We start from the raw sequence: 72089 nt of genomic DNA on the forward strand, positions 1-72089 counted from the left end.
TTTGGAATTACTCGATGTAGTCTCACCAAAGGGTCTCACTGAATGAATGGTACCAGAATTGGCTATACATGACAGATGCTGTTTATCATGTACCTATGGTAATATTATGTTTCTGTGGATTCTTTTTCAGACATATAAAAATTCTCATTACAGACAGCTGAGAAATGGAGCTAGATGAAGAAATAATGACAATGTAATCACTTTTTATCTATGCTTGTTTTTTAATTTCACTGAGAGATAGTCACCACCCTAAATCTGAAGGACTGAACAAATGCTGGCTGTATTCACACTAATTCATTCATAGTTTCTTATCTTCAGTACCAATAAGAACCTTTTATTTTCTGTATTTAATATAAAATAGCATATTGCTATACACATACGATTTGATCAAATCCACAAACATAATGCAGAGCTTGCTAATTAGAGTTTGCGTATGAGTTTGAGAAACCCATTGCATGAATCGTGTTAGATTATAATATAGAAAGCCAATGTGACACTGCGGGTGGTGAGATATGGTGAAGAAGTTTCTCTTAAGTAAACTTTTCCTCGTTTTGGGGGGACTGCCCGGGCAAGACTTGCACAGAAGCAGAGACCAATGCAGCTAATATACCAATATTTTTATACTGGATATAGTATACAAATATGCAAAGACTGTTGTGATGTAATTACAAGCAGAGAGGGTCCAGAGGAGCTTACTTGTATGTAGCAGGCAGAGCATTTTCACCAGGTTGCTGTGCTTCCTTGTTTACTTATTTATATACAGACAAAGGAAGTGGTAAGGCTGACTAGCTGACAACTTTTCTGAGAAGAGACCATTTTGTATTAGAGGAAGCAGTATCTCTCTTGGATGTGCTAGCAACGTGATTCTGAAATAAAAAGACTGCTAAAAGAAGGAGCTGGGCATTTACTAGGCAAAGGGATACTGGACTCGCTGGAGGTGATCACACACACRGGATATATGGCTGTTTCATCGACACTACTGGCATGAATGGTCTCTAACTGCCTGCAAGAGAAAACTCACAATGGATTTGAGAAACATTCCCTATCGTTCAGACGTGGTTACGTGGAACCCAGATGACTTAGCAGAATATTTTAAGAYGGTGAGTTTAACTGTGTTTTGTCTTTGTATGACAGAGGAGCAAACTACTGCAAAATGTTTATGCTAAATATAGATATTTTTATAACAGAAAAAGTTTGTTGCAAAAATAAAACCCCAAATCACTACCAATTAAGAAACTGAGCTAAACTTGGTAGTGAAACCTATAAATGAATCTTGAAAGTGTATTTTAAATTAACTGTAAGAGAAACTGACGTTTTTTCAGAGAAAATGCACACATTACTATAACAACTGTTGATATACCATATATTAAGAGCTGTAAAATACATTAAGGTGTAAAGATTACAAGCTTTCTAGGTCTTCTTCAATGATTTTCAGAAATGAGATGTTTCAAATTGCTCAGTGTTCACAAATGAGATTCTGAGTGTCTTTGCTAATCAAGGCATCCCTATGAACTCAGCCAGGAACTTCACAGATGGGGATACGTGAACTCCTGTTCACTCCCGAAAAAAAGGGTCAGTTTGAAACCTTTTGCCTTGTGGTTCTACTTTTCTGCTTGAAAACTTCCTGGACAAAACTCATGGCTCAGTTCCTCCCTTCTCCCCTGCTTAAGAGAGAGCTTTCAACAAGGTTCCTAGCCACCCTTTTTCTCCCCTCACTGTCACTTTTTCTGATATTACCTTGGGTGGCCAGCTAGGGACTTTACTTCTTTCACTGGTGACCATTTCTAAATTTCATTTTACAAGGTGGAGGATTTTCCACACTTAAGAAATACTTTCAAGGGTAATATGGCAATTCAGTGTCAATCCTCTACGCAGCAATGCTGACACCATTRTAATTACTCAGGAATGTGCAACTGACCCAGTTTTACTGAAATTTCATTTCTATATGTTYTCTACAAATTCCTCATTTTTCCGTTCACCTCAGAGATGGTGCCTTGCCTATCTCCCTCACAACAGAATATGTTCCTCCCCAAATCCCAAACTGTCAGCTTGGAATTTAACATTCAGATCAATCAAAAGATTTGGGAACATTTTCAAGCAATGCCAGCATACCTGTTTCATTTTCAAGTGAGCTATCAGACTAGTCTTGAAAAAAACAGGAACACTTTAGGGTTTGCTATTGAAATCATGCAAAATTCATGGTTTCAACAGTTTTCATAGAGTTTTCTTTGGGGAGTTGGGGTAAGTTTGAAACTAGAATGCAAAACTAGGCAACAAAGACAAACAGATAAAACACAAAGTCAGTGTTTGCAAAATCTCCAGAGACGTGAAACTGCCAGCTATCTGCAAACCTTTACTTCCAAGCACAGTGGTTAGCGGCACGCACAGTAAAGTGAAACAAAGAAATGGAGATAGAGCAGATGAGCTCATTATCAGCAACCAACTTCAGATGAATAAGAAAAACATGACGGCACTGGGGCATGGTGGTTTGGATCACTATTTCCAAGAGACAGACAAATGAAATGGCTTCCTGAAAGAGTTGCCAGTGATTTGCCCAACAGCGATACAGGAATTAACTATAAGTTCTGTCGTAATTAAACGGACCCTGGAACACGAGCTTTTGAGTATCTCCCCTCTATTGATCCACAGAGACTCCCCAGGATACAGAGGGGTGAATCAGGGCCAAGAAAAGCTGCTCAAAGTCTCACAGGAAATCTGTCAGACAATGATGTCAACCTAAGTTAGACAAGTCTGGGCTAGGTGACCAGATCCTTCTCCCCAAATTAACCCATACAATTTCCCTCACACATAGAATTAAAGGGTTTAGTATTATACCTTAGCAATGTTTTATTTTCATCTGACTGCTATCTTTTGCCTGGGAAGTATCCTGCAGCCACATGTTTAGGATTCAGTTCCAAGAGGGATGAGCAATTCTTTTCCTGCTAAACTGAGATAATTGAGGGATGATTTTCAAAGGTGTCAATCACATTCACTTCCACCGTCACCTAACGAAGTGACTGGTCATGACATAGGGCAGTGGGAGTTAAGATCTTTGTCAAGTCTAGTTAGCAGTTGCTCGCTGCTACAGTCAGGATTGTGCTGGCAATATCGTAATAGTATTCATTATATGAAAGAGTCATTATTTAGAGGTTTAAATCTTCAGTCGGCACAAAAGTTTTAATCTGCATTTGAAAATGTTTAACAGAGTTAGGTCTGTTTCTGTATATGAGTAACTGAAGGCAGCTCCCATAAACTCTCAGCTGTTCAAACGCTTTGGGGATCTGGTCTCAAACAACAACTAGTTACAAGATTTAATTGTACTCCTTAAAATGGACTAGAATAAAAAGAATGAAGAAAGGACATCATATTCCCTTTAAGACTTTCTCTACTGTAGAGGAGATCTCCCAGCAGCCCAGGATCTTTTGGCTGTATAACTTTGACTAGCTGAAGTCCCAGGCAAGACTGCAGCCATTCTTTCATTTTGAGAATAAAAAGTTCTCCAAAAAGTCACTTTGCCTGCTCTTGGGGTTTCTTCTGCCATGGACTTACCTACTTGAAACAAAAGAAATGCCTTGTAGCCTTTATAATTAATTTATTTAATCCTTTAGAGATCTAAAAGATAAGCTATTTTCTCACAGGATGTTACTTCAGTTCAAATCTAAAACTTAAGGCACCCACTGGAAATATTTAAAAGTCATGTCCTTCCAAATGTGGCTATTATATTTTATTTTATTTCTGCGAGTCCCTCAATTTACATTTAAATTTTATCCTGGTAGAACCAGGAACTTTAATGTTCCTAAATGTGTGAAAATACACTGAAGGATCTTTGTCTTAAAAATCCATGTTTACAGACCAAAATGAACCATTTTGACAGTCCAGGATACAGAAAAACATGAAGTTATAGCATCTAAGTGGGGTCATGAACTGCAGATCTGTCTGTTTTTATGAGTTTATTCCAATGAAGATTAAAAAATATATTGTTCACTAATGTGATCCCTAGGACAGACAAGACACAGTAGGCTGTCTCATACACGAGGCTAATTTGAAGCATCTACTCAAAGCTAGCCATGTGGATAAGTGCCTTAGCCCATTCCTATAATTAAGTGTGCAATAATCATCTTCCTTTCTTTGGCAGTTAAAGTACAAAGATTGTGAGAAAGTCGTGAGAAAGCACAGTATAAATGGACAAAGGTTTTTGGTAAGTAGAGTTGTAAAATTCTTTAAATGGGGTCATTGTTCTGACCTTTCCTTCCTTTGGATCAGCATTTAGCTTCTAGATGGTTAATCAGGTCTAAATATCTGGATACGGATAGAATATGGAATGCTGGGAACCCAAGAATGTTGTTTAATATGTATGTATTTTAGTATCTTTTAAACGGACAGGGAAGCTATGAAGCCATAATGTTGCCCTGAATTCATCTCTTTCTTTATAGGAAATGCTTGTTTTCAAATATTAACTAGAAAAACCTCACATTTATCAGTTCTGCTCTCCTACCAAAGAAGAAGTGGACAAGGCCACAACAAGTGGCCTTCTGCTGAAGTCACTATTTCATGCCTCTAGAGTTAGAATAAGATTTCTTCTGCAGCAACACACAAGCRATGAACTGTAATAGCATCAAAAATAGTTAGCAAAGTCCCACTGGATTTAAATCAATATTGCTATAGGGAAGGTAGTATGCATGGTCCAGGCTGTACCAGTGACTTGGCTTAACTTTAGAAAAGCTGACAATTCCCATTTATATAGCCGCTGTTTTCAGGTCTTAAGTATACATCCATAAAGATGTGTAAAGGTTTTAATTATTATTTCATTTTTTTAATTTCTATTTTATTTCCAAGTTTATTATTTATTCTATTTGATTTTCCCAAAAGTCCACATTTTGATTAGCTGCCTTATTAGTCACAGTGGATAAATCTGTGCACATTTCTTTTAAAGCCCTCTTATTTTTTATTTACTTGTCCTAATGTATCAAGTTTTTTGACATTTCATAGAAATGAAGCACAAAATTTTTTCAACATCTCTAGTAGGAACAGATAATCCTGGGGGATTACCTCCCCCTCCTACTGGATGGTGTCAGAATTATTCAGTATGTCATAGGATTTATTACACTAACCACTAAGAGATTTTCCTTAACTCAAGCACTGAGAATCTGTGGCTGGAGGRGGAGTTCTGGCTGTGGAAACATTATGAAACCCTGGAAGTGTGTGAGGTACAAATAACAATAGCAATAGCAGTGAAATTCCTAAGTGATTTTTTTGAATTTCTGTATTGTTTCCCGAGTGTTTCTATAAATACATAGCTTAGAGTGCAGCATTTCTTCAAAAACATCCTAGCAGATTCAGAGGATGCTTTTCTATTAAGTAGGCAGCTGCTCAAGTCTGCTGAGACAGATGTTTTTAAGCTTTTGACCTACTTGACAATTTTATAATGCAAAAAAGGTTCGCCCATGAAATAGAACAATAGGAGAATTTAAGTGCATTATTCCAGAGTGCAAAGCAATCTTGAAAAAAATAATTGCTTCTCTATACGAATGATGTTTCTGGGAAATATCTTTTGCCATCTTTAAGTGACTGGAAACTGCCAAATTACCTTTGGACACAATGAACAGTTAAGATTCAGTGTTTGCAGGTTTTATATCACTGTTAGATCTCTATGGTGAACCTGCCTGCAAAAATAGTACTGTTCTATTCAACAGAATAGCTTCCTAGTTTCAAAGTCACATTTCTGTTTCTGCTGCCTACCACAATGAAAGTCCAGTTGAAATGTAGTAGGAATAAAACCAGAGGGATTCCACATAACTTAATCTAATAAAATTCTCTAAGATTTAATAGAGTGACGTGGCCTTTTTAGGAGAGTTTAAACCCATAACATTTGTCAGGTTTATCACCAGAACAGAATTCTAGAGAGAAGTTTAAAGAGTCTTTAGAAAAAACTAAGATTCTTCAGTAAATACTGCAGGGCATTTCCATAMAGGCAGTACATTTTTACAGTGTTTTCCTCCTGTGAGTACTCCCAGGGGCAAAATAGCGCTCGAAAACACAGCTTGGATTTGTTCTGTCCTGGAAATCATTGATACCATTGTGAACCACTGTGTAATTAGAAACTTCTTATTGCTGGCAGTGAGAAAGACAGAAAGAACCAGACTGTCCTCCATGTTCCAAAGAGGCTTTGCAAAGCTGGTGATTAACTAAACAAAACACTTCCTCAAAATTTCCACAGGGCACTGATCTGATCTAAGCTTGGAGTCWCCCAACAGCACACAACAGAGGAGAGGCCCACTGTTTTTGCCGGAGCAGCCATAAAGCTCTCAACACTTAGCACGCCTCGGCTCACGTCCTCAGGACCAATCTGCAATGCAATTGCTATTTTATGGCAGAAAGGAGAAGAAAACCCCCATTTCTAGAAAGATTTTTTTAAAAGTAAAAAGCACATGAGCTTTTGCCTTGACCATTTGTCCGTGTTTAAGCTTTGCTAGGCTGCCAAGGCTACTCTCTGAAGTCCAGGGAGTCCTCCAGCAGCACCACAGCTGTGGCACCCTTGGGGTTGTGCGAAGGGTGTTGTCACAGCAGCTAACGGTTCAGCTTGTGCAAAACCTCCACTAGGACACGTCACATGACATGCGCTGCGATGCGATGATACAGAGACGGTTCTTATCACAGAGCTCTCCTCTGCTCTAGCAAATCATGCCACTATTTAAAAGCTGATAGTTTTACACAGAAACTTCATGACCAAGCACAATTTTGCATGATTTCATCACAAAGACATGAAGAAATTCAAGTATATTTAGCCTGAAGTTTCTGAAGTCACTTAAATACCAGATTTTTAGCAATACTAAAAAGCGTGAAACAAAATAGCCTAAAATCAGAGTCTGCTGTAAAAGTTTGCCTTCCCTACCAGGAACAGTGCTTTACAAACAACAGTTCCCTCACACGTTGCTTTTAAAATTACAAAGGTTTAAAAAAAAGCATTTGAAATATTCTTTTAGCATTTACTGAGAGAAGTATAATTCCAAAATTTCCAGGAAGAGTTCTGTAGTCATTAATCATGATTACAAGCAGACCATGTATGTTCTGTTGAGCTCACTTCCATAATAGTTAGGACAGGACCTCATCGGGGGGTAGCTCTCCATAAATGGTGTGACATTGTCTACTGAGATGAGTTACAATATCTCAAGACATCTTTAATAATAAATCCATAAAAGATACATTATCCTACATGCTAGATAAATACAGCTGATGGCAATGCACAGTGAAAACCAATATCCAGAAAGCATGAGAAAGAAAAGAGGGGAAAAAAATAGAAGACTCTTCAATTAAAAATATTCTGGGGATTTTTTGTTATACTGTTTTCCCACTTTAGCTTAAGTATCTCTGACAACCTGTGGGGGGGGGGAGGGCATTGCAGGGGAGCTCTTTTGAGAGGCAGACTCAGAGCAGGGATGGATTTTAACCTTGCCTGTAGGTTGGTGTGACAATATAACACCAATAAAGAATTGGATTAGAACCCAATTCAGGAAAGCAAAAGGCTTGACTTTAACTTTGCACAGAGTCCCATTAATTTCAAACTAATCCTAGAAGAACAATTCATATGCCTGTAAATACATCAATTTACCCAGCTCTCCTGTGGTAAGAGCAGGTCTAAGATATCACTTCTCCTTACAGATCATTCTTACCATATATCCTTAAATCATCCTAGCTACAGAATACTTCTTTCAAGTTAGACACGATTAACTACTTTGTTGAAGCAATTTGTGTAAACAAATACACATAATGTTTATTAACGTCCTAGCTAGCTGAATATAACTGACAGCAACATAAAGTGAAAGCCAACTTTCWGCAAAACTGAGAGAAAAATTTATAGAGGACTTTTTAATAAAATGGGTTCACATCTGTTAAGTTTTATTTACCAGTAGTCCATGGGACAGGCAGACTGTTTTCTTGTATTACTTTTCTACATACTTTACATTCCTATCAGTTGAAAAATCATGACATGTTTTTGAATATGCTTTTGAATATGCAAACTGCTGTAAGTCACAGGTTGCTCTGTGGACAATTTTTAATATATACCATCTGTTTCCTTTTCAGAACATGTCTGAAAATGATATTCAGAAATTTCCCAAACTCAGAGTGCCGTAAGTAAATCCAAACAGATTTTACATTAAAAATTATCTTAATTGGTCTGCAGTGAAAACTGATAGTAAACATCAGACAAATTATTTGAACTGATTGTCTGAGGCTCCTGTTGAGACTCCTTCTTGTCCGAGCTGGTAACAGTTCCCCCCATTCCCCCTCCCTTTGAGACTCCTTCTTGTCTGGGGCCTTTTGGTAACAATTAGTTACAGACCTACTTATTATACCTTGCTGGGAGAAAAAGAAGGATGTTCTTAAATAAAAACAAAGGAGTGTTGTCATGGCTGCTCAAGCACAATGATACAATACAAAAGAACTGTCTGGGGATGTTCAAAAGAAGTGGTCTTACCTCATTCCTATTCAAATTCTTCTTTGACTGACAGCAGCTAAACCAAGGCTAACCTATTTTGGGAGTATTATATCAGAGTAAAATTTAACTGTTCAATGCTTAACTGTTGACTTTCACTCAAAGGAAAAAAATGTCAGCTATGTATACAAGAGTTAAAGAGTTCCAGCATTTTTCATCACATGCTTTTCTCTTTAGGTAGGCATTAAAAAGAAATCAGACTCGAACTTCTGATTCCATGTTAAATAGCTTCCATGGTACCTGTGGGTTAGGCCTCGAAAAAGTTTTGAACTAATCTGAATAGTTTTCATAATTTCATAGCAAGTTATTCATGAAGAACAACATTCCCATTAAGTTAACAGAGTAACAGAGAAATTAGCTTTTTCTAATGTTTCATGGTGAAAGATGGATTTTATTTTGCTGTGAATCTTGTAGCATGTATTTAAGCTGCAAGTTAGAAGGTTTCTAACCATGAGATACATGGAGGTCTTCATGGCCTTCTAAACAATGGGACAGGAACTCAAGCTGTTTCAGCATTGCTGTTTCCTTGTTGCTCATTTCCCAGTTCCAGGCTCCTTCCCTCTCTGCATATCTTGATCTCGATAGGGAGACACAGTCTGCTTGTCTTTCTCTGAAGTATCAGAACTTGTGTAAGATGTGTTGGTGAAGCTAAAAATACTGAAAAATTCTGAAATACCTGTGTGGTCTATCATGGTCGTGTGCTCAAAGTTAAGCTGGTGGCTAGCTTAGAGGGAAGAAAATACCTCTCTTTGGATCATATCTGCAGAGACTTGAACTTGAAAGCCTTGGACATGATGTGTTTCTTAAGATCATATCAGTATTTTCATGGAATAAAATTCCTGAAAATGGGGATTTGTGGTGTGTTGTGACAGTAGATGGCCCAAATGTTATTGTTGACATTTCTGAACTTACTATCAGTTAACAGCCACATTTAATTGTGGTTATTGAGACTGTGAGGGACCAGAGTTAAACTAGGTTGTCTGTGACAAACTGACATTACCATATTGTTAAATACATTGTCTGTAATTCTCTGATTATTTTTCCCTCTTTCACAGTCTTTTGGCAAAATTGACTTGTGTTCTTCTTGTTTTAACTTTTAATTTTGAGAACCTTTAGTGATTTTCTTTAAAGTTCATAAATCAGAAGTGGTCAGTGGAACATCTTAAAAACATGCACAGACAAGACATTAATATCATAGGTGAACAGTTAAAAATCAAATTAAACAATGTGGAGTTGCTCTTAGCTCCTGTTCTAATCCATTGGTATCTCAAAAATTTTTTTGAAAATTACATTTTCATGGTCCACTTGCCTCATAACACTCTAGTAGAAAGTGAACAGCCATGCCTAGTACAATCTTTTGGGCTTCTCAGCAAGGTCCTAAATCAAGAACTTGAAAAGAACCGTGAAGCTCAGTGCACCACTTGGAGAACTCAATAAATGAGTAAAATTAATAAATCTGAACAAAAGTTGTAGAACTAAAAGGTTTTATACTCATCACATAGCCTTTGTTCTTATTTCATTTTTTTGTCCATAGAAATTAAGCTCCTTCAGCTGATCCTTCTTACCTATTTATAACTCACCTAGTAGACTAGAACAAATAATGAAATAATTAGAAAAGAACATCAATTAGAAATACAGTTTTGTGTGCATAGCTCAAATAGCCATTTATTTAAGGATAGTGAAAGGCTACATGGAAGTATTTTGAATATTCCACAATTTTAATATCACAGTTTCACATCAGCATGATCAACAAAAGAAGCAGTAGTAGTCAAACTACAGGAGGGATAGGACCAAGTTCTTCCTTGAGTTATGTATCTATACTACTTATATCAGCCAAAAGTACCTCTAGTGCACTTGTTCTCAGCTTTCTCCACACTTACCGACAAGGAAATAATGCCCTAGTATGCTGCGAATATGTATGAGAAAAGGTCAGTGTGATGTGGGATCCTCCATATATGCCACTGGTTAACGGAAGAATTTAGAGCTTTAATAGGGAACAGATCTGGTTGCCATTTAAAAAACAGAATAAGGGACTATTGCTCTTTTTAACATTGATTTCAGTACTTTGGAACCTCCTTGCTCTCAGCAAAATGAAAAGTGCTTGCTGTTGGTTTCTATTAGAACACAATCATTCCTTAAACTTTTACAATGCAAACAATAATGCAAACCTCTCCTAGTAGGAGGAGTTTTTCTACAAGCAGAAATACATATCAATATATTGTAATTATAGTGCCTGGTCTACTTAATCACAGTGCTGAAATCTGAGCATATTCTGTAAAAAGGCCTCCGTTAATAATAAGTTTCACAGTGACAGCATTGTTCAATGGAATGAATAAAAAGCACATATACAAGCCATATTGTTACCCAGCAACTCTAGCAAGGTTACGATGACCTACATGGGCTGAGAACAGAACCCAGCGCTTGCAACTGTACAAGGTTTGCTAACCACAGCCTATATCCATACAAGCCGCCTGAGAGGAGTATGTGGCTTTACAAAATATATATATTTGAGGAAATCTACTGATCAAGTTTTGAATATAACCGTGCCACTGCTTGGCGATGGTTCTGCGACTTTCACAGGAATTCTGCAGGGTCTAAGTGGATCACAGTTGTCATTACAAAGTATGAGGGCTCACTTACTGAAACTAATAAGAAACACAATTTTATTTTAACAGAATTATGATTTTGAAGCTTAACCTCCAGCAGTCATGTTACAGTTGCACACCTGCATGAATCTTCTTGTAGCTAATTTTTAAAAAACAGAAAAGCATTAAAATACTATTTTGAAAATTAAAATACTTTATAAAATCTTCAGAACTCTCTATTAAAAAGGTGGAACTCTTTACTGAAAACTTTGCCAAAAATTTACATTGTTTATATAAGAAGTAATACTGCACCATGATGGTTAATATGTGTTACTATACTACACATTGATACATTATAAATTGCTCATCTGTCATTTCCAATATCACATTCAAAGAATTTAAAAAATTCTCCATTAGCAGAAGTGATGCTACAGCAGAGCTGGGGCCTGCCCCATACATAAATGACTGAGGCATCAGGACAATCCTGCAAATTTTAGTCTGGCTAATGTTGTACAGAGAAAAGGGTTAATGGAAAGTAAGTCTGCACAGGATTCCCTGCACCTGCACAGGCCACACACAGATTTATTGAGGGATCATAAAGTAAGCTCTACAGTTTACCATTTACCTCTGTAATGATTCCCATCCTTGTGGGTGGTCACCACTTGATTTTCTTGTAGACCTGCCAGACTCTGCCAGTGATGCTAAGGACTCATACACAAGGTGATCTTTACTGGCATGGGTAAAGAAATCTATGCCGCATGTCCACTGAGGCATTGTATCTTGATGAGGCTGGAAAATGAAGACTGAATGAAGACTGATTTCATCAGCGTAGTTGAAATGATCAAAGTTGCCTTCACCTCTGAGCTATATCAAAAGTTGTGCCAAACAGAGCATTAGGTGACTGGAAACCCACATGCCCTCCTTCCCTTACAGCATCTAGGCCTTAAAAAAAAAAAACAACCTCAAATTTGACACTATTATACCRTCTGTGGCTTCTTCTGATAAATACAAAGTTTATACACTCATTCAGAATATCTACTGTGATGATGATGTCACTCTTTGAAGCCCTAAGACCCCTTGCACATGTTGCTATTAAAGTAATCTTAGGGAGAAGTTTAGAAAATTACCTTTGCTTAATGCCATATTTTGATTTAACATGCAACCTTTTCCTTCATTCCCACTTATGTATACAGTAGGTCCAGCTCAGGCCCCAGGCGGGCAAGGCAGAGTTCAGCTCCACTCACTACCTAACTTTTTCCTATTCCTTTAGAGGAGAGAGGAGGTGGAAAAAGCCACTTGGTCTTTGCCAGCCGAACTGCTCTGGGTGGCAGGGGGACAGTGGGAACGAAGAGAGATYCTTTGACTATCTTAAGGCTTCAGTTCAGAAGGCAGCACTTAAACACGTGCTGAACTTCAGGCATCTGCTTCAAGTGATTTGATGAACTGGAGCCACAGTGAAGATCTCATATATTCAGTTTGATATTGTAATTGCATAAACATATGAACAGTCTCATGTAAATAAATACAGAATCAACAGTGACAGTGGATACGATAATATTGGTAACACAGGTGCACAACCATAAGAGTGATGAAAGTTTGAGGGTGGGAGGTGTTATTTTTATTTTTTATTTTTTTATTAAATTAACCATCATAGCAACCTGAAGTTCAGAGTTAAGGTTTCATATAAACAAATCAGAAACCACACATTCAGGTAAGAAGTAGCCAATTACAGCATCTAAGCAACCTTGACTACACCTGAAATGGTTTCATCCAAAATCACACTGGATAGCATCACAATATGTTTAAAAGTGTTTAGGTATCTGAGATAAACAAATCAGTGTGAACTGATTTTAAGAAAAGCTCATGGTTTTCTATGTGTCCCTTCCAAAGCAGGTGATACAAGGCAGTTGTACGGTACCTTTTCTATAGGTAACTATTTATTTATAGCAATAACTCATTTTTCAGACTCAGTAATATATATTTTTTTAGGACAATCACTATCTAATTATGATTTTGTAGATCTTTGTATGAAACTATATCATCATCCTGAAGTCCATCATAAGAAACATTCTGTATGCAAGTTCCTAATCCTAACTAAACAGTCTAACTAAATCCTAACTAAATCAGAAGAAAATGCTATCACATAATATTTCTATGATTTGAACATACAGAATACCAGCTTTAAATCACTTGGTAAAAATTAACTTTTAAGAATACTAAGAATATCTTAAGAATTTAAGAACAGTTGCCATTCTATGAAAAGAAATATGCATATCTATTCTGCTGGATGTAGATCTAATATGGCACTGATGAAATATGTTTGAAGACCTGATATTACATGATTACATGTGGTAGAACCTAGTCCCCAGGTTCCAGACCATGAAGGATTATCCCTACCTCAGTCCTCCACAAATTTAGTGGTGATCCAGGAGATGTTCTAGCCAAGGAGATGTTCATCTATTACCCCCAGAGTTACCACACTGCTGCAAACCTTTAAGGAGCAGCCACATTTGGGCTAAGTAATCTATTGGTAAAAATACCTATCACATATTTTTTCTCCTTTTTTCTATTGTGAAATTAAAATAAATATTTGTTGCATGAACATTAGCTTTAGAGGTTGGGTCACCATAAATGTGGCTGTCATCCTAAATAAGAGATAGCATAGAAGTTGACCTAGCAATTATTCCAGGTATTAATAGCTTTGCTCAGGTGCACCTGTTTTCTTCAAACATACACTATGCTTAACACTTGGCATTTTTGTAACATGAAAAGATGTTAAAAACCACAGTGTTATATCTTTTGCTGAGCTCATTCATATTACTCTTATACCTGCTACATTTTATAAAAGATCCATTTAAGTTAATTTTAATAGCCCTTGGTTAATGAACACCTGAAACTTCACAAACAACACGCAACATCTTTAAAGAATAAATGGTATATTGGCAGAATGGAGGGGGGATATGGTGTATATTTTACACAGAGCAGACATTGAATATCTGTCTTAAGTGCAAAATGGAACTCATATCTAATCATGAGAACGTAATCAACATTTTGTTAATAAATCTAGTGAAACAAAAGGCCAATATACAGCTTAAGGGACACACACGGTTGTTTTCTTCTTGCTCATTATCACTTCTGGTAGTCATAGAGCATTATAAAAGTTCATACTTGAAGATACCAAATATGAATTCTGCAAGATATTTTAGAGCGCTTTCAACAAAACATGCCCGGGGCATTGGTGAATTTGTATGCACACATGCTCTCTAGGGTGGGATGCTAGAGAAGAATGTTAGATTTAGAACTTAACTGAAATTCAGTCAGTGTTGCATCTACCCAACAGACTTTTCTCAAAGGCCAAAACAAAGGAGGCTTAATCCCAAACTATGCTCTTGACAGTGTTCAAGATATGTGATCTCCTGGTCCTAGAGGACTTTGCCTTGCATTTCTCTCACCTATCTTAACTCCTTTGTCCCCATACATGTAGAACCATGTTTGCCTTTAAGCAAACAAAAGCCAGTTTTGGAGTACTGTTTTGGGCTGTTGCTTTTTTTTTTTTCTTTTCAACTTCCTGACAGTTTTAAGCTAAGTGTCTGGTGGAGGAGGCAGAAAGAGAAAGAGAAGTCTGTAACATTTTCTGCAAGTGCTGTTGCACAGCCTTATCCTGTCCTATCATCCACTCCCACAACTCAGAAAGCAGTGTGGTTTTGGTACTTCCTTCCTCACTGAGATCAGACTCAGCTGCTCAGTGCRCAAATCTTCTGTATTGACATTGCCTGTAAAGAGCCACCATATTAAACTTTGCTTTCTTTTTTTCTAATATATTCTCTGGTTTGAATCATTTTAAATAACCTTCAAGTGAAGATTAGACACTGTATTTTAAGCAGCAGATGATTAATTTTTTGGCAGCAGGATAAGATGAGCAAACTTTGTCCTTTCAGTTTTTCCCAAAATGATTCAAACCAGAGATTCAAACCTATCTTAATCTCACAGTTGGTGTAAATCCTCATTGCAGCCAGTCCCGGTTTAGTCCAGAAAGCTTCCAAACACTCAAGTCTCTTTCGTATTAATGGAGTTCTGAACAAAAAGAATTAGTAGCCTGACTTTTATTTTGCTTCTTTAGCTGAAAATAAACACAACATTATGAAAGATGCTTCCTCTCCCTCTCGTACAATAGAGAACTAGCCACACACAAGTTCCTTAATCTACTTCTCACTCAAAGCACAGGTCTACACCTCTGAATATTTCCTGGTATTTCAGCATAAAATTTGTGTTATTCAGGGAACCACAGGAGAAAAATGGACACAGCAACTTCCTTATCAGCTACAGCAGAAGGAAATTCTTGTGCAGATGAGTGTGGAAGAGTTGTATGGGAGACAAGAGCAAGACCAGCCCTATACCTATAACCTGGCATATTTCTTGCTTTATAGAATTTGCTTGGGTAGGGATGTCAGATTTAAACAACCGTAATCCTTCTTAAATTATTAACATTTGTTCACATTCTTATTCCAAAAGGGGAAAGTATGACAACATTTGCTCAAAATCAGAAGACTCCAAAGTGCTGTTTTAAAAAGAAAAACTAAAAATATTAAGTTCTTCCTCTGTCTTTCTATTTTCATACCTGGATCCTTGAGTACATGTCCTTAACTTCAAATTATCCACCTTAATAATTTTCAGACAGCATCATCACACTGATTTGAAATTGCTTGTTATCTCACATTTGTTGGTAGCATGATCTGCCTCCAWAGCACTTTCTATAATCAAATGGAGCAACTGTCTGCCTTAAATTTGTCTTTAATCTGAATTACACTAAATTAAGTATTAGGAAAGTAACAAGGGCAAGGGAAGGCATATTCAAAATAAGAGCAAGATGTTTACAGTGGTACAGGATAAAAAATAGTATGTTTTTGTTGGCTTTTTTTTTTTTTTTTTTTTTTNTAATATTGTAGTCCTTCAAAGCTTGCTTTACTCATGTCCCAGCCCAGGGAGTGAGCCCAGTTAGACATGAAAGAGATTCACAAATGAGGTCATTTGAAAAAAGTTAGGGAATCATTGTTGCCAAGTAGCAGAAAAAGATATGAAACAAGAAGAAAAACAAAATGAATTGCCAACTACCTGGCAATTGCCTGGCTATAATGAAAGATTTTAAAATACTGCTATAAAGTTGGTTGGCTGGATCTAAGATCTATGGAATAAATTCTGCACAAACAAACAATAAAGTTAAGATTTTACAGAATTTAGAATCTGCCTTAAACAGACATCTTCAATTCCTGATTGTTTTTTATAACATTTTTATTTTCACAGTTACAATGTCTGGTAGACTGAAATAATATAAGCTAGAAATAAAATGGGGTATTTTTAACAAGATGTGCGCAACTAACCTGCTTTGGATGTCATGGGACTTTCTCAGTGGGACTTTCCTCACAAAGAAATAATCAGTATTAAGAATCAGATCATGGCTTATCATATGGTTTCTCTGAAACAAAAACTTTCTTTGAAACGAAATAATTGTAGATGTCAACTTAATTACTAGCAGAGCAGAGTCCTGTTGCTCTCAGCAGCCTTAATTCTGCTTACCTCAATGACGACTGTGTCTTGTATGCTCAGAGTTTTCTCAGAAGTCAGTGAATATAAAATCCCTCACTCTCAGGCTCTGTGGATGCCAGCATTAATAGCAGCATAAGCAAAGTACAGTACTTGAGTGCATGCTCCTGACTGAAATTTCCCTCAAGACTGTATTTCACTGATTGCCGTTCACCCCACTGCTGTACACAAACTATACATGAGTGATGACAAACACATCAACCTGGAAAAATCTTTCTAGTCAAAGCTGTAGTCTTCATATGTTCCCTGAATATTTCTGCCTTTCTCTGCAAACGTGATATAATGTGAAACTAAACCTTTTCATCCTCTGTACTGGAGGCACTCCAGGTTAAGAATATCTTGGTTACAGAGGGAAGGAGATTAAATAGAATAGGGAGTAGACAGAGGGTGCGTTTAATCCCTGCTTCTGCAACTACAGGCTTGGAAAAAGCTGCTTCCTGAAACATTACTTTTTCCATGCAAAATAGCACAAATGTAATCAACATTATTTAAAGCAGAGTTCTAGTGCATGATGTCTCCCACACCCAAAACTTGTAAGGTTTGCTACTTTTAGTGTTGATTTTTAAACTTGATCCAACTACGTGTGTTTTTATTTATGTTTAAAAGGTTTAGTTTTCAATTAAATACACTATACTGCAACTTTACAATAAGTAGAGAAATCAAGTATCCTTGCCACATCGTAAATAATAATTCTGAATCACTAGATTTCATTTAGCAAAAATTGAGAGAAAATGGGAGGAAAGGAGGTGAGAAAGTGACTGACAAGTTTCAAGGAGGTTGGGTTTTTCATTTTTTTAAAACTATTTTTGTGTTTCTTTTAAACAGAATTATAAGTAAATTAAGCCAGGAAATTAACAGAAATGAAGGAAGGATATCATTCTTTCCAAAACGGTAGGTGAAAAAAATCAGCTTTCTTTTTCAATGTTTTCAGATGTATGGGTTTTTTTGACTCTTTTCCCTTTGATCAACAATACCTGTGTCATATGGACCACTTGGAAAGTTTATAAAACAAAATTCTGCCTTGTTACTGTTATCTGTTAAGAATAGCAAAGCCTGAGTCCATGAACACCCTGTATACTTCTTCCATGTCTAGAAACAAGTAACACAAATTTAAAACAACTTTCATCTTGAGWAAATTAATCTTTAGGAATGTTATAAAGCTTGACACAAATTACTACATTAATGAATCATCGTTAGTGCATTTTACAGACCTATATATTATGATGCTACTCTTTGTAATGCTTAACTTATACATATCTTTGAATGCAACATTCTTGCAATAGAAAAATATTGAAAAGTGCAATAACATTGATTCTTTTGGGTGGGTTCTTGAGAAAAAGAACAATTTGTATTCATATAGGATGATGATCTAACCTATAACATGATTTTACAYCCTCTGATAACATAGTTTTACACTTTTGCATTAACAAGAGTTCAAAACTAGAATTGAAAACCATTAAAATATTCGTCAATTCCACAAGTATTTATGGACTTGACTTTTCACCAGCTCCAAAGGAAATAGTAAAGAAAGTGTTTATCTTCAGGACTGGACCACTGGTAAGCTTATTTACCGAGTCCCCCTTTTTCCAAACACTCTACCTCACTGACTTGAAACTTTTTCAAGACAGTTTAGGCTGCATTAGTAACCTGTATCTGAAATACCAGGTAGCGTGTTTTTAGCATTTTGGGCAGAGTTAAGTTCATCTACATAAATTTCATTTTACTGTTAAAGCTATCCATGCAACAGATTTTAGTACACATAAACATTTTAATTATTAAAGCTGGAATGAATGAATTTGTTTGTATCTTTGTTGCAGGGCCCAAGCACAAAAGTTTCCTGAAAACCCAGGTAAGTGCATCCTGGCAAGTTGTTTATAACTACTAATACTGTTTAAAAATATTAAGATACTAAGTTAATCCTTGCAATGTTTACATTCAGTGTCATTGATATGACTTATATCAGCAATTCTTATAAGCTTAGGTTTTCTCGCTTATCTTCAATTAAGGTCTAGAACAGCGTATCAACAATAACTCCGCTTGAGTAATAAGCCTTTTCCGAACTTCCAAGATTAACTGCAGATAAATGAGCTAAATTAGAATTTACACCAGACAGAGGATCCAGCTTTCAGATCCAGACATTTCCAACCTCTGCGGCCTATCACAAAGCTTTAGAAGACTGGGAAACAACACACTAGCCCACTCTGGTTACAGTGAATATAGAGAGAGATCTCTGTGTGCCAGGTTTTCTTTATTATCAAATCAAACAAAAACACTGGTCACATCTTGAATTCAATAAAAGTTTTTGTCTTAAAACTTTAAGTGCAACAGTTTTATCAGTAATTATCTGAGAGAGAGAAGTCCTCCGATATTTAGTCTGGCTGGAGGTTAACCCAAACCACCCCTCATCTACTATGACTAACTGAATTCAGGCACACATTTCATATGGATCACTCCCATCATAAGAATGACTGTATTAGGTGTGAGAAAAGGTAAGAAGTAGTAAAGAACAGTATGCAAGGCAGAAAAAGGGAAAGGAAGAATCAGGAAGAAAGAGAGAAGTCTAGAAGAACAGAAGCAGGGCAGAGTAAATGGGGGGGGGGAAGCTGGTAGTGAAGAGAACACAAAAAAGTGGCAAAAAGAATAAAAGATAGTTAAAGGAGGAGAAGCAAGAAAACTTTTCTCTTTAAAGAGAAAAGATGGTAACGCAAGGCAAGAGCAGAGACATTTACATGCACATTCCCTTACTGCCTTTGTTTAACCTGATACTTAGTATCAGTGCTTATGTATTTCCATTCTCCCTACTCCTAGCAGCCTCCAACATTAGAGGCAAGTTTCCAGATGCCTGCCTCATACTTAATTTTCATTTAAATTATTTTCTTAATGGGCCAAGAGCACTTAAACTTCTGCAAGTTACCACTCTCCCCAGGCCTACTGAAATTTAAAAAGAAATCCACCTTCTGATTTAAAAGCTATAATAGTATTAAACGAAGAGGTAAGAAGTCTGACCTCATTCTCAAAGCATTCTACTTCAAATGGTATTTAAAACTGGAACACTAGGACAAACAAAGTGAAAGCACATATATCACATTATAAAAAATTGCTATACTCTTATTTTTGAAACACAATGTTTTTCCTAATATCTAATATCTTTCAAGAGCTACACATGAACGCTTGCCTTTGTTTGAAAGGCATACCTTGTTGCTGTGACAGAGCGTAGTGGTTCGGCAGTGGTTTGGGATGTGTTCTTCCTTTCTGTCTTGTTACTTTTTGATATATTAAAGTTGTACATGCTAAGAAGCCTGTGGCTGTTTCCTTATGCAGGATACAGTCAAGAAGAAGAAGATGACTGGTCTTCATTTGTAAGTATCAGGATGAAAAAAAGCCTACTGGCTAAACAGATCACCTCTTCCTTAAGCTCTGTCGTGTCTTGCATTATCAACTTTGGTCAGAGGGGAAAGAGTGGAGAATTACATGGGTGTTAGGCTCAGGAAAAGGAGATGGAGGAGCACGACTGATCGGGGCCATTGCATGCCAGTTTCTTCACTGAGAAAAGGGCCTCACCACCAGTAATACAAGACAGAGCTTCGCAACAGCAGTCCTGTACCACTGCCTCAAGCGCAGCCTCACAGCCTATGACCAGCCCTCCCTAGAACCATAGCTGTACTTCATATTCCTATTTCAAGCTCTTAGAAGTGGTTAGTAAAGGAAAGGTTGCAATGTTATTCAGTGGCAAATCTTGCCATTTTGTTTGCAATTTTACATTTTAAAGAATCCAATTCCTTGAAGCTGACTAGACAGACAAAATACTTTTTGCCTTTCTGCATAGAAAATGCATCAGTAAACGTCATTAGATCAAGCATGCGCAACTCAGCTAGCTGAATGAGTAAGCTGACTGTTATACAGTCCTGGTTTGTGAAGATCTCTCTCACCAACCAGTGCCAATGTTTTTTTTGCAAGAATATATGGAGAGGGATTTTTAGAAAGCACTTACTACTAAGTTTGCAGGAGTTTTACTGCTATTTCAGGAATGCTAGCGTCACAAGCAATGACCTGTAAAACACCTGAGCTAGGCCGATACTGAGCTATTCTGGAAATCTCAGCCAAGATACCAGTGACAAATTTATTATTMTTTTAAGTCATGGCACATTGCACAGAAGATGTGGGCAACAACCACTACCACATTTTCACTGTGATTTTACTAAATCTTCCAAGTTGTATGAAGTTGTTTTGATTCTGGTTAGTGGAGGGCACCGAGACCCGTCAAAGACCTAGTTGTTTCTGAAGTGCTTTCAAGAAGTTGAGCTCTGTGCTAAAGAGTACGTATTATTAAGTAGGAGTGTGTATCCACAGCTATGAATTACTGCTCCAGTATTTTTCTAGGAAGCACTGAATTCTTTGCTGGTGCCTTAACTCATATGGTATAGCACTGTGCATTCCCTGGTGGATACCTCAAAATGASTGAGATGAGAATGATGTGAATCTAACAGAAATGAAACATTTCAAAAAGCTATCACTTGGACTTGAACTTTCACTGCGGTTACTGTTATAAAATGATACTCATTTCCTCTCTTAAGCTGTTGAGTACTATATGCATTAATAAAATGCTGCCTCATTTACCCACTGCATTTCAACAGATAATTTTTTCTATTCAAAATGGTTTTAAAAACTTGATATCCTCCAGAGCGAAAAATACCACAATAAAAAGCCACAAGGAAATTGCACTGAAGTGTTTAGCATCCTGTTACAGTATCCATTTTTATGTGCACTGGCCAGGATGAAGATGATGACTACGAAAGCCCTGATGATGACCAGGAAAAGGAAGATGAGGCTGACTATGAATCACCAACAGAAGAACCTGAGGAAGCAGAACATGACAGTGATGGCTATGAGCCGCCTCCATCCAATAATGACGAAGCACACCACAATGTCATATTTCCTGCAAAGTCACTTGCAAACAACACAGATTATATAGGTAATTACCAAAAAGTAATTGTTATTAATAAACTACAAATGATGAATAAAAACTTGCTGTGGAAACAGACTGGACATTTAAAGTGGCTGATAACAAAACACAGTCAACAGTCCAGTTCATGAACAAGATTTAGTGACACAGATTTACTGCATGTTGGTGGCCTTGTGACTTCTGAAGTTCAATTTACTACTTCAGACAAGCTCTKTTGGTTTCAAAGTTTGTTATTCTGTGACGTGTGCATTATATGGCCTTTCATTTGGAACCTGCACCAAGTAAAACACAAGTGCATACTGTATTAGCTTTCGTAGTTGTCCCTTGGACAGAGTGAACTGTCACAACAATAGCAAAAAATCTCTAGTGAAAATCAGCTTTCTCTGCTTGTCATTTTTTATGTCTGATTCTTCAGTAGCCTGCAGCTGTGGAGTCAAACATACCTCACCACCAAAGAGACATACACGCCCTTAYCTCCCAAGAGAACACCGATCATAAAGCAATTATCTATTATGAACTAAAACAATGTCCTAATGATGTATTAACTTAAGTATGCAGCTTACTACAAGGCCTCTCCTTCAAAAAGATCTAATGACAATAAAGTAACCAAATTGTTTGAATACTTGTTTAGTTTGTGATTTTTGTTTTCTTTAGACAGACCTTCAACAGCTAGATCATCAAATCAGCCTCCAGTACCACCCCAGCGACCTGGCCCGTCCCCTGTGCCAGCCCCACCTGGGGGAAGAGGTGCTCCTGTATGTTTTGTTCTTAATATTTCATCTATTTTCTTTACTAGTAGCTCCTAGGAGGTACAAGTGTAATATTATTTTTATTCAGATTGTGTATGTAGAGGAAGGAGAAGCTGTTTCAGCTGTCAAAATAGATGACTTCTGTTACAGGGTGGTCTTTTTTCAAAGAAGTATATTAAATTTCATGGGACAAATATGTTAAATTATTTCCATATTACTTTGCTCTTTTTTACACTAAAAATTTGTACCAACTTAAGAATGCCTCTTTCATTTAAATTATAGATTTTTAATAGATCCCTCTGTGTTTCTTTAGCGATATAGTTGGGGGGGAAAAAAAAGCTCAATCTTTCAAAGCCCTAAATGACATGCACATTTTTTACTTTTTTATACTGTTAAAACTTTAAAACTGAAAGTTATTGTGCTGTTTACTGGCAATACAGAATCACTGTATGCCAGCACAGATGGACATGATACCTACCCATGTACACAAGTAAAGATAATTTTTAGGTGCAATAGCAGGACCTTCAGTCTGATTCAGTATAATTGGTTCTTACATTTAAAACATCCAGGTTTCTTAAAAGCGTCATGAGTTCTCAAGACAGCTTTCCTGTATTGCTGCTTTGTTACTTGGAACAAGAAAGAACATAGGAAGGCATTTCTCTGAAGAAATCTAGGCTTAGATGAAAACATCTTCACCATTTTTGCAGCAGCTAACCACACTTTCTTCTGTTTGACCSCAGATTTCCCAGTAAGAAAGAATAGCCCTTTCTCCATCAGTCAGCAGCCTTCATTAATACAGAATTAGTGCATATTTCTCAAGTTCAAATTTACATCCACTAATTTCAACATCAGATTTCAAAACTAATATCTGCTGCACTGAAGGGACAAAGATACAACAGCATTGAAGAAGCTCCTCTTTCTTTCCTTTCACATACCCATGCCCTTCCCAGGGTGAACATCCCACTAGAGTATTCCCTGCGAGACTAAAGGACAGAGCTAATTCTGCATCTGACCAGAAAAGTGTGTATGTGTAGGTCTTCCTGCTTTGTACAGAGACCTATTCTTTGTGCTTTATCAGACACAAAGATTGACAGCTGTGGTGTGGCACAATACTAAAATTAAAACAAAAAAATTAAGGCACACTTTAACCACATGTGAAATATTTGTTTTAGCTGCCACCCTTTCCTCCTCCATTAAGCAACAATGACTTGAACAGAGACAGAAATATCAAGCCTTCGAAACGTAAGTATAGCCGTTTTTGTTTTCTTAAAGCTTTTTCTCTGGGCTCTGTAGCGCTTTACTTTTGGCTACATCTCTTCAGTTCCACCTTCTTCTGCTATTTATTCATACATCCCACAGTTGTATTGGTTGTTATTCTGAGAAGTAACACCAGTTCAGGGTTATACAAAGCCTTATTGACCCATGCCAGTACATTATTTTTGCATAATTTTTGTGTTTAGCCGCAGCTCCTTCTATAGACAGAAGCACGAAACCCCCACTGGATCGTCCTGCTCCACTGTTTGAAAGAGAAAGCCCAGTATCAGGTCAGCATTTGCTTATGGCAATACCAACAGCTGCTTTTTTGCTCAAAATTATCAGTTTGAATATCATCCATGCACAAGAACAAGGCTCAGCCAAATGTGCCAAAATCCAATCACAAACAAAGTGATCTATCTGTTCAGGAAAGGCAATGTGAGCAATGCTTATAGAATGAGGGAAATTCTATCTGGAAGGCAGCAACCCTGAAAATGGCTCAGGACTAGTTGAAGAGAAAGAGATTACAAGAGCCTTGTACAAAGAGGTTTAATATAATCTTTAAGTGAATGAACAAAGGAATATTTAGTAAGTTAAAAGAAGAAATAATTACTTTTGCCTAGAGTTCACAAAAGTCTGTTTACAGTAATATACATAATTTGGTATCCACACTTAAAAGAATGCTGAGAACTGAAAAATAATAGAAATAGAAATGATATTTGTTTCAGCCCAGAAAACAACATTTTACAATGAATCTCAATAGACTACCCTATGATTTTTTGAAATATCTAAACTCTTTTATCTAGTATAGAATGGCATAAATGTATCCAGTAATTCAAAGTTGAAGGGTGGAAAATACGATTGTAAAACATGCCACTTTGAAAACTCTTCGATTAATCTTTCTGATGCTTTACTATGAGAAATGGCAAATTTTTCACCCCTTGTAAAGCCAAAATTGTTTTTCTGGCTTACATCTCAGGAGGCTGAATGCTTCAAACTGAAAAATTCACTTTCAGTGGTATTTAAAACTTGTTAGTTTCATGGAAAGTTTAATTAATTATCTTAAGCTTTATTTTTTTCTAAATATAAGCTTTTATTATTTTTAGGAAGGAAGCCAGGCTTTCCTGAAAAGGTATGAACTCCCCCCCCCCTTTTTTTTTTAAAACCTATTTTGATACATTTATGCATTCTCTTGACTTTTCCTTATTGCTTTACAGTCTCTGACTCCACAGCTAAGGTAAGAGTTTTCCTCCTGAATAGATACTCTCAATGCCAATATTACCCAGTTATTTCCTATTAAGCAGCCTTTTACCTTTATTTCATCATCTTACTCCTGCTTTAGATCCCTGGGGGAACAGCTAGCAATGATGCCAAAACCTCCTGTCCCACCAAGTGATAGATATGAAAGAGGCAATCCATCTCCCTTAAGGAAGCAACACCCTGTAAAGTAAGTGTTTAAATTAGAGTTCATTTAATTGAAATTTAATGAAAATCTAAATTAACAAAAATATGGATGAGCAAAATAGAATAGTATTCTGCATTACAGCAGTGTCTGCAGAAATCAATGTGTTGTAAGTTTAAAAAGAAAGGGGGGGGGCAGAAAAAGCTCTCTCTCCAGACATATCTCATACAAGCATCACGTAGGGCATGGCTCACTTCCAAGTTACACGAAGAGCTATACGACACACAGATTTTCAATGAGATCAAGTTCTTGCTTTAGGGAATATTCTTTCATGAATCCTATTGCCATTTTTTGTAGGATGTTAGAGAGAGAAATGTTTAATTTCCTACTATTGATTTTACTAGCCTGCAAAACTCAATGTTAACAGCAAACAGCATTCTCTAGCATAACTAGATAGTTCTCTAGATAACTTGTGGGCTGAACAATGATGTGACTGATTTTAAAACAAAATATAAGAAARTAATTGAGACCTTCTAATCAGCCAAGATAATTTTTCAGAAAAAAGGCTAGAAGGCTCATCATGTGCTCCAGTAGTGTTGCTAAGTACCACAAATGAGTTTAAGACTTGAGGTCTAATGTTTCATCAGCGTCAAAGCCTCTTTTAAGCTCCAATCTTATGATAAAGCCATCAGACATTTTACTTGTTCATAGGATCAAGATGCGCTAAAGGCTGGTGTGCAGTCTTAGATTATGGCTGAAAAATCTTTGATATTTTTATGAGGAGAAAAAAATTTCTTCTGCATTCATATGGGACTGTAAAACTTACCATAAACTCACATCTTCGTTGAAAATATTGCCTAATGAACACCAAGTGAATGAATAATATTCCATCTATGATTCATGTATTGTTTTCTCTGCTTCATTTTAGGCAGGGTTGGCCACCACAAAAAAAAATTGAGGTAAGTATATTTTTGAAAGCAAATATGTAAATGAATAGGTGCTACAACAAAATGAAGTATTTGCATAAACTAATAATTCTGGAAGAGGTAAACTAGTTTCTTTTACAGTTATAATGAATAGAGATAGATCTTTCATAGCACATTGTTTCTTTTTTAATCAGTTCCTCTAGATCAACCTCAATTTATTCCCCAATTACTTTATTTCAGATAATAGGGAGAATAAGGCCAGAATTTTTATGACACAGGAGAGGTGATTTTGTTTACATCAGGTTTTGTTTTTTTAGTTTAAGCTGACTTAAGGAATTCATTTTTAGATAACTCTGAGAACATACACTTAACTTAAGGAATGGGGAAAGGTTACATCTGCTGAGAGTTTCTAAATACTTTGGGTCAAACCCCAGTGGTAGACAGCTATCTCGCTGCTTATTTGTAAATAATGGCTGCACCTCATCACAAGAATTTTAAAAATTATTAGGTGTTTCATGAAGATAGAAACCCCAGCATTTTAGATGAAAGTGACAGTCTAGATCTTGCATACTCAAAATTCACCAACTCCTAGGTTTCAGCTCTGTAAAAAACAAATATTCCTAAGAACTGTGCTATAGTAAGCTGCTAATGTTTTTTTTTTCTTGCCTCCCCAGGAAGAAGAAGAGAGTAAGTGTTTCTGCAGTGACTTTTAAAACTTAAGTCTTTCTTTGTCTAAATACTTAAAAAAAAAAAAAAAAAGCAAAAAAAAACCCACACATAGGTGCAGTATTCTTTCTTCAGAGACATTTTAAAAAGTCAGGTGATACCTTGCCAAGCTGTAGAAAGCTTACAAAATTCCTCCTGCAGATATATCTAACAAAGCCACAAAACAGAAAAAATCAATAGCTAATAGCATCTTCCAGTCAGCCAGTTACAACACAGCAGGAATTCTTATTTCGAAGCGCATTATATTGTAGAGACTTGTGTTCTGTACACAACATCAAATAGCTAGGCATATAAACCTGGTGTCCTCCCAGTTTTCATCAAATATTCAGTCAAACCCTGCTTGTACTAGTCTTCTGTGTAATGGTATTCACTCTAAGGAAGAGAAGCAGAATTTGTTTCATGTAATAATAATATTTTTAAATTACTTCATGACCCTGGTTCCTAAAATAAAGTTCCTAATGTGACTTCATAACAAAAGCTGGACATTTGACCCACATCTCTGCAATTTATCACTGTCTCTAAGACTCCACAAAAAAGAGGGTGACTTAAACTGTGCAGAGTACAGTTAAACTCTTCCACTCTTACCAGTAGTTCAGGTTTGAAGACACTGCTAAAAGAAAATACATTTTACTTTTATGCTGTTGTTTATGATGATATGGGAGAAATCTCAAAAAGGAATGAAATCCAAGAAGGTAACCTCAAATCCACTATTTGGAAGCATTGTAAAAGAGAACACAAAAAAGAAAGCCACAACGGGCTGTACTGCAGTTAGGTATCTGAATTATAGCTTATCTAAAACAGAACTTAGAAAATGTAAATGTTGCTCAAGCCTGTTTTAGTTTATTTTTAATTTTATACTTAAGTTCTCAGTTGATCATATGAAGCTACATTCCATAACTAACATATCCAGGACTTTTAAAATAACAGCTTACTCAATTACATTTATCTAATTAAACTGCAATATGTTTCATAAGTTTTAAGTCTTCTTCTCTTCCTCTCCACAGTCGCACCCCAAAGACCAGTGCCACAGCTATCTTTGCCCCCATACAGCTCCAATACATTCCCTTCAAGATCTGTCAAGCCTCCACCTAAGCCAGGATCCAACAGTATGCCCGGTGCAGAAAGGTTTGTTTCAGCCACTGATGTGTCATTCATTTTGAATCTGACTCAGAATTAGTTTGTTATTTAGCAAATAATAGTATATATGAGGTTACAGGGTGCTCAGGGGAACACAGGATTTCTACTTTAGGAAGTCTGTTACTTTTAAAGCTAGATCCTTGCCCTCACTACACTTCAGGCTGATTTGTGTTGTTCCCATTATCAAGGGGAATCCTTAATATAACTGAAGCTCTGTATTCAGTGAAACAGATAATGTAAGTAAATTAGTCAGGCAACCCCGAAAAATGCACCTCAGTTTTATGTCAAGGAAGTATTTTAGGGTCTATATGGTATAATACTACCATTCTTAAGACATCACCTTCTCCCATCTTTTGTCTGAAGGCTCCATTAGAATGGCAAGTTCTTTTGGGAAGGGACCATCTTTTCCTTCAAATTTGTGCAGCATGTACATCAAAGAGGTCCTGATTTAGAGGAGTCTGCACAGCATAGAGGATTAAGTGCCAGAGCTGTGACTGACGATTGCCTCAGAACTTAGAAAAACACATACCTTAGTTGTCTACAGTTGACCATCTGAATGAATTTCACCCCCTTACTAAATTATCCTAATAATTCCTATTTAAAATTGTGAACTGTGTTTCAAATATGTATTTTTCTAGCATCAGCTTCCAAATATTAGATTGCTATGTCTTTGTTCACTACACTGAAGAGCCCTTAACTAAATTTTGATTCCTGATGTAATGTGCAACAGACTTAGTCTTTGATGAGTTAGAGTGGGCTCCCTGAGTCTACGGATAAGACAACTTTTCTAATCTCTGCATTTTTTAAATGGTTCTTTGATGAACCCCTCCCATTTACCAACATCCTCTGGAAGTGATGACACCCAAGTAGCAATAGCATTGCAGTAGCAATAGCAAGGTCATATGCAAATATGTAACTATCCCTATGATGAGCACTTCTGATTACATTCAAACACCATTTTCACATTTTGTTCTAGCATTTGAAGCTCACATTTGGTTTATTCTCTCCCATGAATCACAAGTCATGATAGGGTGCCCCTGTTCTGCAAGTATAATCAACATATTGATCCCAGAGCTTTTTGTACAGCTCATTTAAGCAAAGGAGAAATATGGAGAGAGGAGAAATTAGAGTTCTCAATTAGGTGAAGAAATTCTCAAAAAAAAAAAAAGAAAGATTTGAAGGTTGGGACTCTTCAGTTTGGGAAGCTCTGGGTTTGAGCTCTGAGATCAGGCCATAAAAGGAGATGGGATTGTAGATTTTCTAACAAAAAGGAGAAAAATGAAGCACAAAAGGACAAGTAAACCATGTACAGGCACATGGAAGTGTTATGATGCTGTAGGCATGAGCTCTGTGCCACTGCCAGCTCACAGTTGAACATTTATGATTAGAAGATGCATTTTCATCACCAGTATTAAAGAAGGCACACGAAAAGTGTGTATGTAAGTGGAACTCCGAGTGGAACTCAATCTGGCAAGCTGCTCCCTATGCTTTCTGCTTTAGGAGAATAATACAGCCAATCCCTGTGGGAAGGCAGCAAGCTTAAGTAGTTTCCTCTATTAATCCCGATACAGAAGTATTGGTGGCCCATTACTGATTCCCTCTACCTTATTCCCAGACACTAAGGTTGAAGTAAACTTAAAACTGGATCTATTTACCATGTAGATTTACAAAATCATTGGCCTGAAAAAGATCTAACACTCTGCAGAGCAGACACAAAGTCCAGATCAGTTCTTCAGAGTATAAATACCTTGTATAGCAACACTGTATTATTTATACTGACTACTGTTTTTTYCCATTTGTTTGTTTGTTTTTAAACAGTGCTAGCAGTCTGTCTTCAAGTGGCTCACTACCACCACGCTTCCAACTAGGTTTGTATCCCTTTTACGTATAAATCATAACTGAAGGTTGAAAGGCCATTTCAGTTCAGTTAATATAATCTTTTCTTCTGTGGATGCTTCTGGTTGGACTGTGAACAGAAAACTATCAAGAGTTACTGAAAGACATCTTGCTTAATTTGATTAACCTGAATTTAAGATGTTTTTCTCCCACGAAGTTTGGGCTTATTGTTTAGTTTAACTATTGCCAAAACCTCATTTGAGTGCCTTTTTCAATTTAGCTATGACTATTGAGAGCTGAGTAACACTACCTGCAAATCACTGAAGTATACTATTACTCTTGAAAAAGGGGAAAAGATTTCCCATGTGAAATTCAATGTCTTAGTTGCATATGTAGCTTATGATAATAGGTCAAAAATAAAGCAAGCTGAGAAATCTTTTTACTTTGCAAAGAGAAGTTTTGCATTTGGTCACAGCTGCCAATGTGTTACAGGGACAGTTTTTAGTTTCTACTTGCTAAGAAGGCAAGGAATGCAAAGAGACAATGTTTCTTGTAACTATTTTTAGAATAACTGGAGATGCTCTCAACTGAATAATTGAGGTACAGAAACTAAAAAGATGTAACCTCTATTTCAAATTCATATGATTTTAAGGTACCCTGAACCACAAGAGTTCAGTTAAAGTCCCTGTGCACCAAGGATGAATTTATGTAAGGAAACTCATTCTCACACAGTAGCCTAAACTTAATGTCAAATCAATTCAAACTTTCTCAGTATCAGACTGCCATAAATGGTTCATGCCTCTCAGAATCAAGATTCTATACYGTATACTAGTATCTGCTCCACAGATTAAATTATTTTCTGTTTTTAATTTTTTCCTACTTTTATTTTATAATTTTAAAGGCAACAACCACAGATCTCCTTCAAGAGGCAAAGCAGATGTAAGACTGCCATTGCCAGTTCCTAGCAGACAGACTGTTCACCCACCAAACACAGAGGAAGATGAGGTACAAAGATATCACAAGTATTAACCATAAATGCTACACACAGCAAATATTCTGATTTTGAGAGAGAACTTTTTCAAACGTGTTTTTCTAGTTAGTAGCCATTGTCAGGATGTTGGTATTTGCTTTTGGTTTCCTTTTCTACGTCAAACTTTAGTGCCTTATTTTCTCTTCACCAAGAAAAACAAAAAACAAAAACCCAGCAGAACAAAACAAAAGAAATGTTTGCTTGCTGGATTACTTGTTTTGCACACTTGCCTTCAAGCATTAAAAATTCACTTCTCCTTCCACAAAAAACTTGGTGAGTAAAGAATTCAGACGCTAAGTGTAATCCAGTTTCACATTTCTTTAAATAAGGCAAGTTTAGAAAAAAACACTCCCAGGGATGGCATGTATGGCTGCCTAAGGCTGGTATGCGCAAAGGAAGTCTGCATTATTGTCTCAGTGATAAAAAGAAAAAAAAAAAGAGAGAGTGAGAGAGAGAGAGAAACAAAGGCAAAGRGTGTCAGTACCCCAGGCAGACAAAAGGGAAAATTTCACTTGAAATTTAACTTCTACTGTTCTACTGAAGATAACTGGAAATATCAGTCTTCCTAGCTTTCTTGCAGATGTATTATAGCCAGACTTTCAGATTTACTCAAGTTATCAAATCACTTTAAAATCTCTTAGTGCCACCTAGCATACACTAATATATACTAATATGATCCTTGAAGTTCAGACCTTCAGAGTCCACACATAAACCTTCACATTCAAATTTCCCTCTACTTATTTGCATGTTGTTAACACCACAAGCTAATTTATTGACAGCTGACTTTATCCTCTCCCGCAAAAAACACAGGACTCACTAAATGATGAATGGTACGTTGCTGATATTAGCCGACCGGAAGCAGAAGCCGCTCTTCGAAAAATAAACAAGGTATTTTAAATTGTTGGAGATGTTCAGCATCTCTTTAATGGCCTAGTCAAATGTCCATACAGCCATACAGGAAGAGTGAAGGTACATAACATACTAAGGTTTTAGGCTCAGTATAGATATGGAAAGTGGAATATTCATTTTGCATACCTTTATCCACCTAAAAGTTAGGCATCCAGCCTAAACCAAGCATGAAGGCTGTTGGTTTCTGTAGTCAAAGAGAACAAAATATGCACCTCCAGAGAACAGTTTCATCTCACCTACCTTTGTCACCAGTGGAGAATCTGTGTCAAAGAGCTTAGACTAAAAATCCAAGTTTTGGACAGCTTGCATTAGATGAGATTAATCATACCCTTTTTTAGGCCATATTTACCAGCAAAATGAAGAACAGAAGTAACCCATTACTGTGGGAATACCAGTATCTCTCTTTGTTCCACTCATGGTTAATCTGTGACTCTTAACAGCCCGTGCAATGAGCTGAAGTTTACATGTACAGCATTTCAACAACTTGTACTACAGAACAACCTATGAGACCACCACCTCAGCCGCCTTTAAGAAAGGGTGACTTAATGGAAGACTTGTAAAAACAACTTGAAATGAAGAAAAACAGTCTGTAGTGCTTATGGAGAGGGAACATCACTGCCTCTACCAAAATAACATAGACACAATCATTATCTTGGGCTGTCTGTATATATATCACATAGGAATCTTGAATGAATAGGCATGAAATTCCTTTCCAATCAAAGTAAAGCTAGTTTTGGCCTCTGATATCAAGATTTCACCACCTCCTTTAATGGAATCTCTCCTTCATACAAGACCCTTCCTTCCTTCCCTAAAATCTGCATTTTTATTGGATACAGAATGTTTTAAGTAGCAGTCTGAAAGATGCAGCATTTCAAAAATTACCTATACATTTTTCCTTATTAATAATACAGTTGATTTTACTAGGGAGAATGAAAAAAGCAGATTTAAACAAAACCACAAGTGTCTTTCATTTGTCATCTTTCATTTTTTTCATCTTTCAGGATGGAACTTTCTTGGTGAGAGACAGCTCAAGAAAAACTGCTACTCATCCATATGTACTGATGGTTTTATACAGAGATAAAGTATACAACATTCAGATTCGTTACCAGGAGCAAAATCACATATATTTATTAGGAACTGGCTTAAAAGGAAAAGAGGTACTACATGTTTTTTCATATTACTTCCTTTCTTCTTAAGCTATCTCCTGTCTCATTCTCAAAATGTCAGGCTACTTGACCTGACAGTTGTTTTACTCCAGCAGAATTCTACGTATTGTTTTAGAGCTGTTCCTGATGCAAATACAGTATGGTACTGCTGAGAGTAAAATCAGATTCAGCTGTTCACACTCAAGAAATGAAGGGACAGCCTTAGCATACAGCTATTAGAAATCAATGTAACTGGTTAGGGAATGTTCATTTACCACTAAGATACCAGATAAGGAAAATACACAGCTGAGATCAAATCTGTCAGCTCTACTGCTTTATCCCAGACTGCTGGCTTATCACTTCCACTAATACTACATTGGATTTATTAGTGTCAGACAGACTGGTCAGTACACGTACTATTGTTCTGATTGAGTTTGAATTTTCTGAACTTCTGAGTCAACTTTTTGGACTTTCAAGTGCAATCATCACGTCAAGCAGAACAACATTACATATTAAACAAGCCAAGTCTGCACAGATTAATTACATAGCACATCCACAGTAGGTTGAACACCTCCTGCACATACTAGATTAACAGTTATGGAGCTGCATATTATGGCAGGAATGAAAATGGCTGACCTAATGATATGTACTGGACTTTACAAGAGTGCAAAATATTTAGAGTTTAGAAAAACAGTTTGTTTAGGCTGCTGATTAATAATGATTCTGACATCGTCCCATTGCCTTCTCATTTTTCCATCCCACAGGATTTTTCTTCTGTAGCAGATATCATTGATTACTTCCAAAGAACACCTCTTCTTCTGATTGATGGAAAAGACAGGGGTTCAAGAAACCAGTGCATGTTGAAATATGCTGCAGGACATATTTAAATGAGAGCCTAATGAAGGTCATGTACAGGATCAAAGTCTGCTATAGCCTGTAAGCCTCAGGATATTTCCTTTTTCAGTGAACTCAAGTCATGAAGAAGCAATTAAAAATCCTTTTAAAATTAAGAAAAAAAGGACAACGCTCTTATTTTTAAAACATGCTTTAAATGCAATAAATCTGATCTTCCTACAATATATTTATTACTGTCCACTAATCATACACTGCATGAGAACTCCGCATGAGGAGAACTGTCTTCCAACATACGTATATCTTATTGAAACAATTTCCATGCTAAATTAGAGGACCCATGACATACATACCAATACAGGTCTTTTCTTTCTTAGGAAGAAAAATTGTTAGCTATTTTTCAGTTCTGAATTGCAATAGCAATTACATTATGTAAAGTGATATACAGTAGACCCAAATCTTGTCAAAGTTGAGCAGCAGACAAAGGCAACAAAAGCTTTATTTTTCACAGTCCAGTTCTCAGTAAATCCAGCAATAGACAATTCTATCAAAAGACTGGGACTCTGACCTGGCCCTAAAAACACCTAACTTTCAGTGATACAAAACCTCTGGATATTAAGCTGGCTGTCAAGATTTGTGTCTGTGTTATTCATCTATTAAACAGTCTCTGGTCACCCCTTTTTTTGGAAAAACAGACTATATAGAGATACCATCTTCTATCTGCCATACCATTTGTGAGTCACTGACAGCATATCCTATTCCTCAAAATGGAAGTATACATCTCCTAGGATCCTTCATCCTCACTCAGAAAGACGTTCTTCTTCCTTACCACAGGCTTTCCTTTAGCTGTCTCTTCCTCCCTAAATCAAGTAACTACTGTTTCACAGGAGACCTCACCCAGATCATCATCATGTGATTCTTTAACTGGCAGACCACACCCAAGTCTCTTAAAAAGCAGGCAGCTACAACCAGGATAAGCTGAGTTCCTCTTACAAAACTGCTTTCTGTTCTTACTGTATTTTGTCAAGAAAAACAATAACATTCTCAGTTCTAAAATGTAAGCTGCACCTAAAGACTACTGAAGAATCATTACATCAAGAATTTTTTCCCATTCCTCTGTAAGTGGGACGTATCCAATTGTTTACTTAGGTTTTTCTACTGACTTTTGTTTTCTGAGAAAGACCTTAGCTTGAGACATACCTTTGACTTTTTGTCACACTTCCTTTCCTTAAAGTTAGTTTGTGTGTGTATCACTTGAAACAGCTGAACCACAATTCAAGGCAGGATAATATCTTCAGTGTAATTTGTATAGCTTCTCAGATAAAATAATCAGATTTCATAAACAGTTCTACAACTTTAAATATATTTATTTTGTAAATGTTATCTTCATTTCCAATATATTTTGCTAGAAGCTGGATTTAGTGCTAAAGAATTTCATTTTCATGTAGCTATGAGCCCCCAACCCCAAAAGATGAAGAATAAAATAGAAAAAAAAATCTTCAACTGACAAGACCGATTTCTAGCACTATATATATATTTTAAATTTGCTATTAATCTTGAGAAGGAAGACTCAGGAGTTATGTTTATCCAAAAAATGCTAAAATTAAGAACACACACCCCATATTACCACTGATTATGTGAGCTGGAGGTTTGTAATGTTATTCTATAACATCACCTTGAAAATTCTGACAACCCAGAAATGCCTTCTATGGAATTGTGTCTTACTTGTTTTAAATAGTCTTGTTAATGAAAGAGCAACAAAATACAAACCAGCATTAACAAATTATAACACTGAGTATTTTTTTACCAGCAGATTAAATCTGGATTTGATTATTCAGAAAAATATATTTTGTCTGAATAAAAACATATCTCAACATTCAAACATTTCCACAAGTACAGTATGTTTGAATATTAACTGTAATAAAATATACAAAAATGTTGGCTGCCCAAATTTGGGGCCAATAAGATTTCAGGATAGAGTGTTTAAACGAGTAACTCTTGCTTTCTTTTTTAGCTAGGTGCATTAGAAGGTCACTACATAAAYTAGAATGAAAGTACTTCTGGTTTTCCAGAAGTTACCTGCTATTTAGCTCCCTTCCACAGTAACATTTTTAGAATATGGAAGGCAGATCAGATGACAAGTTGCAGTTTCTCTTTTGCAGATCCTTTCTTTTCCCATTTCCCCTAGCAGAACTGAGATAAGAGATAGTAATGACTTGAAATAATTTAAAATCTTCTGTTAATGTTCCAATAGGTCCTTGAAAGGAGACAACTACCTGTGAAAAAATTCATGCCCAATTTCCTGTCCTTTCTAGTTAATGATGTCACTCTTAGCCTAATAGGTTTAATTTGGGGAATTTGTGTTAAAAAGTATCTTAAAATCAATAAGCTAATTATAACATTTTTCTGTTCTACATTTCCAGTTTAAAATAACAATATTCTAAGTGAGGAAAACCATACTATCATTTTACAGTTCAAACTGAAGGACTATTAATAGAAGGTAATGCATGAAAATGAATAGTATTACTTAATTCTTCAAACTCCCAGGTTTTTTTCGTCAGCTTCTCTTAAATCTTTGGCCTTCATGGGATGGCTGAAATTCAAAATAAGGTCACAGAGCAGTAGCTGGCTTTCCACTGAAAGACAAAAGGCAATGTGTTGTCATGGCATTTATTGAATAGTAGATACTAAGTGAAAGGCAATTTAATGCAGCACTTTCAAGTCTTCATCCCTCAACTCTTTCATAAACTAAAACGATCATTTTGGCTTGGTTTTACTCCAAGGCAGTTAAATAAAGTTTGGCATTAGGATATTAGTAATATTTCTATTAGAAGACTATTATGTCCCTCTAAAGCAATTACTTTGATTATCTAACAGATTTTTTCCATGTTTAGCTAATATGATTCCATATTTATGTAAATATTTTCATTAATTTTTCAAAACAAAAGAGCAAACTTATTGTTTCATTACATTAAAAAAAGCTCTATGACAAAGAAAACATGAGCCATTCATAACTGCACATTCTTTTAAACAATTCCTTAACATCTTCCTGTTTAATTGGGAGATGACCTCAAAATTACCGTTTAGTTTCTTCAGCTCATTGGACATTTTATCAACATTTTTAATCGCAGCTTCAAGGTTAAACTGCTGATCAGTAGCATCATTTTTAAACATCTGTATGAAATACAATCAAAATATAACTGGTACTGTACATGTGATTCTTAAAACTCAGTAATAATATTTTAGCTACCCCCCCCCCCGCTTTTCTAATTATCCACTTAGAAATGGCAAATACTAAACACTCAGGTTTTATTCTTGCTTTCTATTCCACATGAATCCCCCTCCCCCCCTTTTTTTACTAATAACTGCAATAAAATGAATTATATCTAAAATTTCCTCTCCTCACCAGCATTTTTCTTCATTTTTGTTTCCAACCTGTTTTTTTCCGAGAAAAGGTATAGTGAGTTAATCTTCAGGCCACAGTTAGTCAGCCACAAGATGGAGCTATTGTAAAGTTAACATGCATAAAACAAATCCATGTCACTATTGAAGACGATATTCCCTCTCTTTAACACTTAATTAAAGAAAAAAAACACATAAAAATCCGCTGAAAATTAAGACCAGAAACCATTTGAAATGAAGTACCATTAGCATTTTTTTCATTTACACTATATTCTTCAAATAGCTCCACTTTTTAAGAATTTTAAGAAAACATTAATAAAATGGCATATATTGTCTTTTTACTGGTATAGTTATCAGCCCTCTATTTATCATCCAGAAATTCTAAAAAAATTATCTGGAAAAACTCTGGGTAATTTCGTAAACTATTCATAAATAATGGTCACTATGTAGAACACCCGGACGCATTATGGAGATTAACAATAAAATTGAACATGCATTTAACATAGATTCTTTGTCCAAGTCTCTCTTTCCTTCAGATACTGGCTTGTCATTAAGGTCATCAGCCATGGCCAAAGATCCTAAAAGGACAAAAACCAAATCATTACCACAGTGGAGTAAATTAGCCTCAGATGTATAATAGCATTTGTCTAAAAACATTGATTGCGTTTTATTTTCATTAGTGTTATCTGAAAGTGGGGTTTGAGGCATTAGAATAGTTGTATTTACTTTCTGAAGAAGATTTACTTTTTATTTAAATCTTGAATACAATTTATTTCTTTTCCTTTCTTTTAGGGACAGTATTTCAAAAATTGTTAGGAGTTAAACGTGGGGCCAGTAATAGTGAAAGGCTGTGTTTATAATAGCTATGAAGAATTCCTCAAACAAAATTCTAAAATACTAATTGTCTTTGATTGAAAGTTTTAACAGAAATCTAAAAAGGCATTGCATAACTGGTTATTATCAATTTATGGAAGGAGAATCTAAAGCACACACAAAAAAAAGATGTCAAGTGAGGAAAGTCTGCTGTCAGTAACAGAGCTGAGATCAAACAGCAGATCCCCGGGCTCTTATTTTTCTTCCCCGCTCTCTCCTCTCTTCTCTCCTCATACATTAGAAAACCCTCAAACAAGTTTAAGCTTATGACATCACTGGAAAGTTGTTGAAAGAAAGAAAAAGAAAAATAAAAAGTGTGTATTTCATCCTGATGCTGAGTGTGTTCAGAAGGGATGCAACAAAACCCCAGGGCCCCTGCCGCGGCTCAGAGGGCAGCCAAAAGCAGGGGCGCCTCCGTCCACCCCCGTCGAAGTGCCTGCCGCCAGCGCACGGCCCTTCGCAGGGCTGGCAGAGGGCTCCCTACGCCGGCCGCCACGTCTGGCACAGCTAACCGCAAACCTCGCTGCGCACCAGACACCCCGCCGTGATCCTCCTCCTGCGCCCACTGCCGAGAGGCAAGCCGGCCTGTCCCCGGATGCCTTAGCCTGGCCGCCCCGGGGCCCGTCCGTGCTGGCGGAGCCCCTAGGCCGCGGCTCTGGGCACGCAGCGGCACGGTGCCTCCCGGCGAAGGAGAGGAGCTTGCCGTCACCTGCGCCCGGYGGTGCCGTGGCTTCCTGCCAGCGCGGCCGGGCGGGCTGGGCCCCGCCGTGGGCCCGAGAGGCACCGGCTCCCAGGGGCCTCCCAAGGGCTTCCCCGGCCCGGGCAGGCAGCCGCTGCCCTCCCCRCGCGGGCACGCGCAGCGCACACCTCTGCACGCAGGCAGCCACCAGTGCTTCACCTTTCTCTGCTTTCCTCAGCAAGGAAAGCCCCACGAGGTGTCTCTACCCCCACGTGGAACTCCGGTAGGCTGCAAGAGCCCCGCAGGAGCTGTGATTTTAGGAGCAGGAGGTAAAGAGTAGCCACAAATAGCGCAAGAGCTGGCAAAAGAAAAGGGGAAGAAAGGACTGGGGTGGCAATGAGAGAGCGGGCAGTGATGATTGCCCCTCACCCTTTGTGGCCTTGCTTGTGCAGCAATGGATGCTGTTGCATGTTGCAGCAACTAATTTATAAAGTTATTTTGTGTCATCTACACAAATTCAGAGGCACTAAGTGTAACTTATGGTGACTTAAGATCAAAYAATGAACCTAACTTCAACAAAACCAGAAAGGCACTTTGCTATACTAATTTATCAATTTTACGCACAACAGATGATCACTGCACTTAGATGCATACATCTGACTTCAACTGCAATCAGCAAAACCCTGCTCAGAAATGGGCTGGAGTGGGGAACTGCTCATTCCTTCCTCAGTCTGCGAAGGGCAGTCCGTGTTAGGCTCTGCAGTAGTTAAAGCCAGGGACACAAGAAAGGAATGGCTGTCAGCACTGCTATTTCATTTACTGCAACCACTTTTCCTGCTGCTCAGTGTTTGTCTTTGTTCAACCTTCCCGTCTGGCACCGCTGAGCAAAGGTTACTAGTACCTCAGAGAGAGTGGCGTTACTTGGACATGGAGTAGAAGACCCTGTCAGAGAAGTCAGCTGTCTGCCGTGTGTTCACTCTTCCATCCTCTCTTTCAGGGGTTTGCTCTCACAAAACATTTTCTTTAAAATAATGTGTTCTAAATGTATTGTTTTGTGACTGCAGGTGAAGTTAAAATACAATTCAGTAGAGCAGTTTCTGCTAAGGAACAGTTTAACTGTTATTCAAAGAGAAAACACTAGATGCTGCTTAGACGGAGGGGGCTTTCTGAAGATGAGAAACATGAAGCAGGAAACACTTTATACATGCACTAATTCCTGTACTACAGTCTTTTAGTTTATAAGGTCTCACAGTAGCCTAGCAAGTACCTGAAAATATTCATGTTAGTATAAGCAGAAAATATTTTCTTCAATAGCCTGTGAAGGAGAATGCATAAATGACTACAAGGAATGGGGTTAGCAGAAAAGGCTATAATGAATAAATAGATACCTGCTTTACTGTAAAGACTGCTAGGAAAAACAAGGGTAGGACCCTAGCATGGTAGTAGGGAAGGGGAAACATATAGTTGACCACAAGAGAACTGAATTTTTGGAGACATGGGGGAGACAGTTCCAGATTGACCTGYGTTCAAAGAGTTTATTTAAGTTTACTTTCTAAATTTGGTAAGAGGTTTTCTTTTTTCGTATCACATAACTCAAATAACTTACCACATCATACTTGAATTCTACTGTATTCACTATAGAAAGAAAAACAGAATACTGCAACCACCAGAAAACAAGGGTTCAAAACATGAAAAACGTACTGAGTTGCTGGGCCTAATTAGATGAGCCAAGTAGAGTGCCTTTCTAAAAATAATCTTAAATAATTTGAGACACTGACCAGCAAGATGACCAATACTATAGGAAACTGATAGTACAAGGCATTTTCTTTTAAGAAGAAAAAAGAGAGAGTGAGAAATATTTAATTTCTGCCATCAAGTTCACTTGGAACTTAACTGAAACATTTTTTGGATTTCTTTAAAAGGTAATATTTCAAAATGAAAATTTGAAATTAATAAATTACTAAATTAAATGTCCACRTGAGGAGTGTTTGCAAAAATGCTGCTAACAATTTAATATCAGTCTAGTGGTTTATGAGCCACAGTTTAAGTTTTGCTTTCAATAAACCTGCAGGTTTATGGGGAAAGATACATGCGGCTGAAACTGATTGTAAAGATCTTTGATCATGGGCTGATCTGGCTGTGTATGAGACTTCAACCCACAAAATAACTGTTTCCCTAGAATCTTTCTGCAAATACATTATGTTATGGAAGGGGAGGCGGTTGTGCCACATTGGTGAATCTCAGATAAAGCCAGAATTACTACTAACCATTCTCTAAGGGGGAAGAGAAAGATCAGGAGAAGAGACTGGAAATCTACTTCAGGTCATGAATGGAGGATTATGATGTGAAACAGGAAGCACTGCAGGCAGCTAAAACAGTGCAGATCACTTCACAGAACTGCTGCCTCACCTTGACGGGAAAATTACTTTGAATATCGTATCAGGCAAAAGTAGAAGAGTTAAATACACAACCACTTAATAAGAGGATTTCAAAACTAAGGATATGTGAATTGATTTTCCTGTACAATCATAAATTAAGTAAAAAAGCAAGAGAGAATATGATCTCATGTTGTATCTCATGGTTACAGGAATATTTTTAAAAGATTGTTCTAATGGGGAATAGTAGAAATCTATTCACTTCAAAGATGATCAATATTTTAATGAGTAGACTTAATAAACTTTAATAGTGCCTGTCTTTTAAGAAAATCATATTTACAAACACTACAGTGCATTGGAGATGAGATGTAAAGAAGTATGTCCTGAAAGTATAGCTATTTGCTGTTAATTAGAACTTTGAAAGCCTTAGTTCTGGTAAAAAAAAAAATCCTAATGGATCTAATAGGAGACTTTGAGGGCTCAAAGCATGTTATTAAACTTTTACACAAAAAGCTTTAATAAAAGAGGAACTGCTCTTTTACCATTGCCTGCTTATAAAAAAATGTTAATCCAGATTGCGAGGAGAGTCAAATAGAAACCAAACCAAACCACCATCATTTAAAAAATCACACAACCTGAGCATATTACAGTTATTTCTAATGAAATGATATGACTTCTCATAAGCTTTAGAGTACATGTGGGATTTGCATAGATGAAAACTGGCAAATGCTGGCGGTAAAAATAACCTAACCAGATCATGGTACAAAACAGTAAAGGAAAAGACAGACTTTGTCTTGAAAAGTTTACAATTCAATTAGATAAGGCAAAGAGTGACAAGTAGAAAAGAGTGAAAAGCAAACTGACTTGCTTTAACAAATCATCATGAACCAGGAGGAGTAAAACCTGAGTTAAAATATACTTTTGTGACAGAGTATATTGGGTTGTGAAATTCCTTTGCTTGAAGAGTTTTCAGCAAGAAAACTTCAACAAATTATATAATGCATAATACACTTTGCTGAGACTATTTTAATAATATTTAAGTATTTAAGATGACATTAAAAACTCTGAAGTGTTCCACTTACAAAATGAAAACCATTACAGCATTTCACTGCAGCAATATAATTAAGCCTACGCTGCTCTAAGAAACTGATTAAATCTTCACATATCTTTAAAAAGAAACTGTTTAGATCATGAAGAATCCTGCATTTAATTTAGTATTTGCTTGTCTGTATAGTACCATATGTGTATCATTATCAGACTTAGAGGCACATATCGTTACCTTCCAGTTTAGACAGTAAATTTTTTTTAAGGAGACCCCGAACAACAACAGATTATTCAAGGTAACACATGAAGAAACCTACCTGATCATCTACTTTATTACCTTCATGACATTGGGCAAAGCACCAATAAAATACACTGTGGCCTCTGAGTAGAAGATGGAAATGACTATATAGAGCTCTGTTTCCTTCTATTGCTTGACCAGTAAATATTTTTCTGGTCAGTACTGTGGTTTTTAAGCTCACCACATACCAGGTCTGAAAATCAGAGATGTAATTTTCTTGCCTTTTGTATGTTCGCATGGACAGTTTAAATTAGAAACATTAAATCTCCCATGCACTGTCTTTTGCTTCTTTTTGTGAAAAATATTTTTAAACAATAAAACAGCATAAGCTTATGCTTTGTATGGGGACCCTAGAGAGTCCCCCCTTTGGTGTTTGAGCAGTTCTTTTATCTGGTAAGGTTTTAAGCTACATAGTGTTTAAAGCTACATAAGTGTTTTTTAAGTTTAGTATTTAAGTATATGGGATACTGAGGATATGAATATTCAATGACTGAAGACAAATGCATGTATGTTGCAAATACAAATGGGATCTTCTTTAGAAACTACTTGATAGTAGGAATAATTTTGATGTGGAGTTTTTAAATAAAGTCTATTTTTTGCAGTTCTTTCATAGAGATCACTTGTGCTGTTCAGTTTTTTAGGAAAATAATGTAATTATTTGGTGAACTTTTGAAGAGATGARTGGTAAACGTTAATTAGGTTTAGTGGCGTATTTAGGTCAATTAATCATAAATATTATACTTAATGGACCTTTGGGAGATTCACAAATATCATTGCTTTCTTCATGGTGAATATATCATGGAAAGGGAGAACTTGAGAGCTAATGGCTCAGACTTTACCAACTTAAGTTGAAGAGGCAAGTCTGTGAAGCAGACACAGGGAGAGGACTCATAAAGCTCTTCTRCCAATTTTGCAACTATTCTACAAACACCTGGTAGTTTTCCACATATACATTGAAGCTGTAAACCTGCCAATCATATTTGGGGCTCTGACTGCGAAATTAGACTGAGACTTACACCAGTTGGCAGTTTCTCAGAATTCCTGTTCAGAGAAGGACAGAAATAAGGGTGACGGTTGCAGTAGTAAGTTGCTAGGTAACAACCCTGTCATATCCCTTTTCCATGATAGACCATAGCTAGTAGCTGGACTCATGAAAGCAGAAGTCCTGCTTGGCATGGACACTCCCAGCCAATGGAATTTGGAGGCACAACTGGTCAYGCAGGGCTTTTTAAAGTGAAATTCAGATACATTTGGGAGTTGTGTGGAAGGCAAACATTCTGAAGAAGCATTCAAATATTCATCATGCCTTTTGGACTTCACAGTAAAAGCGATTTTCTGAACAATGTTATCATATATTCCTCCCATCCATAATAAGACCACTGAAATGATACAGGACATTACAATTACCATGAACCTTTACTCATTAGCATGCACCTGTCTAGAGCTATAGAGCTGTAACTCTGAACTGCTGCTAGTTCTCATACACACTCATATCATACTCTCTACAATCCTTTCACATACCAAAATGCCATTCAGTAACATTTTCCTCATCTGCAGGGGGGAAATAAGTTTACAACCAGGGAATGTGTGAATTTTTCTCTAGATCCTACAAATCAATGGTCCCAGATTCCCTTCTGGAAAATGCTGGGCCCCTTTAATTCCCCTTGCTTCAGGAGGGTGAACTGCATTGCTTAATAACTCAGTTATTAAAGATATCTTACCAGAGTGCTCTCTTATCTTCCTAGATTTTCATAACAATAACAGCATGACTGAAATACTACAGGGAGAAGTAATGGAGCATACTAATATCAGTAAATCAGGGTTACCATTTGGTGCACTGCAAATGCTGCCTCATTCAGTTAAATTCATTTAATACTATAAACTTTAATGGTTAGAGACACAAGGTAGATGTTGCAGCTTCTATTAACTGTTTCTATTGTAATTCTTTATTTTTCATTTGCCAACCTGCATCCATTAGTACATGAAATTGCCTATTAAAAGTATAGAAATGAGAATTAAAAGAACAAAAGCAGAATAATCTGTATAGGAAATGCTARTATTATTTTGAAATTACAGGTTTGATTGCTTTTGCTGCTTTATCAGAAGAATTCCCTTAATACTATTAACTTATGAAATGGCCAGTAGGAAGTACAACAAAAGATCCTGAAGCAATTCCTGCCTCAGCTGTTCCACTGGGTCACTTCCCTGTAACGAGGGCTTTTCATAATTTGGGTGTCTGGAATTAAAAAAAAAGAAAAAGAAAAAACACAAAACACTATGGACTTAACTTTTGCAATTATGGCCATGCTGAATTAATATGTATGTCACAAATCCCACAGAATGGACTCTCAATAAGTATTACAATCTCTGAAAATCAGAATGGTAGAACAACAGAGCCACAAAAGAGAAACCACTAGAGGCCCTTCTTCCCACAGTTCAGATGCATTAAGCAGAAGTAAATTGAACAACAGCAATACGTTTGGCTGAAAAGGCCAATGACTTATTCCAAATGCGAAAATGACAAGTACGTGATAGACGTCAGATTAATTAATGCCACTGCCTTAATAGGGTCACTGTTTTAGCTTCTTACTCAGCRATACTGTAACCCTAGGGGGAAGGCATGCAGCAGGAGGAAGGAAGATAGTCACAAAAGCTACTCTAGGTTTTCTCTATACCATCAGAGTGTGTATTCCCCAAACTACCATCCAGAGCAGCTAATTCAGGCTTCTTCAAATAACCCAACAGGAAGCCTTCTCCTCACCAACGACTACAGTGGCAGCTGAGGGAGGTGAACCTCACTCTACTGAAATTAGCTTTTGGTGAATAACTTTTCCAGGTCTCATCTCACAAGTAAATGTGCTTTGCTGTGTTTTATCTGTGTTTACAGTGCAAAAGATCTATCACCCAGACCCATGTTGTTTTCTATATTGAACTCAAGAAATAGCATCAAGTTCAGAAATTAGAAGTGGTAGTGAAGACGATCGATTGACTCTAGCAGGCTATAATTTGCTCATCCTTGACTCTGGGCTTTGTCTTTGTCTAATGGAAAACATCATATTGTACATATTCAGTCCCAGCTTCTGTGTCTGCATAGAAATCTATCCTGAGAGAAAGATAGCAATGTTATTAAAGTTTATAAAGATCTAAATTCATTTGTTTGAACCTTGGTCATGTTCACCATGTGGCTACTTGGATGAGCTCCCTGGCTCATGCCATGTAAAAGACATGGAAGAAACGACATTATCTTCTTAAACAAATAATCTAATTTAAACACTAGCATTTTTGTCCAGATTCTCTTATCAACAGACAGGATGTTTGAAACCAGGTTCTTCAACTGGAGTTTAATACAGTCTTTCAAATATGCACAACACTGATCTGAAATAAATAGCTACCTTAGCAATTACTTAGCATCAAAGGCTAAGACCTCATCCTGCCTACCTTTGCATGTCCTGTCTTGGATTCTTCATGGTATGACAATGGTCACATTGTGTTAAAATGGTTGTGACAGGTATAAGAAAAATGTTAATGTTAGTTTGAAATAAATATGCAAAACAGAGCATAAAAATAGAACTTACTTATTAACAGAAATAAAACAGTCAATATTTATGTTAAAGCATATTTTCAGAGAGAGAGAGAGAGAGAAAGAAAAACTGGGTATGTRTCTGGTGGAGAAGGAAATATAATATACGTGTACAAAAGTAGTAGGTACAACTCTCAACATTGTTCTGACCCAATATGTGAAGCTCTGTGAGCTGAATCACGTGCTACAGGGGTTTATACCTGCATGTCAGATCACTTAACAGAGGAGGGGACATGGAAACGAAATACAGCCTTGGCTTTTGTCTCTCTCCTGTATTTGGCACCTGGGATAATTGACCAAGAGAGATATTGTGCTGTTCATAATATGTTACCGAACTGCAGGTGCCACAGTAAGAAAGTGTGAGATGGGGACCGAGTGAATCTCACACATAATGTACAAGACTTGGCAGGTCTAAATGGGAGCAAAGATGAAAAACTTAGTTTTCTCTGCTGGATGTATCATGAGCAAGGAAGTATGCCATATTATTGTTTAGTTTTGCAAGGATTTCAATATGAAAAACAGTTGAAATAAGACACAAAAGAGACCTTTAAAATATAAGTCTAATCAAGCTTCAACTCCCTGCAAAGAAGGATAAATGGACTCATTAACATCTCCGAAATCTGGCTGGCTCACAGACCAATTAAGTGATGATAATATCATCTTCCTAGTACTCCAGACTCCACTGATGAGCACCAATAGACACATAGTGTTTAACAAATGCTTCTACATGTCAAAGTTAAGGCTTCCCTTGAGGTTCCTATCTAAGCTAAAATGTAGAGGGAACAATTACAATACCTATTAGCAATATTATTGATCATGTTTCCAAAAACTAATGCAGATATAGGAAATAAGCCCTTCTTTCTCCCTATTCTTTCATCACACTTTGTTTATAACTAATAAATTCAGTAAAAAATAATGCTAAAATTATGCCTCTGTTCAGGATTTGTCCTATTCAGATTAATTTTATGTAAATACCATTGCTTTCATTTTTTCTCTATCAAAATAATTTAAATGTATCATCAAACTGTATAAGCACAAAACACTCAATGAAAAAAGATACAAATGGGAATTTCGAAGACCTTTCTGGGAACCAGTTTGAGAGTTCCTCTTGTAAAATCTAAATGGATGAAATCTCTTCTGACATTACTGGATTTCTTTGGAACCACACAAATTACTTTATGACAAATCAGGCACATTTAAATGCAGTACAATGTCTATAGTTATATGTAATATCCATTTCTGTGTGTTCTGATATATTAGCACTGACATTTAACTACAGAAATGTTTCACAATCCTTTATTATTATGCTCATTTCTTAAGAATTTTGGAAGCTAGATAAATTATAAAAAGGATCCATGTAACTTGGTTACCAGATTGGCAAATGCTACAGATGTACACTCTGATGGCATCACAGTGCAAGGAAATGGTAGGTGCTTTCAATTCTCAAAAGTAATGCAGGAGTTGCCTTTAGCTCTAAATAGAGGAAGTCAGTGCTAACATTTGCAAAACATTTGAACAAGAAATAACACCCTATACAAAGTGAACACAGAGGGTGAAAAAAACCCCAACAAATGCAGATAAAAGGGCAGAGCAAGATGTGAGTGAAATTTCCAACACACTAAAATGAACAAATATGTAAGCACAGTAAACCCCAAAGGAATAAGGCTGTCAAGAGTTACTAACAGCAGACAAAATACTTGCCCTACGAATCCAGGCATGTTTAGATAGCCCTCACCTCATCCCTTCTCCACACATGGTGCTGGAGCTGTGTATTGTTCCAGTAGTGTAAGAAACAGATTCCAGTCATCTTCTAGTACAAGTTATGGAGAAGACTACCATACCAGCAGCCTCTTCACTCTCTGTAACTATATTGGTTGTGTTGTGACTCCATTATGAAAAGCTTTTTCTTGTGTTTCACCAAATCCAGAGTTAATTAATACCTACATACTGTACCTCCTACCATCATCACAGATACGCTAAAATCCACAATGTCTAGATCCTCTGCAGCATTGCATGTTATCTGAATGCTTGCAATCAAATAGTCCTATTCCAGACAAGGCAGAATCTTCATATGCTTCTAGTTACCTCTCAGCAGCAGACGAATGGGTTTCCTGAACCCTCAGATATACCTTCTAAAGGCATGGTAAATTTAAACAAAAGGCACTCTGTTTGACATATGTAAACTACATCCAAATGACTTGCTTCCAAAACTGAGCTTGCTTAATTATGACCATCAGTGGTGGCAGCGGTGTCTTCCAGCTACATGCTTGCATAGGAATAGGCATTCAGCCTTGCAGAGAGCACACTGAAAAACAGTGTGTGTGCCACTAAAGCTGCATATCCCCATTTGCAAATCCTTACACTCTGATATGTCCGCACAGATTGAAATACATGTCCGAAGCTACATCCTTTTCTGTTTGGCTGTCAGTGAAGATGCAGAAAGATCCTTGCAGCAAAGAATAGATCATCCAGAAACAACATATTTATGAATCTTATTAGTCTCTGTATGCACCTAAAAATGACCAGTCAAAAATGGCGCTTTACAAGCCAATTTGACAATAAATTATTTTTGTTCCTTTCTTCCTCAAACACTTGAGGAAGTTAATTTGAAGTAGTTATTTTAACTTTTGAGAGTTCATAGAGCATTCACACATAACATTACTTCAAAGGTATTACACCAGTTTCCTTGTCCACTCCCATTACTATGCTGCTCAGTCTATAGAAGGAATGAAAACAAAGCAGGTTTATTTCTTCATGTTTCTAATATTGCTTAATACCTCTTTTGGCACCTCTGCAATATGAAAGTCTCTATTCATTTCCTTGTAAAGCTAAGTGAGATATACTGAAATTAAGTAAAACAGAAATGGTAAGAATGTTCTGACATTACTGGCTGATTTTTGCATAATATTTCATGTTTTGTGGCTGACAATTTCAAGAGCTAACTCTAAATAAAGAGAGCAATCTATGAAATTCAAACTTTCTGTACCTGGGTAAATTTTCTGAGCAAACTTACCTCAATATTTTGTTCAGATTGTCCCTCCAGTAATTTTCACACTAAGATATTTTCTTGTAAACTTACTTACAGTCTTGCACTGGAGATTATAAAATAGCTGTGCAGTTACAAAAATAAGTTGTGCACTGCTGGTCAGGCTCCTTGTTCCTATTTGCACCTAATCTGCAGGTTATTGTTATAGAACTGCAGCGGTTACTGTGCCTCTGATTAGATTTTCCAGCACCCTTTTTATACATTTTACCAGTTTTGCGTCAAGTCTCATTTTAGGTTTCCCAAGCAATCCATTGAAGAGTGTGTTCTGTTACATACCCCATTTCACATCTGCAAAGCTTTCCTGAAATACACTTTTGAGGAACCCTGTGTTACCTTCCTCCTGCCTCCAGTTACTAGGAGGCAGGCTATGTATAATGGGACATATATTTAGCAGTACATGAAACTAAAAACTCTGTATTGATAACAGATTTTTTTTTTAAAACATCACAGTAGATTGAAAATATTTATAGTAAGCTACAAATGCTGTAAAAGAATCAGCCTCCACTATTTTCAGGTAATCAGGAGAGCTGATCAAAAAATTTTTGATAAAACTTCTACTTATTCCATTGAAAGTACAGACCCAAATAAAAACCATTTATAAAACTGAATCAACACCCGTGGATCAGACTTTCAAAGGCATATCAACTTGCCTTCTTAAACTTGCCTCCTCAACTTCTTAAAGTATCAGAAGAAAATATTTTCATTATTGACATAAACATTTTTTTTGGTTTTTGTCTTGATTAGTCAAGTCATTATTCTTCAGGTTAAAGTTTTGACTTTTGTCACAATTTAGACCAGAATTTTTTCAAAATCTTGAGAAATCTCACAGGACAAGACATTCATCTTTTGCCCAGCCACTTTCCTTTCTACAGAAAGCAAGATTACACATTCCAGGGTGTTTTGTTTGTTTTCTAAATGAAATCACACAAAGACTACAGACTGTTATTGAATATGACTTAATATGACATCTGACTCTGATAATTTTGGTCCATTTCTGTGTCTTAGGGAGATGAGAGAGAGAGAGAGAGAGAGAGAGTGCACACACAGTGCATTCATCCAAACACCCTTTTCACAAGCAGTAGCAGATGTAAGGACTTACCTAACACTTCATGGTCCTTACCTAACACCTCATGGCTTGTTAACCAACAGCATATTCAGTACCGAAGCATACGGTAGCACACAACACCAGCAGCCAAGCCACTAGCCCAGCATTGTACTAAAACARTTACTGCAACATCACACAGCAGTGAGGCAATTATCATCTTTTGTCACACTGTAGTCAGGGCTTTTAAGAAGGACCCATGCCCAGCTGTACTTTTAATGAACCTATCTTGTTCTTGCACAGAGTGAGGTAGAGGTCAAAAAAGTCAGTGGCTAAATCAGGAAATGGTCTAAGAAGCCACAAAATCTCCTAACTTGAAAAACTATGAAAACTATTTACTAGCTCAAGGTGGAGGCCTGGACCCAGACCAGGACCAACGGTATTCAGACAGGAGTGCAAGATCTTTTCTTTTTATCTTTGTGTTAGTGTAGATTTGAATACAGTAGAAAGGTTGGACTCCAAGGCCTAAAGGACTGGGTCATTTTAGCAGCTGAACAGAATTAAAATCTGGGTGTGTCTCTAAAATCAAAAGAGAAATTAGGAAGTATAATATTACAGCATAAAAGGGCTCTGCCCAGATAATGACATTAGTCTAGTACATACCCTCAGTAATTGAAATATCCATTTTTATGCCATGTCATGTGATTAAAAGTTGTGGTGTTAGCTACCTTGGCACAGCTGATATCTACAACGGCTCACTAAACTTCAGCTGACACTAGCTGACTCTTAGGTGTCACTGCCCTATGCTCATCACTTTCCTATCTCTTTTCACTAGCTCCACTTTATTACATGAAGGAAACAAAGGGACTAAGCTGAAAGACTTGAGAGCATTTTACGGAGAAAAATGGTAATATTTTACTGCCCAAGCTTTTTATAATAGCTAGTTTATAAGAATCATTTTAACTTTTCCTGTTTCCAGGCTGTGTTGCTTCCTTCAGTGGCTGCTTTTTATAGCTTGTTCTCTAACAAGAACTTTCAGGTAAATGTTTAAAAAGTATATAAAAACAGTAAAGAGAGGAATTTGGAAGTGTAAAAGCCCATGAAGATTTATTTTCAACCATTGTATCTCRTCTCATCAGAATAATGTGCAATGTGTACCTATAACAAATACTAGCCTCTCTTCCAGAAGGTTGCCTGTTCTGTCCTACACCCCTGGTTGCACTTGCCAGTTTTACTCCCTTTATTGCCCTCCTCCCCATTTCACATGCTGCTGTAATGTAGCTCCTTACTTCATGCTTTTCTTGCAAATCAGTCTTTGGTGAAGCAAAAATTCATTAGCTTTCTGAAACTCAATATAAATGGCTTTTATGACCTACTTGTAGATTCTATCAAGAAATCTGTCTCCTAACTACTATGCACTTGTTATTGATAACTGTACCAATGGAAAAAAAGACTAGAAGTGTTATAAAAACATTCACAAATTAAAGTACACAATCATTCCACCAAAAAAATAAAAAAAGAGAGATCAATTTACTTCACAAAGATGATTCATATAAAGTTGCTTTATTGCATTCTTCTTAAGAGTTTCTCTGACACACAGGTCCATCAGTAGGTGAACATTACTGCATAAGAAGCATGGCTCTGGTCACTTTTTGGAAGAGCTGCAAGAAGCCACTTTCACACTGTTGTTCATTGACATTTTGATCACATCTGCAAGGATCTGTTGGCAACTGCTGCTGCTATAAAGTGTAGATCTGTTAGGTCTTTTTAGTGCTTTAGACATAGAGTCTACTGTGCCTAATCAGAATGACATTGTCCACTGTTGGAAAGTGTTGYATGATTTACCACTCTGCCTAGCGATTCCCATCTGAGTAAATCCTACCTTCCTTGCTGCTGAGGAGCAGAACTGGCAGCAATGAAACATGGTTAAAATTCTGTGTAGCTCAGCTCCAGAGCTCTTGGAATACATAAATGCAACTCTTGGTTTAAAAACTCCCTAAATTTGATTTTACTAGGCTGCAACCTGAAAATGAGCAAATGAAAAATTACAGCTGATGCAGGAGAAATTTAAATTTCCACCTACCAATGTCTGTCTAAGATGAAGCATGACTGTCAGTGAGGGCATGAGTCAGTGATGCATTACCTCCCAGTCTCTCTGCAGAGCTTATCAGCCTAGCAAGGCTGCCATAAGAAGTGTGGTGACTACAGGAAATAGTAGTCGGAAAAGTGGCATACAGTCACTTCAAATAAAACTCTATAAAGTTTTCAGAGGGCTAGAAATTTTGGACAGTGACAACAGGTCATCATGTGAACAATATGACTAGTTGCGTGTTAATATGACTAGTAACAAATCATTTAACTATTTTCAGAAGGAATCAATCCAAGTAAGTAGAGTAGCTCTAACTTTCCAGCAAAATTCAACTCTGTATTTGTGGCCAAAGAAATGTGAAATAGTATTAGAAATAATTGAATAATAAAATTTATTTGAGAACAAAAATCCTTATTTAAGCATGATATTAATACAATATTGACTGCAGAACAAGAGAGTCTTAAGGTCATATTTCAAACTATCTGTCTGGGTTGGAAATAAAAATACAGAGTTTTCATGTCACTGTGTATAAAATATGATGCACATAACACAGGAATATATGTGCCAGCACATATGATTTATTAACAATTAGCAATTCTACTGTTCCTATTTATTTGTTTAAGCCTTAATGATATGAGCAGTAAATTCAAGCACTTTGAATTCAGACATTAGTTTCACTGCAGTTGAAACTACTCTAATACTACAATATGGATAGCTATGCAAGCAGTGAGATTTTGGGCCAGAAACAGAAGTCAGTCTGGCTCATTATGACCTTCACACAGGGAAGAAAAGGGTTTAATTTGGTTTATGGATTTAAACTGTTTTCAGGGATTATTTGCTGATGTAAGAAAGGCTATCCATTTATTCCAGAATTCTGTAATTTTAAAAGCATGMTCATAATAGTGGTTACTCCATCTGCATCTTCAAGGAAAAAAATCAGAAGAAATGAGAAGTAGGCATTATCTTTTGTGAAAGCATGAAAAGTAAATTAATTATGTTTTTTAAGCCTCTTTACATTGACACAACCAAGATACCTAATCCAAAGCAAAAACTCCTTTAAAGCATGGCTACCATGTGAAAAAGGAACTATTTAGAGAGCATGCAACAAATTGCTCCTTGCTTACATTTAGAATTATGTCAGCTCTCTCTGCTGATTTAAGTAGATTTTTCCTATTTTTTTTGGTCCCTGCAAAACCAGCATGTAAGCTGGACTCTATCTCAGCTTGTGCATCACCAATAGGATTAATTATTTTAAGAAACCATTTGGCTGTAGTGTCTTTATTGGTTGTGATGTGCAAGCTGGTAAGAACTCACTCAGACTCTTGAATCTCAAGCAGATAGGCAGAAGACAGTCCTCTCRTCTGCTGAGACAGGCAGTTTGGATTCCTGAGGCACAGTCACCACAGAACCCCATACTGCCRTCTGAGGATCAGTTTTACAGACAAACTGCACTTTGACAAATCTAACAAATACACTTGTGAATGGGGGATGTCAGAACAGCAATGAAAACATTATTTCCCTTCATTCCCAATTTTATCCATCTCTTTCTATAGCCTGTACTAAAAATAATTCAATAATATGAGCAAGGCCCTGCTTCTTCTGGGTACCAATAGTGTGTTTAATATTCCCTCCAGGAATTAGCTCATTAAAAAGGGAAACTGAATTGAAATTTCTCCACATGAGCTTTTAAAAGCAGGAAGGAGCAGTGACATAACACTCCCAGCAAGGGGCACTGTTTCACTAAACATCTTTTACCTCCCATTTTACACTAAAATTTTACTGTACAATTTCTCCATTTAACATGAAATGTAGAAGCACACATACCTCAGAAAAATGAAGTTGCCCCTTTTATCATTTTTAGATTAGGCTAATTATTTTCATTAAAGCATTTCTGTTTCTTCTATTCTTTCATCACCATCTTGGCAGATATAGAAGTTGCAGTTTGACTAGGATAAGATATAGTATTGAAAATTTGAGATGGAGATAATTCACAAATACTTGGATACTTCAGAGGGGAATAGAGGAAAATGAAAGAATCTACTGTAAAGAAATTTGGGGGAACACTGGAGGCTGTTTGGAGACAGAATTCAATTCAAAGTATAAGTGTGATATGCAAGGAAATAATAAATCCATTGTATGTTGAGAAGAAATAAAATGAGGAAGTATTCAGCAGATGCTGCTTTGGGAAGTCTAAAAATGAGAAATAATCTGAACCAGTGGGCTGCCAATAAACTAATCAGAGTGCTTCTCCAGTAGCTGAAGTCAGCAGACATAAGAGCTACTTACCCATGCAGCAATAGGGAAATGAACCCTGAACTTGATAATTGAAGTATTATTTCAAAAATTTTAATCTTTCTAACCAATTTTGCTTTTGAAACAGGGAAGGTGCAATAACAGAAATGATGGTTCTGTTCCCTCTGTTAGTCTGAGCAGCCAGCCAGGGCCCTGCAGATTGTTCTGTTCTGGAAGACAAGTGCAAGATGGAGTCATACACTCCTTTGCAAAGACATAATGCAGAAGCAATGTTAGACAGTTTCTTCATTCACCGCTCCCAATCTACCTAATACTTTGCTCTAGAGCACTCCCTTCCCTGCTTCCTTTTGCTTTTATGTAGGGCTATACTACCAGTCCTTGCCCAGCTGCCTGTAAGACTTCCTTGCTGCTTCCTCTGAGCATTTCCTTCACACTCTTAGACGAGCAAAGTAGGCTAGGAGAGAAGGCCATGTCTTGGATGGATATTGTTTCTTCTTCAAAGAGGCATCATGATTTATTTACTTCTGTTTGTAATACTGTGGTGTGGTCACAGATAAAGTGGCAATCAGGCAGTCTGGAAGGGCTACAGAAGGAAGCAGCTTTTAAAGCTTTTAAAATGGTCAGAATTTGGTCAAGCCTGGGCCTGAAAGACAGACTGCGTGAAGAAGCTGAAAACAGTTGCTGTTCTATATAAAAGAGAATTCCATTTTTATGAAATCTTCCCTTTTTTTCCCCCTCCTCACTATTTTTGGCATCACAGGAGGCTTAGTCTGGATTTCTAACCTCTTCAAAATTCAGAATGTTCAAATCGGAAGTTTCTGTTCATTCTAACAAGAAGCTTCCATTGCGTATGCAGTCAGGGAGTACTTTCATGGTGTCAAGATCATAGCAACMCACACAGACCTACTTCTGAGGTGGGTTCTGATTTAGAGTAGGTTGCAGAAATACTGTCACAAACCAGTGTAAGAGCATGCTGTTAACGTGATTAAGGCACATTAGATTGGCCAGTTGTTGACAATTCGTATTCAGTTATTTAGAATGTTAATTTTTTGCTTATTTATCTACCTCTAATTACTGCATAAACTTAAAAAAAAAAGAAAATGTGCTATTTGCTTTCCTTATGCTCAACCCAATCCAACTCAGCTACCCAGTCAGAAGCCTATGTTTAAAAGAGGACTTCAAAAATTGCAGGAGGAACTCTGTTATTTCTCAATGATTTCCTCATCTAATATGCTTAGAGCCATAACATGACATGCATTTGTGATGCACTTTCACTCAGTAACTGTTCCTAATCAGTATTTCTCATTGTACCTCAGTATTTCTGTATAAGCCTGTACCTCTTTAGGGAAGAGTCTGATTTCTTTCTCATTGCACATGCATTGTCTGTGACAAATAACTGACTTATTTTGTAGGCAAAGAAATTCTGAAAAGGTCAGTAACAGTCTCTACTGAATATCTCCATAAAATGTGACAATCAATAACAGTTTAACCTCTAGTCTATATTAACAGACTGCCTTTATTTATTGTTTGACTTGTGTAAAGACAAAGACAGGTAATCCAAAAGGAGTAGTAATAATAGAGGCTTATGACCTTCCTTTACAAGAATGTAGATACCAATGGGCAAAAACCATTTCAGCTTCAGCATCATGCAAAGAGCTATTTTGCAAAGAAACACTGTGTGTTAGTTGTTGAAACTTTTTTGTGCGTTCCCCGAAACAAATGACACTATTCGGAATATTTTCTTTTCTGGGCAGTAAATAAAGTCTTTCATGTTGACAATGCTAATATTATATTTTAAAATATATTTGCATTTGTGTTTTTTGTCAATTTTTATTGCATTTTATAAATCCCAGAGCAGAGATCCACTAAGCTCACTTTGAGAAAGCCCTGTTTCTTGGGATAGCATCATGCAATGACCCAGGTGATCATAAGTCGTTTCGCTTACGGATTATTGGCTGAACCTATGGAAAAGTTATTTCAACGGGAAGTGTGGATATGTATTTGGAGTACAAGTCAGGAAGGTTATTTTTAAGTGATCTTTGGGTTGAATTATTTAATACAAATAATTTCCAAGGGTGAATATTCCTAATGCAAAGAAATCTTAAGATGCTTCAGTAAAACTAGTGCTTTAAATCTACTGGATAATCATGGGAGGGATGGGAAGGTAGGAGCAAGAAAATAATTTTGCCACTACTTGTAATTCTGGGATTTAGCAAGCCCACAGTGGCATGCAAGATAGCAGTGGCATTGGGGGGGGGAGGGGGAAGAATCAGAAATAATTAGTAAACACTTACTTTTAGCTGCCTCTTCTGATAGGAAGGGTGCTGAACATTTTGTACTCTAGGTAATAAATGTTTTCTAATGCATGTAGACATGCATGTAGTGAAGTTGTTTTACTTACTTTTACATGTTTTTGATGCATAAGACAGGTAGCTGGTAATTTGCTTCAATCCTGAGCCATGTATTCAGAAATGATAAGTTAATGATTATTTACAGAAATATGGATCCACATCTGCTCCTGTATGATTAGTATCCTCAAGTTATTTAATTTGTTTTTAGAAAGACATCCTTTTACTTAAGAATACTTTATAAGCTCATTCATTTCTTCTTCAATCACATTTTTCACCAAATGGCAGAATTAATTTCTAGATAATTTTTAAAGATTTATTCTTCCTCTTCCTACTCTATGAAGTTTATTTATCAAATGAGCAAAAATCTCTCATATTTCTAAGCAGTAGATAAAGCAGCTTCTAGAGTTTATTAGAGCTGTGTTAATGTGGGGGGTGTTTCCTGCAAATACTGAACATAAGTTATAGAACAGTTTGTTATCTTAGTGGAGGAAATACAAAAAAAAAACCCACAGAATTTCTGAGAATGTAAGATTTTAGTTTTCCTTTCAATTATGCAAGGAGACTGATACCAGCTCTGTAAATTTAGAGTGTGATCATTTTCAGACTTAGCCTGATTAGTAAGCAATGATAACAGATCTTTTCATCACTGTGGGAAAATTCAGTGATGTATTCTTTAAATCAGGCCTTTCAAACAYGCTGGCTTTCTGAAATGAAGTTACCCAAAATTGCTAGTCTTTCTTCCACTGTTGGCTTTGCAATTTAGCATTCTCTCTCTCATATTTTTATTATGTGCAGTARTATCATTTACAGCCAGCCTCATCGTATATATTGGAAAAATCAGGTTGAGTATAATTCAAAGCCTGAATTAAATGCAAATTTGGCAGCAGAAAAATGCAGTATGATATGATAGGCTTTGGAATGCAAATATTATGTCTCTTATGAACACAAAGTTACTCCATAAATAAAGAAAACAGATATTTATAAGAACTGACAAATTCAAGTTACCATTTGTAGCTGTAAGCAAGAGTCTAATAGAATGCGTTCACCATGAGCACAATGTGGAACCTGAACACTGGTGCCTTTGGAAGAAACACACATAACTGCCTTTGTGATCATTTTTACTCATTCGTGGACAGACAGTCCTCTGGAGGAAACTTATGAAAAGAAGAATGTCCTTTTTTGCAGGTCCAGTAATGTTTTTTTATATATAACAATGCACAAATATTTAATTTCTTTGTGCCTCAAACAATACTAATGCCTTTTTACTCTGTGGATTTGCTGCAAGGCTATTGCACTGTTGCTTTGAATTCTGAAATGGAAGGGAAGACAAAACAAAACTGAGTCAAGGGCACATGTAAAGTGCCACTTGTGTTAATGCAGAGGTCTTTGAGGTAGTTCTAAAGAAGTTAGCTGATGTAGCGGATATAATCTAGCCACAGAGCACAGAAAACATAGTAGGCTAATTTTATCTTGCGTCTCAGCAATGTAAATTAGTCCCTACTCTCTCAGTAGTTTCCAGGGCCCAAGTAAGTTTATCCAAAGCTGGCTCAGGGATCTCAGCACAGTCTGTGGGATGCAGTATAAACATAAACTATAAAATGGCAAGATCTGTTAAGTGTGACATGTATTAGTTGCCCTCTAATAACTATCCTCAAGCCAGTGCTGTTCTTCTGTGACTTTCTCTCTGCTAACATATGCAGGGGCACTGTCAAACTGAGGCTCTGCAGCAATACAGCTTGTCATCAGGAACCCCCTCAGTGAATCTGTGCTTGAGAARCTCAGTTGCTTTTGTGTAAAAGGTTGTCATGCAAGTCTATTTTAAGCAAATTAAAGCAAATAATAAGAGCACTTTATTTGTATGCTTCTATCTCTGCCAATGGCATAGAATAGGGGGCACTTCTCTTTATAACAAATATCCCTGCTTTTCCGTTCAGCAGCTGGAACAGCTTTTGCAACATACTTGTTGTTTTATTTGCTGAATTGAGTTAGTTCCCGCAGACTCATTATTAGTCCTGACAGGCACATAACAGTACCTTCTGGCTTTACAGTCCACTTAAAATTAGCCTGAAGATCTAAGAAATATTTCTAATACTTATGAATTTTCACAAAACATACATTTACCAATTCAAGTTACTTCCTCCTGGAAGTGCAGGCAAGTGCTGTGACTTAATTTTATATGCTTATTTCTCCACTTTTTTTTTTTATCCCTCCCRAGTGGACTCTTTGCACTGTTTTCTCTAGACCACTTTCCAAAACTTCATGAAATGATCTCTGACAGGACAATGAACTACAAAACTCAAACAAGCTTCTATCCTATTTTATCGAGTACTAAGTCCACGACTTTTTAAGTTTCCAAAACTTAGGAAGATATATACTATAGCATGATAAGAGAAACTATTTAAATATCAAAGCCCAATTTTGTTGAGTTCAAAGTATAGATATTATGTTGTTCGAAATACTGAAAGGTATAAATTTTGCACCTATCAACCTACTGATAAAATTTCCTTAAAAATACATTAATTTCAAATGTCTTTAGCATACAGGTATTTTCCATTATTTGCATCCACTAGCAACCTTTTTGTCCTTCAAGGAGAGAACGCTTGTTCTTATTTACACAAAATAAAGATAGCTGCACTTCATAAGATCAATATTTTGGGCAAGCAATAGTATACCACTCCACTATCCAGTCTTAGCAGGAAATAGTCCTGCTGCTGCTCACAAGGAGATGACTTGTGGTATCGGCTCATTTTGAGAAGTTTAGCAAACATGTTATCTCTAGCAACAGATCTGATGTAATGTTTATAAGTTCAATCTGTCCTGTTTTGCCATTGTAGGTGATATGCTTGTTACCAAAACAACCTAGAAGTCTTTTCTTACCATGGCCTTCAGAAGGTCACATACAGATGATGTTTCATCATAATCTCTTATTTAAAACATGCTTAAAGAGAAATCCCTCATGCTGTAACAACATTTTCCTAAATTTAAAACTTTAATTCTTGCCTATAATGAAGCTTAAACAACTTTATACTGCAGAAAGCTTTTAACTGATAATCTGATCTTAATTTAAACGGTGTTATGTTGTCCAAATACTGAATAGGACAAATGGCATGACTGATCATATTATCTATATAACTACAAATGCTTACTTGAAATTGTGATTAGATAGCCATCTATACTTGTTTAGTTAAGGACCACCACCAGACCTCCTGGAGACCTGAGCAGAGACTGACTCATAATCACAGAAGAAAAATTGTATAGAGAGACAATTAGAAGGAAAGAGAAAAAAATATGCAGCCCATATAATATATTTCTTCAAGGTTCTGAAAAGGTGTCAAGTTTGTTAGTGCTTCTCTTTTTACACTCAGTGCATTTTCTATCTTAAAAAATGTCTGTAATGTGCTTAAATGTCATGCACGTTTTTTGCCCCCAGACTCTTGTCTTGCAGACTCAGTCAAAATGAGTTCTTTCTAACCATGACACTACCAACACCTAGAGAGATTTGCAGGCTGTAGTGACTCCTACATCATCTCTGTGCCAATGAGAGGTTCTTTGCWTACTTATCACCATCTAGAACCTTGTAAGAAATGCAGCTGATGGAATGGAAAAAGAATCTAGTTCCCTAATTCGCAGCTGAGTTGGGTCAATGGGACTAATGTTAGGAGTAAATGTTTCTTTAATCCTTTTTCTTCTTCTAAAGTATGAAGCTATAACTGAATATGTACAGCATGAAGATGTCATTAATAAGGAAGTACCATTTGCCCTCATTTTCAGAGTAAAGTTATACCTCAAATTTCTCAGCGTTATATATTACGAACTTTCTTGGCATTATATATTATGGATTATATATGTCCAGAATATTATATGGAAATTTACAACTACTCCTCTCATGCCTCAGTGTGGCAAGAATGAATAAGAAGCCATATGGCAAGTTCTCCATGCAAGACCTTCTCAGCCACTTCTCTAATTATCTCCATAGACAGAAACTTCTTTCCAAGACAAAAATTTTTTGGACTGTGTAGACGGTTTTGGGTTCTCCCTACCTTTTGCTTGTACTTAAGGCATGGAGTTAAGGTCCTCAGGAACTTCTTTCATTACTTCAGTAGGAAGATGCCCATGACAGATTAAGGGAGAATGTACAATGCCTTCTATTGCTATACACATAATCTCTTATTATTTTTGTCTCAGCCATCTCAAAAGTAGGAGTTCCAGCTCTATGTATAAACTGACAGAACTAAACTCCTAATTTGGATATCTGAAAAGGGCAGAGTTGTGCCACTTCAGAAGCAAAGAAGGTATGCTAGCAGAATGAAACCAAGTAGAATGTCTCACTGCCAAGAAACAGAACCTGGGATGACAAATCGTTTAACATTATTATTAACTAACTACATTATTCTAATGATTCCTGTAGCAATTACAGTAAATATGCTATCTTAAAGCCATAAAAACAGTTGCAAAGAAATTCTAGTAATGTAGTACTGACTCCTTTCAAGCTTACAGTGTCTATGGAGAACTATGCCATCAATAAGACCTCCAAATCATGTTATAAGCCCAGATAAATCACACTTAAATCTGCCCAAGTCACATTAACGTTTTCATTTCAGATGCATACTGCACTGTTACAGGAACCTGTTGCACTGAAAACTAAAATTTTGCTCTTACAGGATTTCCATATAAGATTTCTTCAAAAAATGTATTGGGATCTCCCAAAATCAAATTTCTTGTTTACATTCCTCCAGTTCTGAGAAAGAAACAACTTATAACTAGTTAATAATATAGTAATGCTTTATGTTTCATTTATTTCATGTTCTGATAAATTTCTCAAGTTTGGATATAAAAAATGCAGTGACAGAAAGAAAGATCTTATCTGTAATTTAGAGGCAGAGTGAATAAGTTTTTGATGAAACTGCACTTTAGCCAGCATCTTTGGCTCCCATTTTGTTCAGTACTAGATCAGGAGAGAGTCCTTACTGAGTGATCATGTGTCCTCCCTGAACCACGAGTAAGTATTCTTACAGAATCATCAAGGTCATTTCCTGTTTCTACACAGTTGAGTCCAGACCCAGACCCACCTTGTTTAACTTGGTATCAGACAGTGTTGGGAGTTCAAGGTCAGGTGGCTTCAGGCAAAATGAACTGGACCTCGTCATTAGGCTATGTGTTATTTATAATTTTAGTTTTAAAAGACAACCGATACATAAACCAGCACAGTTTATAGATGCTAATTCACAGCTGCTGCTTTTGTTTACTGATGCATATTTCTACTACATACAAAAGCTTGAGCTTTCCTGATAATAGCTCAAGCCGTAACATTAGTTCAGGGAAATAAGACACAAATAGAGCTTGGCAGAATAAAATGGATGAGATATGGCACACAAATATATAGACACTTTACAGCTTCTACTTAAATATGTGCATGTGTTTAGGTTTCATAAGTCAGATGTCTTTCACCAGGCCAACAGCAGAAATTAAGACTAAGCATGCACAAGCAATATCCCTGTTTAATGTTAATTTGACATTAATGAAAGAAAGATCAGGACCTCTAGGACAGTGCTTTCCATGAACTTCTGGAGTCCAAGGCAGGTATAGAAAGTGCATGAACCTCAACAACAGCTCTACAACAGTTTTTGCACATGAGATGTCTAAGCAAGTTTGCACTTGGAACATCTTGCAGTCTGCAGAAAAGTTGAAAAGCACTGCTCTAGAGTTAGGAGATTATATGCAAAATATCCCCAAGAGTACCCTTTGCCTATAAGGCTACATAATGATCTGGCTGCATATATATTATCTCAAAGGAGCAAATTTCCAAGGAAGGCTTCCACTCAGATACAGAATATAGGATGGATATTTTTTAAAATACCTATTTCCCATCAGTTCTCATCATGTCCCTAGTTCTATTTCTGAGAGTTCTTCCAGAAATCTTGCTCATAAAAAGAATATGCATTCTGGCCATGTTTGCAAAAATATTCTTAAAATTTGTCTCAGAACTCTGGATGTGTCACAACCTGTTCTTTTGAAAATGATACATATATCTGCATTACAAAAAGCAGAGTATTGTACCTGACAAGGTCTCCTGCTGCTGAGTATTTACCCCAGATGCTAGGTATGCTTGTGCAGTCTGTGTTCCTATGGCTACTTTCTTGTAGACACCACATTAGCATAAAAGGAGTGGTATTGATTACTCCGGATGTGTTCTGGGCATGGCTGAGTCCTGAATGGGCAAAGAGAGTCCACCAAATGTCTATTCTGTTTTCTGGCAGCCTGGACCAAGGAGGAAATGTGGCTATAAGAAAAAGAACTGCCCTTCACGGGAATTTTAATGTTTCTGACATTTGTTTCTATTTTGGTTTAGAATGAAACAGAAAGCAGGGGGAAAAACAGACCTTCTTCAGAAGAGGTAGAGCCAAGGGGCTTTGTATCTTTGGTTCAAACACTCCCAGTCAGGCATGAACCCTCATCATCAGGCTCTTACCAGTTCTGCTCATGTTCTCTCCCCTTCCTGTCTTCTCTCCCCTTCCAAAAACCTGTTTTTCTTTGAAGTGGCAGTTTTCTACAGAAGATTTTTGTTTCAACTGATAGGTATTATCCTATTAAAAATACAAGATTYTTTTTTGATAATTCACCAGCCCTAGAGGCCACTAAGTTTGGATAAACCTTGGTGGTTCATGGTGCCTTTTGAACTTCTTCTCATCTGACATACATTAAAGAAGTCTCCAGGCTTGAAAGAGACCCTAATAGCATGTCAGGGAGTCTAATTTGTGTGATGTTATATACCACTTACTAAATTTAATTTCAAATAAGGACTTGTCATGAAAAATAGGAAACTACATAGCTGTGGACAGTTCCAGTCATCCATGGTCAAGGCAGAGACAATGAATGGAGAAGGAACACTAGGGGAAACTGTTGGATGAGCTAGAAGACCTTTGTTTCTTTAACCTAGCCAGCAAAGGTTGAAAGGGACAGAAACACACCTTTAGATACAGCAGGGTGGAAGGAAAGCTATGTAAGATCAAGGAGAAAGTTGGCTTAAGAATGAATGAGCATCATAACACCTTTATCAGACTGGAAAGTAGAAGGTATCTGAAATTCAAATGAAGGACTGAACACAGAGTACACATAGCAGAAGTGAAAACCTTGCTAGTTTTAAGATGRAGCTTGAGCAGGACATGTTTGGCTGCAGTGGAGTAGGATCAGACAGGGTCTGTTATAGTTCTCTATTTGCATCTTACGGGTAAACAAATTGTGTAGCTGGAACTGCAGGACTACAGTGAGGCATTTTAGTACTTGAGGCAGTTCCCCTGCACCCCCATCCAACACTCTGGGGCTTCTTTCACATGCCCTTATTGACTGTAGCCCCACTTTGTGGGTTCAGATGTATTTGCTCCAGGTCATAGGTGTGTACCCGGGCAGGTACACATTGTGCAGGTGATTCAGCACCACTCACCACCATGTATTTGAATTATCTCCTATAGCTATTTGCATCTGTAGCTAGATGAAAGCTGTATGACACTAAGCTTTATAACTCTTTACCATCTTGTTCTTAAGTAGGGCACACCAAGGTACATTSTATGGGCTCCCTTAGTACATGCCTAGGAGGCAATGTGAGGTTCCAGGTCAAAACTCTTCAACTGACAAATGTGTGCATAAATGGGTCCATAAGGAAAACAGCCTGGAGCACTTCATTGCTTGCTATATTAAAACATCAGATGAGTTATGGCTGCCCTACGGGAGATGCAGGAAACAAAAACCATGCTAGTAAAAGGAGACTGTGACTCACTTCTCCAGCAGGTCATCCCCATCAGGATATCAAAAGAGCCAGTTTTATCCTGCACACCCATTCCATTATGCCACACAGCAGAATAGCTTTAGTAGTACGCTCTATGCTGTGCCATAGCTAGGCTACACAACTGCTTTCTGACTATGACATACTAGGCAATGGTTCCAAAACATTGATTTCCCTTCAGCAGAGAGTGACAGCATCTCAGTGCTGTCATATGCTCTCAGGTTTGCATGCCCACCAGGGTTCTTTGAGGGTTTGTTTCTTGGTTTCTGTGTGACATTTTGCTTTTTGCCTTTTACTTACCAAATGGCAGGAGATAAGTTCAGTGTTTTGGGGTGTCATGTTCAGCATATTTTTAAAAGCAAGTAGCAAGATGTGTTGAGTCGACCATTACTTATATGACCCCGGCCTTTTGCCAAATCCTGCAGGAACAGGTCAGAAAGTCAAATCCTACCCTAAGAAAATTTGTGGTTTACAAGGAGGCAGATGTAGCCCAGATGTGACTGAGAAGGGTAGACTGCCCTGTTATAATTTATGCAATACAAGTGTGACTAGCTACAGGTTGAGGGGGGGCCTTTTATCCTCACCATGTGTCCCATCTTCTTCTCCCCTGTCACAGTGATGTCAGTGGCATCAAGAAAAAGGGACTAACATCCCTTTAGTATCCTCTCCTTTTTATTTATTCCTCCTTTCTCCAGTAAATAGACCTTTAAAAAGGAAATGGGAACAGATGAGAGCAATGATGTCATGAGGGAGGTGGGAGGCAGTAGAACATAAGTTTTCCCTATTCAGTACTTGTTTCACTACAGTTGTGCACTGACATCCTAGGGCATGAGGACATATGGATCTATAGGTCTCTGTAAGAAGTTATGAACAACATGAGTGAAGCAGCATGTTATATCAGGCAGGAAAGGGGCTGAAGAGTAATGTTGCATTGAGGAAGGAGACATATCTGCTCTGCATTAAGGAAAGGGAAGAGATTGTACTCAGTTAAGCTCACTCCACATAAAAAGATTCATGTGTGAAGAATAACAGTGTCATAAAATAGGATTCATTCTCAAGAAGAAACTTATATTTTTTGCATCAGTAGTTCTGCTTCTCAAATTACTTCTAAATGCATTATTCTATACTTGAAATAAAACTCTCTTAAGCTCTTGAAGTTTCTTTGCATGATTGCTGGCCTTATCAGGTATAGCCTAACCTGGAAATATCCATTTGATCATTTGAGAGTAAATGTAAATGTTCATTCAACCAAGCAAGCTGTGAAAAAGCAAGTCTGTTTCATAGTCAGCTAACAACACTTTTAGGTAATTTTTTTATTCAGCTTTTTCCTATTTCTTTTGGTGTTTACTCTTTACATATGCCAGTCAATACAGAGAGACTACAAGAATACTTGAAAACATTTATCAGGAAGTACAGTACTCTGGGTCATGTAAACTGAAAATTTTGGATACAAAAGACTGGCTAATACATGGACCAGTATTTCTTTTACAGGAATTCTAGAAGATACCAGAGAAGGGCATTGGCTTTGCTGTGTCAAATAGCCAAAGCAGTTTTATATGGTATTAACAATAAGTACTTCTCCTATGCTTAGTAACACTACTTGTTCCTGTAATGGGGATGGTTTTGAGGTGCATAACATTAGTCACTCCATGGACATTTGTTCAATGTGAAGTACAATTACAAGTTTCTAGTGAAGGCAGGCAGATGGGAGATGGAGTACAGGGACTTGTGATCCCTGCTTGAGCAGCTGGAATGGGAGTTCACAGTGCACAGGCTAGCATTCATTTTGGTATTGCTATTACAACTGCCAGTCATTCCCACCCTTGTTGTCAACAAAGTGTTGTCTGCCAGACATCACAGCCACACTGAAACAGGCTTCACCCAACATTGCACAGGCACTGAATCCCACTCATATTAACACAGCTGAGCTTTGAAATGAACCTCTAGGGACAGGCAGCAAGTATTCTAAAACTAGATGGACAAAAGGAAACCTTTGCTCTAGTCATGGCAGTAGGAGTTCTGCCAAACTTTCTGCCACTAGAAATCRCTCCCAGCATATTTTACATCTGCCTCTAAATGCTATCATTCATCTTCTCTAGGAATCCCCTGGAATGGCACAGGCACTCTGGAGCAGAAAGAGAGAAAACGGATGGCTAAAAAGTCTCCTCATATCCTGTCAAATCCAAGCCTTATAGTGGTGTAGGAACACTCCACTGTGGCTCCTTCCTGTTGTGTTCCATTCTACTTGTCTCTGTTGAACACACCACCCTATAAATGGAAAATGAGCAATTAAACAACCTACTTTACCACATACCATTCCCAATATTGTCCACCTAGTCTCATGTTAAGCAATTTATTTAAAAGGGACTATTACATAGAGTGTCTGTGGTAACTTTCCCCTTTTTAGTATTACCTCAGTATTCCCAGTGGTATCAAAAGCAATTTCTGTCACAGTCTCTCTCCTCTGTGCTTTTATCTTGTACATGCTTTACAACACCTTTCTAGCCACTTATATCTTCATTTGGCCAGCCTAAACACATTTAGTTCTCTTAAAAAATAATTTCAAATGAGACACCCAAGTTGGAAGAAACTATCAGGCAGCAAGATCTCTGCAGCAGAGAACACATCTGTCACTGTGTGCCTTACCAGTATTGATAGTAGCAGGACCAAACTCTTACAGGACTGTTGGCCAACCCAAAGTATTAGAAATATGTCTCCTCTCATCCCTGCAGATTATTTCTGTGTTCAAATCAAAATACCACAATGTTTGTAACCAAACAACCCTACCAAGCTCTACTGCCAGCCAATGACACTTTTGCACAGGATCCTCTAGATCACTTGAGGAGTTAAGGGTGAGGAATTAGAGTCAGATTTTTGCAAGCATTTGCATGCCCAGCTCCTTTGGGGCTTCCAAAACACAGATAGATTGAAACCCTCACGCCTAACCTGCCTATTTCTGTAAGAAACAGATTTCCATTAAAATGTCTTTTTCTTTCCCATAACTGAATAAAAAAATCCCAAACCCAAACCATGTGTTATGCAACCTCAAGAGGGCAGCATGGTATTTCAAGAACACCTTACATAAAAGTAGTAATGCCAAACCATAGCAGCAGGTTGTAATGACAGCACAGCAYTAAGGTTGTTGTAAACATTAATTTAAAAAAAAAGGCACAAAAAAGGAGCAGTATTATTAGCTCACCTGTTTTGCTGCTGTCCACATAGCCCCACTTCACTTGCAGCAGCAGATGACACAGGTTTGCAGTTTGCAGATACCTATCCTATATGCCGTAGCAGTTACATGTGCATAGCCTTCCCTCTCAGTCCTTGCTTTGGTAACCGGTACCTACTAAGAGCAACCTGTTTGCAATTTTGATAGCACTGTTTGTAGGGCAAGGAATAGCCTGGTTCTCTGATAATGAAATTCTTGCCTGCAAGTGGTAATAATTCTGTTCATGCTTTCAAATGATACATAGAAATTTAGGGCAACACAGACTCCAAGGTGATCTCATGAATAATTGAGTGCAGTTGCCTTGTATGGTGACTGCATCATATCATCCTTTCATAGTATTATGCTCCATATTAAAAATAGATTATTTTTGCCTCTCACTATTTCTCTTGGAAGAATTTCTTTGCTCTAATGGCTAGGAACATTCTATTAATTTCCACCCCAAATTTATTCATAGCCAATTTATAACTTTTGGCTCTTGTGCCAACATTATCTGTTAGCCTCAGCATTTATTTGTCCCTTACATATTTGTAGACAGCACTCAAATCCCAACTGTCTCTGTTTTGCCTAATTAAGTAAGTCTCCATCTTTTATCCTAGGACAATCACTCCAATTCCTTGATCGTCATAGTGCTTCTCTCTATCTGTTCCCATTTGAATCTCCTTTGTTGAGCACAGCTGATAGATAATAACTTCCAGATGAAGTACCCCCAGATCACTGGTCTTAATACTTCTTCACATCTGTTGGAGATGCATCATAGCACCACATTTGCCATTTATAGACCTGAAGGTTTAGGGATGGCAACATTAGCATTTATTCTGAGGAAATGCATGAGGAATACTCTAGGCAGTTAGCTGGAAGAGACTAAGGTACAACCTCCGATTCTGCCAGCACTGTGCAGTGATGTTCAAGACAATGAAAGACTGTCTCAAGTTCCCCATTTCTAAACTGGTGATAATATCCACCCATGCAACTATAAAGCTGATGCCACAGCAACAAAATGGTACAGAAATCTAACATATATCATATGCCTTAATGTCATCTTTTTCAGCTCACTAGGGTAGTCTTCTATAATTCTCACAGTGATGTGTCCAAAGTCAGCTAAGAGCTTTGATTAAATAAATTTACTTGAACAAAATTTATTGGCAACATGTTACTTGCTGCCAGGGAGACACTGTATTTTGCCTTATTACATTGTGAGTAGAAAACATGTTAAAAACAGTCAACAGAGCAAAACAAACAAACACATTTGTTCAGGTCCTGCTCTAAACACAACAATTTAAAGTCTGCTTTTGACAGCATTGATTCACAGAAGGGAGACATGACAAATAGCTTGCATAAATCAGAAAATATTAGTTTTGGTTGGGTTGCAAAAAAATCTAGCCATAATGTTGACAGAGATGCTTTTTAAACAGGTAACTTGGCAGAAGCTCTGGAATCCACTTACCAGGAATGGTCTGCCCCTGAGCGATCTGAATCAAATTCCAATAGGGCTGATGTTTGGAGAAAAGCTGGTTCTCACTGTAGCCATCTTTGCTTTTTTCTGTTTTTTCTGACTGCTGGATCTCTCCTTTCCTTGTGCCTTTATGTAGAATAGCCTTTATGAKAGGAAGAGAATACTGACCTGAAAAAGATGACATTAAGGCACAAGAAATATGTTAGATTTCTATACCATTTTGTAGCTGTGGCATCAGCTGTATAGTTTACTTTAAGCATCTTTATTTCACACAAGGTGGACCACCACTGTGTCTGATTCTGCTGTGGATTCTACATAGTAAAAACACTGTGCTTTCATGGAAGATGCTGCAACATTTTCTTCATTTTCATGTCATCAGGCAATTGCCTTGCCACAGAAAGTTCTACTTCCCTGTTAGGCCTCACTAAAGGGTAATATTTCCATTCCATCTAATATTGTGTCTATTAAATGCTCATTTTAATTTTTAAATCAAACTGGAAAAAAACAGAAATTTCCTACAAAATTCATTTTTCATAGAATTTGACYTTCAGAACATGTTTAGATCAGAATTACAGAAGATTCTTTCAACATTTAGTTAATGGATTTTAATTTTCAAATTACTCTTACTGTATTTTCACAATTTCATTATATACTACTGGCATATCACTACATAACTCATAGTAGTTCATGTATTATGATATGTTCTTTTATAATTGAATGTCACCGTTTTCTAAAATAAAACCTCTCTCAAATCCAGGAGAGTTCCTTCTGGAATTATTCCTGAAATCAGTATGATAAATTGCATCATAAAGTCTTTTTACAGAGGAGAAATTTTTCTAACAGCACTTTTATGACCACTGTTCTCAACTTCTTTGTCTACAATCTTAGTACATTGCAAAATAAAGACTAATTTCTAAGAGGGATGTTATTTTCAAACCAAAGGACCTTTTTCACACTCAGTTGTGTGAAAAAGATGATTGTACCAGCTAACCTCTGTTAAGAATATAAAGTTGTTGGGCCCTGCAAAAACTGGAAATTTCAACACTTAAAAAGCAAAATTCCTGTCCTGATAATATACTCTAAACATGAGTAAAAAAACACAAGTAATTTGGCCAAAGTGTATTCTCATGGCAATTAGATCTTACAAGTATCCTCAGGAGAAATGTAGAAAGAAACCATATGACACCTACTGAAAGGCTCCTGCTTTGCAAAAATTAAATGCATTGGAAAGGCATTATCTGTTCATAAATGCTTTTTTTAATGGAAGATTCACGCTTCAGGTGTATTTTTAAGATACGGCTGAGCTGATGTAACTGTGGGCTCCCCATCCCATCTTTCTGCTTCTCCTTTGCATCTTGCACTGGCACTCAATTGACACTACAGTGAATCGGTCTGGGGAGCTAAACTGGCAAAAAAACAATTGAACAAGTGAGTTTTCTACAGCTTCAACTTTCCGGCCAGTCACGAGGTTAGTCAAGAACTGGTGCCAATGCAAGGGAAGGATGTGGAGTGCGCAGAAGGAGGGCACTTCTTTTCAGCAGCAGACTGCAGTTGGCTTGTCTCAGGGGCATTGTAGGACTCTTCCCTCTGCAGCTACTGCTACCAACCATTGCACTTTACAAACTTRACAAAAAAATCAAGCACTTAGCTCCCACTGATCTCAATAGAAATTCACTTCAAATAGGTCAGTCATGGACTACAAAGATGTTGTTTGGTCCTATAAAAAAACTAGCAACATGATGTATTCAAGAAATCGGGCAAAATTCCATGATGTGCCCCAGCATGAAGGACAGAGGAAGAGGAGGGAAGAGGTTTAAATTCACAGATTGCCTGCTTCCTTCAATGAGCAAGTAAGATGATAAACACTAACTGAAAAAGCCATTCTGTATTTATCTAACTCCCTATAGTTTATGAAGTAGACCCCTGTCCACTTCCCCCCTGTGCACCATATAAACTCATCAACTGATTCAGTGGATGAAAAGATGTTGAAAACCATGCTAGACCTGTGGTACAGGAGGAAGTAGTGCTCTGTTATCACCCGAAAGAGTTTAGCAATTCATCTTGCAAATACACTTAGCTTTTATCTACTCCATTATTTACTTAGTTGAATCTGCCAGTTTTCTGCCTAGTTACAGAGAACTAAGGTCTGGCAAATGCTTTCCCAAAGGCAGTAAAAGAAATAGTGAAGTTGGGAGTGAGTGGAAAACTTGTTTTTTTTCTGAGCTGTTTGAACTGGGAGAAAATGTTTCCCTTCAAACAAAAAGGAAACTTTATGGATTTGGGTTCTGCCATTTGTCTTTTGTTCAACCAGCTTAGAGGACAAGAGAACAGGCAAAACAGTAGATGATATGCTACATCTACTTTGCTAAGGAACAACAAGACCATAAGAAGGATTCTGCAGTTCTAGAACCTGCTCTGTTTGATCAGACCTTTTATTCGCTCTTTTTATTTATCTTCATCATCTGCTCTGCGCACGAGCCATATGCATATTTGTATATTACTTGGCTGAATAATTGCTTGAAACTGTACGATGTCAAAGAAGCCAGCTGAAAACCCTTGTTATGCTTGCATTCACGGAAGTCTTCTAAAACACATGTAAGGCAGATGAGGTTGTCATTAATTTTAAATATCCTTATGAACACAAAATAATGATGCCCACAATCATAGCAATGAAAAAAGAAATATCTCTGGGTCCCTGAAGGAGCCAGATWTTTTTTTTTGGTCTAACTAAACTATGTAAATTCTATGCAGGTGCCTTCAGTTTCCTACACTGGTGCATGTGTGTGCATGTATATATATATTTTAGAATACCTTAACTTACTCGTTAAGTGTAAGTGCCAGAAATACACAAATGAATAAAATTTAATAGGAATTATAATAAATAAACAGGATATCCTCCTGATTTGCTTCCAGATTATATATTTTTGTTAGTTTTGCTTTTGTGTCCAAGAAAACATTTGACCTAAAACACAAAAAACACTCCTGT

At 37.0% G+C, this 72089-nt stretch overlaps 1 protein-coding gene across 1 annotated transcript; it reads left to right on the forward strand.

Moving 5' to 3' along the window:
* The first annotated feature begins 795 nt into the window (after positions 1 to 795).
* On the forward strand, positions 796 to 37518 carry LCP2 (lymphocyte cytosolic protein 2). The gene is made up of 21 exons (XM_026061317.1): positions 796 to 1100; positions 4136 to 4198; positions 8083 to 8129; positions 17506 to 17571; positions 18498 to 18529; positions 20002 to 20039; positions 21454 to 21652; positions 22298 to 22398; positions 23565 to 23634; positions 23853 to 23936; positions 24753 to 24778; positions 24864 to 24883; positions 24989 to 25093; positions 25977 to 26007; positions 26649 to 26661; positions 27705 to 27825; positions 29656 to 29705; positions 30575 to 30678; positions 31514 to 31591; positions 32614 to 32769; positions 33522 to 37518. The coding sequence occupies exons 1-21, from the start codon at positions 1023 to 1025 to the stop codon at positions 33642 to 33644; spliced, it is 1605 nt and encodes a 534-aa protein (XP_025917102.1). The 5' UTR covers positions 796 to 1022; the 3' UTR covers positions 33645 to 37518.
* Positions 37519 to 72089: the final 34571 nt, after the last annotated feature.

This window comes from Apteryx rowi, unplaced genomic scaffold (genome assembly GCF_003343035.1).
Source record: "Apteryx rowi isolate R43461 unplaced genomic scaffold, aptRow1 scaffold_18, whole genome shotgun sequence".
NCBI classification, from domain to species: domain Eukaryota; kingdom Metazoa; phylum Chordata; class Aves; order Apterygiformes; family Apterygidae; genus Apteryx; species Apteryx rowi.